Here is a 72,089-nt window from a genome sequence, read left to right as displayed (position 1 = left end):
CGGAAATGCATCATTGGGCAACGCCAGCACTACAAAAAAAGACACATCCGTGATATTTTGGGCCGAACAAATTTTTTTTCTATCATACTTATGACACTTCTATGACGATAATTGTGAGAATAACCGGTATCATCATAGATGTGGTGGGCTCCTACTTCTATGACAAAAAATCATAACAGAAAATGGGCTTTTCGTCCTGGGCGGGCCAGAGACGCAGCTGCATGACATTCTTTGGGCCGTCCATGACGGAAAAAATGTGGTAGAAGTGAGGGCGAGGAAAATATCGAGGTGTTCCCAGTTACGGTGGGTGGTCGGGGTCCGAGCGATGCATGTTTCTCTTGTACCTTACGCGCGTGGGTGCGAGGCATTGGGCTCTAACTGAACCCGAGCGAGGCGGTCACCTACTAAACCCGAGCGATTGCATTGTAGGCTACGCGTTACTGAACCCGAGCGACCGATCGATGGCTGTTAACTGAACCCGATCGAGCGATTCCTTTGCTACTACTGCTAACTGAAGCCGATCGATGCTGCCTCAGGAAGAACAGTGAGTGTTGTTGGGGGGGATGAACAGTTCCTGATGGGGGGTTGGATGAATAGGACCCCGTGGTAGTAGAGGCCATTGCTGCTGGATGAACAGGACCGCGATCGATCGAGCCGGTTGGGGCTGGATGAATAGGACCCCGTGGAGGACTGGATGAACAAGACCCCGTGGAGGGAAGGTTGAACAGTAGCCGGTGGAGGGCTGGTTGAATAGTAGCCGGTGGAGGGCTGGGTGAACAGTAGCCCATGGAGGGGTGGTTGAATAGGAGCCTGCGGAGAGGGCTGGTTGAACGGTAGCCGGTGGAGTAGCGCGTTGGAGGCTGGATGAACAGGAGCCCGTGGATGAACAGTCGTAGGTGGAGGCTCGAGGAGGTCGACATTGGATGAACAATAGCCCGTGGAGGCTGGAGGAGGTCGATGGTGGAAATGAACAATATCCCGTGGAGTCCCGTTTTGCGGTACGCCACACCCTCCCAATGAACAAGACCCCTGTTTCGACCGTAGTGCTCAAACACAAGTCTGTTTCCTCTGTTTTGCGGTACGCCACACCCCTCCTGATCAACAAGACCCCATTTCAACCGTAGCAAGTCCAACAGAAGTCCGTTTCCTCCGTTTTGCGGTACGCCAGACCCCTCCTGATGAACATGATCCCATTTCGACCGTGGCCGGTTGAACACAAGACTGTTTCCTCTGTTCTGCGGTACGCCAGGCCTCGTTTCCATCGGCTGTTCCGTCCAAGACAGTTGGCTCCCACTCATTATGTTGCCTCCCGATGAACACGACGCATTCCTTTGCCTCCCCATGAACACGATGACGACGTAGTTTCTCCGTTCCGACCCAGCCATGTGCATGAGTAGGCGTTCGAGACCCCGCCCGTATGTACGTATGTGGCCGTTTTTTTCTTGCACCCTGGCCGTTGTACGCACATATACATGCTACGTACGTGCCTATACATCGACCAGTATGTACATACATGTTCACGACCAGAATGACAATGCTACGTACGCTTCGACTAGGTGGATCCGTACTGTCAGGCACTTCCTTGTGTGCTAAGATGTAGCTGGTGGGTCCCAACAGTCAGGGGGCGAATCATTTTTTTGCCCGTAATATGGACGGTCTTCCTTGCGTGCGAAGATGTAGCCGGTGGGTCCCAACAGTCAGGGGGGAACATTTTTTCACGAAATACAGTGGCCCGTCTGGTGGGTCCCTGCTGTCAGGTGGAAGAATCATTATTTTTTGCGTAATAAGGAGGCACTTCCTTGCTGCGGCCATGGACCCAGCTATCAGCCTCTCCACGTATAGTGCTCTTTTGATGGAAGTCGTTCCTTGACCATGTTGACCACGCCGCACCGAGAGCACTAGGGCGGTGGACGACGGCGAGGCCTAGGAAGGGGATGACGCGGAGCCGGGGAAGACGCCGCAGTGGATGCCCACACGTAGAGGAGTACGAGGGTTCACTGGTTCGGCTTCGGTGTGAGGCTGCCGTCACCGTAGAATAACAGGGGGTGTAAGTGAGCGGAGGGATGACCTGGCCAGCGGTGGGAGTAGTAGGGGGCGGTGAGGCCTCCACGGCATCACAGCTGGCCACGAGAGGCAGGAGCACGCGGCACGACTGGCGCTGGTTTGGGCGGTTGGAGCACGAAGACCAGAGGTTGAAGAAGCACTACGGCCGTTGGATGGACATCGTACGGTCACTGGAGCTAGAATCGTTCATATATTGACTAAGATGCAAAGCCCTCCGTCCCCGTCAACTTAGTATGCCCACAAGTCAGCCTCCCACTATGGTGGGTCCTAGCTGGCAGGGGGGTATTCATTTTTTTGTGCGCAATAAGGAGGCACTTCCTTGCGTGCGAAGATATAGCTGGTGGGTCCGACCTGTCAGCGGAGGGAACACTTTTTCGCGAAATAAAAAGGCCCTTCCAGTGGGTCCCAGATGTCAGGTGGAGGAATCATTATTTTGCGCGTATTAAGGAGGCATTTCCTTGTGTGCGGCCGTGGACTCAGCTGTCAGCCTATCCACATACAGTCCACTTCTGATGGATGTCGTTCATTGACCATGTTGACCATGCCACGCCGAGAGCACCAAGGCGGTGCACGACAGCGAGGCCTATGAAGGGGACGACACGGAGCCGGGGAAGACACGGCAGTGGCTGCCCATGTGGTGGAGAGTACGAGGGTTGACTGGTTCGGCTGCCGTCGCCGGAAAATAACAGGAGGTGTGGGTGAGTAGAGGGATAGACAGGCCAGGGATGCGAGTATGGTGGGGTTGTGAGTCCTGCCCGGTAGCACAGCCGGCCACGGGAGGGGAGCAGGCGGTTCTGCTGGCGCTGGTTTGGGTCGCTAGAGCAGGAAGATCAGAGACTTAAGAAGCACGATTGCCGTTAGATTGACATCTAACGGTCTGACGCTGGTAGATTCGATTGTTGACTAAGTTTGTTTTTTGAGAAACCTTGTGTACGCATGAACTTTGTAGGCCCACAGGTTAGCCTCCAAATCTGTGGCACACAACATAGAGCCCATTTGCTATTTTTTAATAATTTGCAGCCCATTTGCTAATTCTTAAGTAATTTATTACAACCCATTTTCTGCCCAAGACCACGGTCAAAAAGTTCAACCTTATTTTGCATATTTCCGTGGAGTCCGAACTGTTGTAATCTCGAAATGATAAGCATTTTTTTAAGAACTTATTGATTTGCCAAAAAATCGTTTTGTTTTTGTAAGCAAATAAGATATGGGACAATTGAGTTGGTTTAAGGGAAAACCAGTGGTAAAAAAAATAAGCGCTGGGAGGGAAAACAACAACAAAAATAAGGATGTAAATATGAAAAGGGAATTTTATGTATTTTCAATATAATGATACGTGTATATGAACTAGTAAAACTACATGTAGAGATTAGAAAACGGATGTAGGACATGCGTTTCAAGAGGAAAATAGAATTGAGTTGTGTGTTTGATTCAGTAAAAAAAACTGCCTGCGGATGTTGTTAGACAAAATATAACTAACGCTGGCGGGCCATAGGCCAGTAGATACCTGCTGGATCTTTGTTCCCCGTTGTCATCATGGGCTGGGCCTGTTAAAAACAAAACCAAGCCTGGGCCTGCGGATGTCTACACCTGAAAAAACAATATACCTGCTCAATAAACGAGAGAATTCTACAAGTACAGACTGATAAGTGGGATGCAACAGTGATATTGTTTTTTCGTCGTGATAATAAGTGCATGCACTTGTTTCGAAAATTTTGGAGACCTGGGAATTTGAACTGCAGGTGCTTATGCTACCCATCAAATAAAAATCAGGTGCCTGAAAATTCGTTTCGAAACAAATGATTCAGCTTTATATCCACGTCGACCCTCGGCATGATGGTTGGAAGCAAATGCCAAGTTCATACCAAAAGATCGTTAACAACAATACCAACTTGCGGACGACAAGGTAGTACAAGTACCAATACCAAACTAACTTATAATCTTTTTACTCCTGGCCTAGTGTTCGTTTGGTAGAAAATCTTGAAGAGGACCAACTCCCGCTCCTTCTCTTGCTCTAGGTCCCCGAGGTGGTACTGGTACATCACCCAGTTGGTCCTCTGCTGGTCGAAGTTATTATTGGTGTGCAGCACCAGAACCTTTTTGCTGTCCGTCTGCTGGCCATTGACCATCACCGGCAAGGTATTGCCGGTGTGGTGCCACATCGCGTGCATGCCGCACTCCGACTATATCTTGCAACGCGTCCATGTGCCCCTTTTGAACGCCCTAGAATTGCACTGGAAAAAAATGCTTGCTTAGGCTACTCAGTGTGATACTTGTAGTATTGTTGAAAACAGGTTTTAGTGTACGTAGTTGGCATTTTCATAAAATCTTTGGCATGTTGCAGTCACTTGTTTCACTTTTTATTAACTGTCAAATTGTAGTTGCTTCACTAGGTCCGCGTCTAACAAGAAAAATAGAGCTACAAACAAAGGAATATGTCTGTGCAAGTAGAAGGCCGATCGGTTTCTTACCTGGAAGTTTCTCAGGATGGGTGTAGCATATGCCGTGCTCGCTGTCGATGGTTGGTATGAACAAACCGATGAGAGGGTGAGATCTCGCACTGTCAGCACTCACTTTGGCCTCAAGGTGCTCGATCAGCTCCTGATCCGTGGGATCAAACTTGACGCCAGCCGGCAGCACCGACCAATCCTTCTGGTACTTGCATCGGTTAATTCCGGTTATATGGTACTCAATGTATGATCAATCGACTGCTTTAAGTGAATGATGAAAGATTTCGACAGATAAGTGGTACTCCAAATCTGAAGTCCAGAATACTCGAACACGCCACCGGGATTCTTGTGTCACCTCATGTGCAGTGTGTTGTCACATCAATTCAATGTGTGGACATGATGAATAATTTAACCGACGTATACTAGTACTGCTACTGTACTACTTACTAGTCGTATTTAGTGACACTTTAACGATAGGTTTAACTAACAAGTACGCACTTGAAGCCTAATTGATATATATATATATATATGTGTGTGTGTGTGTGTGTGTGTGTGTGTGTGTGTGTGTGTGTGTGTGTGTGTGTGTGTGTGTCTTCTGCACAACATCTCCATCATCATTATTAGTACATTCAACGCAGGTGAGTTAGGATGCACTTGATCCCAGAAAGGTATATATCCTTCAAACCAGAGGAGTGCTTCAAAGTAACAACAATACATAATATTCAACAAAAGAGGGTCGTGCTACAACAGGAGAATACATGGCTAAGTCTAGATATGAGTATGAATCAAGTTGTGCATATTTGCTATTGGCATGAACCACATCGCCGCATGTCGGGTTTTCGAAACCCATCCATCGCATGGAAGCTTGATTCCTTTCACGCACTGAAGATTATTTGGCAACAAGTTGTGTCGACGAATCTCTGGATATGGTGATTCATGAAACCCATGGTATGATGTGTAAACACAGTCCTCCCTGGCAAATGTAAGTTGCATAGCACGATAATCATCACCAGTGATATGATCGATGATTGGTTGGATGATCAGATAATTGAGCCCGAGGAACATGGAGTGGTTACCGAGGCTGTAAACCTGCCTCTAGTTGAATACGCTTGGACTAACGGAGCTAGGATCTTTCTCGAACATGAAGCAGCCATAGCCATCAATGTCACGAACGCCCCAGGCATTGTACTGCATGTGGTTTGATGTGATGGTTTGGTCAATTTGGTACGTGCGAATGAGCATCAAATGACCGCCGTCAGCTGAACGAGCGATAAACCACCACCCATCGGCTGGTATGATTCCAGGTCCTGGAATCATGAAGGCCAGCGCATTTGCGTCTGCTGCAACAATTCAAATTGGAGACCAAAAGGACAAAAATAAACAATCATGTTCAGAGTATGTGTGGAATTAAGATTATTATAACAGTGACACATATCATAGACAGAGAATTGCAATGTCGTGGTCATAATCATACCCCAAGTTAAAAAAATAAGCCAATGGCTTTCATATTCTAGCAATATGTCATGGTTCAAACATCATGTAACAATGAGAGGAAAACAGCTATGACAGAGCCTACTCATATTCTACCATAGCACTTACTACTGTTCTCATATCAACTCTAAGCAATAACATGCGTTGTTATAAAAATCTTGGAAATGAGAGTAACATATAGCAATCATGAGGTTATGCTCATAATATCTATTCTAACAATCATTAGATGCCAATTGTTCTCATATCAACTCTAACAATAACATGTGTGGTCATAAAAATCTAGGAAATGAGAGGAACATATAGCAATGATGTGGTTATAGACATACTATCTATTCTAAATTTGTAACAATGAACAGGCAGTCGTATTCATAAGGTAAAGATGAGATGAGATAGAACAATTACACGACGATAGATTCCACCAGTATAGGCAGCCAATCTGTGCGTCGACCGCGTAAACGATGCCATCGTGCACTATAGCATCAGACAGAAATGTTGCCTCAACAGGATTGACAATGAGCCATAACCATGTATGGCGACCGGATTCCAGATAGACTAATCCCATGTTGAACAAGGCAATGAGCTTGTAATCCATGTAGTCTTCTGATGGTGTGGGCACTTCGCAGATTACAACTTTCAGCAAACAGAGGTCGAGCCAAAAGCTTGACGCGTCTCATGCGTAGTAGGCAGGAGTGTCCGGCGTGCCGCGAGGCTCGATGGCGGCGGTATCCAACGATGGAAGGGTGATCTCTCGCTGGGTGTAGATATCCACGAGACATCACGGACTACCGGATTGGTGGATGAGGACGATCTAGTTGGCCTTCATGCGTGCCCAGTCGTGGCCGCACATCAAGGACAGGTGGACGGGTAGTGGTAGCATGTCGAGGGGCACCATGGCAACCTCCGTAGGATCATCAAGTCAGTGTTTGGGCCACCTGCGAGGATCGGGCATCAGCAAGCAGGGTGTCTTGAAAAGAGTCGGCCGGTTGCAGATGAGTAGACGGTACAAAGGCACCGAGCATGCGGCCAGACGGACGGTGCTGAGTAGGTCCATACGATTACCGATCTGCTCCAAGAGAACATCAGGGAGGGAATTCCAATCGGCTCTGCATGTCAGACGGTTCTTCCATTGGGGTTTTCGGTGCCTGTGAGCCAGCGGGGAAGTGGATTCGGGCGAGCGAAGATGCTTCTCCTTGTGTGGCCGAGCAGTGAGCGGGGGATATGGTACGCGCGAGCTACCAAGGAAGATGGCGCGGGCGGGCGAGCAGTGAGTGGGGGAAATGGTGTGTGGCTGATGATGGGGAAGACAGGAGGAAGAAGAAGAGAGGAGGAAGAAGAGTGAAAGACAGGGAAGAAAGTGCATTAAATCTCAATTCTACTAGTACCACTACCAGGATATACCGTCCTTCGGAGTGTAAATAGTTACATGGATGACATGTGGGTCTACCTCATAGGGTCCATATGTTAGTTAATGGAGGAGAGAGGTGCGCAGGTGTATTTGCGGAAGCATGCTCTACCGGCAAACATGATGGGAGTACTGGGTAAGGCTGATTTAGTAACACGAACATGCTGGTTCAGCTTATTAATTAAGTGCCCCATCTGCTGCAGCGTGTATTGTCACTTCACTGCGAAGACTAGTTGAATAGTTCTCTCTGACCGAGATGGGGAATAATGGATCGTCAAGACTTCCTATCTACAATATCCATGTGCCTCTACGCTTACTTCACTCATTTTGCTCTGTACGTAGTCACTTGTTGAAATCTTTAGAAAGACAAATACTCCATGTTTGGGAATAGAGGGAGGCTTTTACTCCGTATTTGGGTACAGAGGGAGTATCACCATATGGAGGGAACAGAGGAAGCTTGAAATATGAACATGTCAATGGGAGGGAGTAAGCCTCATGCATGCAACATGCAACACTCACACGTACACATGGATGCACGCAACACTCACGCACCCATGCGGCACACAGCACACGATGCAAAACACACGCTCATGCTCAAGTGCTCAACCTACTCCCTACGACCGTGATAGACTATACATTTATAGATTTACACATTGACCAGGGCATAATTAACGCCCAAAAGTAGCAGACTTATGTGTGCATGCAACCATTGAGATAAGAAGATTAAATGAAGGTTGTTGCATGTTGTAATTAAGGATAGACATGTAGCCTATACCTAGAGCACAAGTTGGTGCATTAGTCAATCAATATCGATTTAGATTAAAGGCTAAATGCATTGGAAGTGTAGATGTACTACACTCTTTGTTTTTTAGCCGATGTACACTCTTTGCTGGAAGACTAAGGGAGTACACATGCATGCACTCACATACACAGCCAGGGTGGTTCGCGCGCAAGGGTTGGACTCCTGTCGCGCCTATGTAAAGTTTTGTTTAACTGATTTCTTTTTCTGCCAACTGACAGGTGGGACCCAGAAACTAGGTCACAATTTAACTAGTCAACAAAGTGTCACGTCGACTATGTGGCCGGTCAGTGGGATGCAATACGGTGCTCTACGATGAGCTAGTAATCGTATAATCACCGCAAAACTATATATAGTGACCGTAAAGAGCGTATTGTTACATACCTTGACCGCTAGTGTATTTTTTCGTTTCAAATTAAGCCATATAAACCATAAAGGATGCAGTATGGACTAGTACTAGTACTTCTTTGATGTGTCCCGTCAACTCGCTGAATGAGGAGAAGCTTGCTTACTACGCCTCTCCCTCGCCCACACGTGTGGTGGCTCACAAGATGAGGAGAGGGTTTTGACTACAATGCCCTCTTCCTCTCCCTCTCCCTCGCCCTCGCGATGGACGTGCAGCAATTCATGCAGTGTCAGATTGCCAGAAGCATATTGTATTGTAGTATCATCATTGTTGGACCTTCCGAAGAGGTGAAGAGCCTAGTGCAAGGTTCACACAAATACGACCTGTTGAACCTCCCAAAGAGGCAAAGAGCCAAGCGCAAGGTTTTATAGGAGTTGTCATCCTAGTAGGAGTATACTACAACTATAGCGAACGATGCTACTGTATGATGCCGCCACGCCACCTATATCCAAAGTTGTGCCACCTTTTTTTTCTCAAAGAGCGTGTTGGAGCCCGTGCAACAACCATACAAGTTGCACGTACACATAACATATTTACTACTAATAAATTCTAAAGGGCAAATGTCAGTATGCCACACAAGTTCATCTCCAATTCATGTGATAAATTTGTGCACGACTAGTCTACATATATTCACAGCGCTACCGTTCACAATTTACCGTACTCCACTTACACGTTATAGATGGGCTACATGTCCTCCTCCAGGTTCCAGTCCCAGGTGTTCTTCATGGATGGCACGATCCATAGCGGTGGGCAACGAGAATCATTGTCACAACTTTCTAGTCCCGTTCCACACGATGGAAACTCATCCAAGCTGAAGCGGCATAAATCAGGGATAGCGTGTCCCAGCATGTCGTTCATCCGGCGGTGCGCACTGAAGACACAACCATGCTTCATGAACGGCAGGCCTTCCGTGTCGTGCACGGAAGGTGGCATCCGCTTCACAATGGGGTAGCTGTCCCCAATGAAAAGCGAGTACTCTCCAAGAGTGTTCCTCGGCACCCACGTAGCATCACGGGGGTCGAACTCGGCGCCGTTCATCTGGTACACGCGGCATCTCAGATCTGGACACATGGTGACGTACATAGTCAAGGTCCATGCATAATAATGTTGTGCTCAAATATGGCGGTCAGTAATACTGTGCAGCAAATAGTACTACTCCGGTATAGAGGAAGTAAAATAACCGGCTTATTATATATAGCCACTCTTGGCTACATGGATGAGATAGTAAGACATGGAAAAACAAAAATGGTGGCAGCTAGTGGGTTCAAGTCTTCAAGGGCCTAGCTAGCTATACGCGTCCTCCAAGGTAAAAAGTACTCCTACTAGTACTAGTAAGTAGTACAACAATGAAAGAGAAGGCGAGAGGGTTAAAAAATGGAATACCTGGGTAGATGGTGACGGTCCGATCGTGGTAGATTGTGTGACCATGTTGCACATCAGTGGTACCATGGGTAACGACTGCTAAGATAGTTGATCCCAATATGCCAAAGTCAGCTACAAGGTTCCAGGTTAGACCGAATCGCGGATGCAAATGCACATCCAGGATCGGCGATCTTATTTTGATCGGGGGATGACTGGTCCCTGCAAAATAATGGAGTACCGTTAGGGATGCAAATGATGGTTTGTGCATTCCATTTGTAATCTCCCGTATCGTAGGATGGCAACCAGATGAAACAAGTCCCCTGGCTTGTCACCGCGAAGATGCGGCCTAGATGGCGCACGGCGTCTTCGAACGTGTAGGGGTACAAATCTGCCGCCGCCAACATGCGCCAGCCTCTGCCGTTACTGCCTCTTGCATTGATGGCAATCCTTATGTCGAACACCACGATGAGATAATAATCGTTGTAGCCGCATCGCTTTGTCAGCGGGTCCGCAATTTCTATCTTCTTCAATATCATGTAGGCATCATCATACGTATTCAAGCCCAGCTAGTCCGGAAGGCCGATCCCAATGGTGGAGAAGGGGTCTACGGGAACGGCCGCACTGCTGTGGATGTTGTGCAAAATGATGGTGGTATCCGGCCGGAGGTATGCAAGCCAATCTTCGTTGGCACCGACCCAGACCTATATATAAGACGGTGGGCAGCGGAGAAATTACGGGATGGAAATGGAATAACTAAGTACTACATGATCAAACTCCATTACTGACCTGCTCATCGGACAAAATCCGACTACCTCTCAACATCGTCAACTCTAGCGGAGTCAACGTGCAACCATGTCCAGGGAGCGGTGGACAGTTCGAAGGATTGTCCCATAGAAGAACCTTCTCCTCGAAGACACATGGAAGACCAACAAGCATGGCCTTTTCCCAAGCCTGTTTAAGCACCGTCTTGAAAAAGTTGGTGCAGGAAGCACCGAGTCTTGCGGCAGTGAGGACGTCGGAGTGGCGTGCGATTTCTCCCAGAGGATCGTCATCCAAGGTCTCCCAGCCCCGAGGAGAAGGAGAACCGCCTGGCGAATCCATGGGAGCAGCGACGAAATGCCTTCTCTTCAGGGGGAGGGGAACTGGCGAGGAGGAGATAAGAGCGTAGTAACTGCATGGCCTCGTCCCTTCCAACTGTAGATCGTTCCTTAGCGAAGGGGTGAGGCTATTATTTACTACTAGTACTAGCATTATGGGACGATATGGGATTGCATTATACTATAAATAATAGCACTAGTAAGAAATTTTTGGCACTAGGTAGTAGTTTTTGGCATGGATTTAGAAATTTTGGGAATGTTTTGCTATTTTTTGTACACGCCAACTAGTCACAAAAAATGTCTTACATTATGGGACGGAGTAGTACGTACTCGTACTGTAGTAGTACTAGTACTACTTTCTCTACTAGTAGTGCGATGTACTATACTTCTAGTATAGTGCACCAGTTTTGAACTCTTGAATCTCAGGGCCAAGGAGCTATAGTTGGAAGTGGAGGGTACTATTGTTCTCTAGAACCATCACTGTACTATCAATGCAGGGAAAGTACACCTGCGTAGTGGCCTAGTGGGTACTCTCGGTGCTCTAGCCGCTCCTCTCACGTAGCTGGCCTACTCAGCCGCTCCTCTCATGCACACACTAGCAGCCTGTTTATCAGCAACGGTTACTGCGGGGGCAGAACATTTGAGTTAATTGATACAGCGAGACTATGCTTTTCGCTTCCATTTGTGGAGGTGTAATGGATCTCGTCGAACTTTGTTAGTAGTTCCTTCTTTATCAATGAGATGAGGCAAAGCTTTGGCCTCCGTTTCAAAAAAAACACGTCAAGAAGAATTTCTTTTATAGAGCCAATAATGGAGTGAAGTCCATGCATGCAATGCCACAAGCTACAGAGTAGTAGTAGAGCGCTTTACATACAGAGCCATATTGCACAGTTCCCAATGCCCCACCAGGCTTTTCTGGCTCCTCGGGCTTAATTGGGAGGCGCTAGTTTAAATATGCTACTAGCTGATGAGGAATCTGCAAGCGAGGTGCGGCTAGGGCGAGCACGCGAGCCACGAGATGCTGGGAAGGAAAACTCATTCACGTGGCTAGGCTATCCAGTGCACCCAGATTGTGGTGCCGCACATCCGTTTGACTTCAAAACTCAAACTACCCATTTAAAATATTGGCTCGCAGCAAAGTTACTATTTACAAAAAGGCCGCCATGCGTTCGGCTGGGATCGAACCCACAAAACGAGGTATACACTCCCGCGAGCACTAGTAGTACTCATTGGAGTACAACGCAACCTAGAATCGCCTTTTGTCGCTAGTAGTAGATTATTCCTTACAAGAAACCCCTAATAATGCAAGAAACCAATAATAGTGCCAAGAAACTACTACCACTTGCATACGTGGTAGACTTAAAATAAAACTACCTTATCAACCATTGTACATGCCCTTACCATCCAGACCTACCAAGAAACGACTACTCTACAAAGTGCCATTATAGGCACGTTCCAACCCATGTCTCCCATTAAGTCAACTCCTTCTATTCGACCGGGAGCGTTATGACTTGTGGGACCTACATGTCAGTCTGCACAAAAATCCCCGAGTGACCTCCTACCTCTGGCTCGTCCACCTAGTCATCCTCGGCCATGGGACACAGCTACCGCCGCCGGCAGAAGGCGAGGTCAAAACTGCCGTCGGTGTGGAGCCCATCTTGCGGCAGCCCGGATGCCAGCTCCGTCTGGCGCTCACGGCCGCTAGCTAGCCAAGATAGCTCCATCCAACTGCTTGTCTGCAAGGTTTGCTAGCTAGATTGGCACGGCAGCGCGATGGCTTGCTCGTGCGTGTGGCGCTAAGGCCAGCCATCTGGCTCGAGCGAAGGCCAGCGCGGCGGCTTGCTCGCTTGTGAGTCATGCTCAGGCCAACCTGCCAACCCGTGCGGAGGCCAGTGTGGCCTCCGGCCCGTCCGGCGGAGCGGCGGCCAACTCGCTCATCACCGGCGCCACCGACGAACACGCATCAGTACTGTTTGAAGTAATGTTCAGGAAAAATAATGATTTGAGGGGGGATAATAGGATAGAAGGTCAGATGTGGGTCCCTCGTGTCAACGGTCAAACAAAATGTGTTGGTTTAAGCTGCCTCGTCAGCACGGATGTGTGGGCCAACCCTGTCATAAATGGGTTTAAACGAGCCTAATCGCTACTAGGTAGTAGTTTTTGGCGTGGATTAAGAAATTTTGGGTATGTTTTTGCTATTTTTTGTACAATAGATTCTTCCTAGGGCTGGTTGAAAGTGGTAGTTTTTTTGTTAAATACTCTACACATTGTAAGTAGGAGTGAAAGTTAAGCTTTGGGAGCCAATAAGCAAGGCTAGTTACATAGTGCATATGTGTACATGATTGATAATAAATATCAATCATGAGTGACTAATATCTTGATGGAAAACTCGAAACTATGGAAATACTAGGATTTTTTTTTGCATGGTTGGAAATACTAGCAATGTTCATGTGTGTTGCAACGGATCATAATTAGAATAATACTTATTCACAAACTTGATATAAATCACTCTAATTTTGATATACATATATAACTAGAGATATATTATGTTTCAGTTAGAATATATTCCTTGGGCTATTTTGGTGAGGTCAGGGAGGGATGTGGTTGGTTTTAAGATACTAATTATTGGTTTTTCTACAAATTGGTAGACAAGTAGGATGTTGGTGAGAAAAGGCAACAACTTACCTCACAGCCGTTAGATGTAGATCTAATGGTCAGAAACGACGGATGGCAGACACACCATCATCACCAACTTAGTCTTCTGTAGGAGTACTAGCAAGATCCGTGCATTGCACGGAACATCAAGATGCATTCTTTTATAAAACACTTGTTGTGATTGACCCACGCGGGAGTAATGTCATGTGTAAAATCTAATGATATCTCAAGAAATACGAGATAAGGTGAAGAGGAGTGAGGCGTGGTGGTGATTGGTGGTCGGACTAAGCGGAGGCATGGGGATTGACGACACCGATAGCGGCCACCAGGCCAGTTTGTTCCAGAGGCTTCCTTTCTTAATTGCTCAACAATGAGGTTGTTGGAGATAAGGATGAACGAGGGAAGGCCTTGTCTGCAAATGTGGAGAGGGGTGCGGGTATCTTTTAGTTTAATTTCCATCCGTCAGATATAGATCGGACGGTCTATATTGCAAGATGGCACGCGTACCATCATCACCAACTCAGTTTTTTATAAGAGAAGAAATATTAGTATGGAGATACAAACGTATTATCGATACTTGTTTCTGTAAACTAGCATCTACATTCTATTCAACGCCTCAACATGTGGGGCCTTAGCACAATGACTTCTCGACTGTGTAAAACATAGGTTTTTCCGTCGTCGATAAGGAGGGGGTGATGGCGGCGTGCTTTTTGTCTTGCTCTAGTCCTAGTAGTCATACTAGGTAGTCTAAGCACGTGTAGATTTATTCTTTTTCACGTCTCGTATTCACCGTACTGCCATGACTGTTGATGAATAGACGGTAAATTATTCAGGGGAAACCCTTGTTGAGCGTGTTTGCGAGAGAGAGAGAGAGAGAGAGAGAGAGAGAGTGCGTGTGTGATATGTCTAGAGACTGAGGCAATGATAACAGATTCTTTGTGTCTATGTGTGTGGAGGATAGAGAGAGACATGTACATGGGGCTTTGTGTTGTGTAACGTGGAGACACATATACATAATTAGAGAGTGAGTATGTGAGATACACATGCGAACATGGGGAGAGATGAGGATCCAGATAAATGGGTGTTTGTGCGTGTCTGTGTGTGTTTGTGCGCGCATTTGTGTGTGAGAGGGAGTGTGTGTATGTGGAGTAGAGAGACTACTAATGATGTAAACCTAGTATAAGGGAATGGGGAATGGTGTGACATGTGTAGTAGCGGGATCGCATGGGTGCGGGGAGGGGGAGCAGACTATTTGGAAGAGACATCGAGTGTGTGTGGGAGAGGGGTGTTAGAGCGAGCGAGAGAGAGAGAGAGAGAGAGAGAGAGAGAGAGCTAGCGAGAGAGAGAGAGAGAGAGGAAGAGAGGGGCGAGAGAGGGGTCGTTTGTGTCCATAAATGGCGTATAGATAGGGAGACAATGTTGATGTTGTTCGAAATTGGCCTATGTACGGAGACTCAAGGGAAGCGAGTCATCGTGTGTGTGATAGGGACTTCATGAGAGATCTAGAATAGATGGTGTAGAGAACAATGTGTGAGATTGAGAATGATGATGTCGGCATCCTAGACTTGGGGGTATCCAATTCTGCCTGCCTGCGGCCCACCACGTGGCTCCATTGACGGTCTGGTACGGCCCAGCTTCAACAACAACACAACAAGACCCACGCGAGGGGCCAAGCCTCGCAACGCGGACGATGCCAAGACACCCGAAGGAGTTGGCCTCCTCAGGAGGGCTCCTGAGGGGCGGAGAGATCTATGCAGCTACCTCATGAGGCTCAGCTGATGTGAGCCATTGAAAGTGCAATCTTTCTCTTAAAGAATATTTTTGATATTGATGACAAATCTACATATAGGGGACTAACCTTGTTTTCTAAGTATATACACAGGCCATTAGTCCTCTGGTTTTTTCTAATGAGCATCATGATCACATCATATGAGATTTTACTCAAGCAAATTATCAATGAGGAAAGGAGCAAACAAAGATGAAGTATTGTGCTCTTTTATATTTCTTGAGTAATAGGAATCCCGCACTATTAAGAGGGGATCCGAGGTGTAGGTTCAAGACTTGCACACATTTTGTCTCACAAACAATTTTTCACAAAAGACCAAAATCCCTAGCAAAACCCCTTGGCCAAAACCTACCACTTCTCCGAGCCGGATCATCCGGATGGCTCCCCACATCATCCGGGCTACACCCGGATCAGCCGGACCTTGCTCCGGATCATCTGGATAATAGGCGTTTTTCATCACAGAACGGTGTGGCTGAAGCTGGATCGTCCGGACGTTCTTCCGGATCATCCGGGCTGTGCCCCGAATCGTCCGGATCCTGTTCCGGATCATCCGGGAAATCTTACCCTGTTTTTCACAGAACCCAGATAGTTGTAGCCGGATCGTCCGGCCAGGCATCCGGATCATCTGGGATATGTCCGGATCATCCGGGGTGGCCTCCAGTCTGTCCGGGCTGCTCGCAGCTCTGCTGCTACCATCTGCATCCGGGCCATCAGCCAGATTGATCCGGACAATGTCCAGATCATCCGGGTGGTGTACCAGATCATTTGGGCTGGTCAACTTCTGTCCAAATGGCTCAATTCTAGACATGGTATAAATAGTCCCTTACCTCTTCGAGATAAGGTTGAACACTTCACACAAACACACCTCAAGAACACCAGTGCTCCTCCTCTCTTGCTCATACACTAAATCTTAGATCTCAGCTTGATACTTGAGAGTTTCGAAGAGTTGTTCCAATCAAAAGAAATATCTTCTCCCTCTCCTTCTTGTGACCAAATAAAATCGTTGTTTGAGCAAGTCTTGAATCCTTCCCCTTGGATCTTGTTACTCTTGGAGGTTGGAGACTCCTAGGTGGTAGGAGTCATTCAGTTAGGAATCAACCATTATGATTACCCCCGGAAAGTTTGTGAGGGTTTGGAGACCACCCCAATGTCTGCCACTAGTGGTTGAGAAAGGCCTTCGTGGTATTGTCTCAAAGAGAGAATAGGGTGAGCCTTTGTGGCGTTGGTGTGCCTTCGTGGTAACATCCACCTCTCTAAACGGTGACGTAGCTTCCCTCCAAGGAAGTGAACATCGGCATACATCCTCGTCTCTCAGAGTTGCGGTTATTCCTAACCCTAACTCCCTACTTGTGGTTACTTGTCTCTTGCACCTACATTTATCATATTGTGCTTGCTTCTCATATACTTGTGCCACTTGTTTATCTTGCTTAGCACTTAGTACTACACTTGCAATTGTTAGGCTCACTTTCATATTCCGCATTATTGCCTAAAATTGCTAAGTAATAATTAAAATTTGTAATTGTACCTATTCACCTCCCCTCTAGGTCCATCTCGATCCTTTCAATTTGTATCAGATCCTCATGCTCTATTCTTGTGGCTTAACCACCCTAGAGCGAGATGAACCCGGATGGGACTCCCCTAGTTGCAGATCCGAAGGATAAAGGCGAGGCTTCTTCTAAAGTGAAGTCCTTTACGTCTGAGGATCTGGAACGGGCCCTTGCAAAGCATAAAGAGGAGCATGATGCTTCTCTTGAGGCCTTGGTCCAAATGAGATTAGCCACGTTGTCCACAGTGCTTGCACCACTCTCGGGTGGTGCGGCTTCGAGGCCAACTATGCCTGCTCCGTCACTTGGTCAACAACCTCCTAGCAATGAACACTCCAATGTTCGTTGGCTTTATGCAAGACCCCAGGTTGAGAAACCAAAATATAATCCTCAAGGCAAACCTCCTTTACTTAGTGCCACTTCCGATTTTGCCTTGTGGAGAGTTGCTATGCAGGATCATCTTCGACATGGAAATGATGAGATTCTGGAGATCATGGAGTATGGTTATCATGTGGTTGATCCAAAGAACCCTACACCAAGAGAAATCTATGACAAGAATCTCAATGACACTGCAATCATGTGTATAAGGGGAGGTATGGATGACAAGCAAAGGAGACCGTTCATACAAATCACAAGTGCCAAGGAACTATGGGAAAGTATTATAAGATCCAATACTGGCACATCTACCCTCCGGAGTGCTCAATATGAAATTGCCAAGGGGAAATTGCAAAACTTTTGTATGGAGAAACGTGAAACCCCCAATCAACTCCATGAGCATCTCATGACCCTCACTGCCGACATTGAGTCGTGTGAGTGTGACAAGACACAAGATGGATTCAACATGACTAAGCGATTCCTTGTGGATAAGTTGCTTCATGCTCTTGCCCCATATCACCATCAAATGGTGTGGGACATAAGACAACACCATGCCTTCAAGGAAATGACTACATATGACATCATATCCACCTTCCAACTATTTGAAGAGTCAAAGGCTAATGCCACAAAACATCTTGCCATGCATGGTACCCCATCATCAAAGATCAATCTTGCATTGAAGGCCAAGCATGTATGTGAAGATGAGCAAAGTGAAGAGGAAGAAGAAGATGATGATGATGAAGATGGTGATGAGATTTAATCCGATGAGGGCCCTTCATATGAAGACATGGCTCTCTTTGTCAAGAAGTTTAGAACGGGAAAATTCAAGGGAAGATTTCAAAAGAAGAAAGTAAGAAAATGCTACAACTGTGAAGAAACCAACCACTTCTCCAACGAGTGCCCTTATGAGAAGAGAGAGGATAAACCAAGGTTTCCCAAGACCTTTCCCAAGAAGAAGTTGCCAAATCCTTTGAACTCCAAGCTCAAGAAGAGAGATGGGAAAGCAATGGTTGCTCAAGAAGAATCCGATCCGGATGATGTTAGTGGTGTTGCCGGAGTTGCTCAAGACTCTCAAAACACTTTGAGGTTAGTGAACAAGAGTGGTGATGTGGTCACCTACAACTACATGAAAGACTACAAGGGCAACGCTCACAAGTGCCTAATGGCAAAGGCCGTGGTAGAAGATGGAGAGGACCAAAGCTCTCCTGACAAGGTCAAGGTAACCCCACGATCAAATCCTCCTCTTTTCACTCCTTCTACTCCTAGTGATGAGTATCTTGATGCGGAGGATAGTTATGAGGATGATGATCTAGATGATCCTATGCTTGCTAAACTTAATAAGTTCATGTGCTCCCTCAAAGGAAAGAAGCTCACTATGTTTCGTATGCTTATGGAGATGGTGAGTAAGCACACCATCACCATTAAGGAACTCGAAACCCTCGTCACCGAGGAAAAGGAAAAATGTGAAATCCTTGAGCGGAAAGTCCAATATGAGGAAGCACGAAATGATGAACTATGCTTAAAAATTGGTGCAAACATTGATGTTCATACTAAAGATCTTGCCTCCTTGAAAAAGGCTATTGACTCTTGCGAAGAGTTGATGAATGATAAAAGTAAGCTTGTGAAGTCTCATGCTTCTCTCTCTAAGGATTGTGAGCTTCTATCCGTGTCCCTCAAGACTAAGGAAGAAGAGCTCACCCTTCTTACAAAGAGTTTTGAGACGCTCAAACTTACTTATCTTGAAACTCTAGCCAAGGCTTACTCTTCTCCTATTATCAATGTTGATGCTTGTACTACTAACTCTAGTAGTGATCTAGCATCTATTCTTGAGGAGAATCGCTTTCTCAAGGCTCAAATCGAGAAAGGTCTCATGACATGTGCTCAAGGGCAAAAGAACCTTAATGAGGTGTTGAGCCAACACAATGAAGTGTTTGCCAAAGAGGGACTCGGGTTTGACCCAAGCACAAGCAAGAAGAAGACGTCCTCTCAAAAGTGCACAACCCCTCTAAAGAAACATTTGTACGAGAAGGGCACAAGGAGAAAGGTAAGGTTGTTAGTGGGAAGGCCACAAGGGGCATGCCCACTCTCAACAAGCCAAAAGAGTTCATGCCTCCATCCTATGTACTTCGTAAGACTAAGGATGGAGAAGTTTATGCAAAGTTGTTGGTCCTTGAAATGCATTTCGGTTTTATGCTATTTGGGTCCCTAAGACCCTTGTGACTAACTTGAGAGGTCCCATTGCAAAATGGGTGCCTCTAACCAAGTAATAATTGTGTGTAGGTTCCTTCTCCGGTGGAGTAAAATGGGTGATTGATAGTGGATGTACCAATCATATGACCGGAGATAGCAAATTGCTCTACGATTTCATGGAAGCTATTCAACCATTTATGAGCATTATGTTTGGTGGAGGATCAAAAGGACAGGTACTCGGTTGGGCAAGGTGGCTATCACAAATGACATGTCTCTTGCAAATGTCATGCTTGTCCAATCCCTTAAATATCATTTGCTTTCTGTTCGCCAATTGGCTTCTGTTGGTTATGATACACTATTTGGACTAACGGATGTGAAAGTCTTTAAGAGAGATACTCTCGAAGTGGCCTTTGTTGGAGAGTTGGATGGCAACCTTTACACGGTTGATTTCTCGAAAGAGAGCACATTCCATGCAACTTGTCTAATGGCCAAGGCCGACAAGGGGTGGCTATGGCATCGCCGGCTAGCCCATGTCGGCATGAGAAATCTTCAAGATCTCTTAAAGGGGAATCACATCCTTGGACTAACCAATGTCTCTTTTGAGAAAGATCGTGTGTGTAGTGCATGCATAGCCGGGAAGCAACATCAATCAAAGCACCCACCCAAGAACATTGTGTCTACTTCAAGGCCCTTGGAGCTCCTTCATGTGGATCTTTTTGGGCCTCCTTCATGGGATAGTCTTGGTGGGAAAAAGTATGGACTTGTCATTGTTGATGATTACTCAAGATATACATGGGTGTTTTTCCTCAAGTCCAAGGACGAGACGAAGATCACCTTCATTGATTTTGCCAAGCAAGCACAACGCAAGTTTGACAAAGAAATCTTGGCAATAAGAAGTGACAATGGCTCTGAGTTCAAGAACTATACCTTGGAAGAATTCCTTAGTGATGAAGGGATTGAGCATCAATATTCAGCTCCATACACTCCTCAGCAAAATGGTGTAGCCGAAAGGAAGAACCGTACACTTGTGGAGATGGCAAGGTCCATGTTGGATGAATACAAGTCACCACATAGTTTTTGGGCCGAAGCTGTCAACACTGCATGCCATGCATCAAATCGGCTCTTCCTCCGCACTATATTGGAAAAGACTCCATATGAGCTCCTAACTGGGAACAAGCCAAATGTCAAGTACTTTCGTGTATTTGGGTGCAAATGTTTCATCCTCAACAAAAGAGAACGGTTAGGAAAATTTCAATCCAAAACAATTGAGGGCATATTTGTTGGCTATGGATCAAACTCTCATGCCTATAGAGTCTACAACAAATCCAATGGATGTGTTGTAGAAACTTGTGACGTGGTGTTTGATGAATTTAATGGCTCCCATGGGGAGCAAGTTGATCTAAGTGATGTAGGTGAAGAAGATTCCTCTCAAGATATTTTGACCATGGGTGTTGGTGCACTTCTTCCAATGGAACAAGAACCTCATGATGATGAAGAAGAAGATGGAAGTTCACACATCATCAAACTACTTCAACACCCATACCACCACAAACTCCTATTGTTCAACCGATGCCCTTAGTCCAAGTACAAGAAGATGATCAAGTTCCCTTCATGAGAATCTTCAAGAACAAGATCATCATCAAGGGCAAGAACAAGAAAGTCCAATCATTGATGATGAACCTCAACAAATGCAATATGTACAAGAAGATCTTCCACCACACATTAATGATCCATATGTTGAGGACGTGGATGATGGACATGAAGTTGAACCTCGCGAAACCTTAACCTCCATCATGCCTCGAGTGTCCGGTTGTGTTGATGTTGATAAAATCCTCACCGGCATATCGGAAGGTAGAGTCACTCGTAAACAATTGACAAACTTTTGTGCTCACTTCTCGTTTGTGTCTAGTGTTGAACCTCTCAAGGTACAAGATGCATTGATGGACAACGATTGGCTCGTTGCTATGCAATAAGAGTTGAACAGTTTTGAACGCAACCAAGTGTGGTCATTAGTCAAGAGGCCAACTACGGAACACAATGTCATTGGAACAAAATGGATTTTCAAGAACAAGCAAGATGAGAATGGTGTAATCATCCGCAACAAGGCAAGGTTAGTGGCACAAGGGTACTCACAAGTTGAAGGTTTGGACTTTGGTGAGACCTTTGCCCCCGTTGCCCGTCTTGAATCCATTCGCATCTTACTTGCTTATGCTGCTTTCAATGGATTTACATTACATCAAATGGATGTGAAGAGTGCTTTCCTTAACGGTCCTCTACAAGAAGAAGTATATGTGTCACAACCACCTGGGTTCGTTGATCCCGATCACAAAGACTATGTGTATAAACTTCATAAGGCTCTGTATGGCCTCAAACAAGCACCTCGTGCTTGGTATGATCATCTTAAGAAGTTTTTACTCGATGATGGCTTTGTGAGAGGGGTGATCGATCCCACTCTTTTTACTAAGAGGGACAAGGGTGATTTGATCTTATGCCAAATCTATGTAGATGATATAATTTTTGGTTCTCCTAACATTCATTTGTGCAAGAAGTTTGCGGCTCCATGACCAAGAATTTTGAAATGTCACTCAATGCGGATTTGAAGTTCTTTCTCGGATTTCAAATTCAACAATTTCAAGAAGGAATTTTCTTGTCTCAAGCAAAATACCTCAAGGATATCCTAGAGAAGTTCGGCATGACTGATGCTAGTCCATGTAAGACACCCATGCCAACCAAAATTGTACTCATTGAAGACACCAACGGTATCCCTTTTGACCCATCTAAATACCGCTCTATGATTGGTTCATTGCTTTATCTTTCTGCATCTAGACCAGACATCATGTTTAGTGTATGCATGTGTGCTAGATTTCAAGCTTCCCCTAGGGAAAGTCGTCATAAAGCGGTTAAGCATATTCTTAGATACATTGTTCACACCCCAAAGTTGGGTCTATGGTACCCCAAGGATGCTAAGTTTGATCTCATTGGGTACACGAATGCGGATTGGGCTGGAGACAAAGTGGATCGTAAGTCCACCTCCGGTGCATGTCAATTTCTTGGTCGCTCCTTGGTAAGTTGGTCCTCGAAGAAACAAAATTGTATTGCCCTCTCTACCGCAGAGGCTGAATACATTGTAGCCGGCAGTTGTGCAACTCAATTACTATGGATGAGACAAACCTTGAAGGATTATGGTATCACTTATAGACATGTGCCTCTCCTATGTGATAATGAAAGTGCCATCAATATTGCTGAGAACCCCAAGGATCATCTCCGCACCAAGCACATTGATATTAGGTATCACTTCTTGAGAGATCATGTGGAAAAGGGTGATATTCATATAGATCATGTTGGTACAGATGTGCAACTTGCAGATATTTTCACCAAACCATTGGATGAAGCAATGTTTTGTCGACTTAGGCATGAACTTGGTATCTTGGAGCTTGACAACATTATGTGAAATCTAGTACCCATGCATGCATTTTCATAATGTTTTGTCTTGATGTAGGCATATTCTTAGGGGGGGCACTCAATTCATGAGTACTCTCACCCTACACAATGCATAAATAGAACCAACACTCTCAAAGTCACTATGACACTTATTTTGTGTCCATAGTACTTTAGCATGATGGAGTAGTAATCATGGGTCCAAAAGTTCAAAATTTTGGTCTCCCGAGTTATGTATACTCAAACATGGTGACTTAGCCTACAACTTTTTTGGGGGTTGTTTATGTGGGTTTGAGATATGTTTGTGACTAAAGCTACTTTTATATATATCTCTCTATAAATATATACATATAAATGTCATCACCTCATCACTCTTCAAAAACATCAGAACTAGCTCTCAGCTCTCTGGCTGGCCGGATCATCCGGATGTCCATCCGGACATCCGGGTTCTGTCTGCCTGGATATCCGGGCCAATACCCGGACATCTTGACCTGTCCAGATCATCCGGGGCTCCTTCCGGACATCCGGGTGGGTCTTTGCCCTGCCCAGTAAAATATCGGGCCGTGTGGGCACAGGGGGTTATTCCCCTGTTTTCTCCCCCTTGACCCCATCCTCTCGCCCCCGCCGCCGGCGGCTGCTCGTCGGGCCGTCCCGCCAGTCCGACCGGCCAACCGTGCCGATCTTGCCCCTACGTGTTGACGCCGCCTCGATCTACTCCCTCCTCGCGCTGTTTTCCCCGGGGCCGATTGGATCCTGTCCAATCTTGACCTCTGTCCCCAACTCCGCCATGGTGGTCGGCCATGGTGGTACCGACCGGAGCTTCAAGTCAACATCCTCGGGTCCCTCTCGTGGTATCTCATCTTCTTCTCTCCTCGTTTTCCCCTATTACTCATCTAGGGTCAGTTACTCATCTAGTTGGCCCCCTTTTTCGTTCCAATGCGTGTTCACAGAATCACGTCGCCAAGCATCAACAGACTCCGAGGAAGCTGCTCGTCCCCTCAAGAAAGCACCGGGTCGTGCTCGTCCATCCTATGCCGGGCAGGACAACCCTGATTATGAGGACGAAATCCATGAGGAAGAGCTCGTGCCGGTTCGCCCCACGACCAAAGCCAAGAAGAAGAAAGCGGTTTCTGCCTCAAGCTCACAGTCTACTGCACCTACTGGTCTCATCTTGTCCATGGCCAACCACACCAACCGTGGCCGTCGTACTATCAGCTATCAGTCCATGGACCCCTCTGAGTATGCTGCTTTAAGGAGTGATGTCAACCAATTTGCCGCCCCGGGGAATGGAACCGATCCTCGGTTTTGCACCTTGGTTCAACAGGACATCTATCAATCCGTCATTGCTCATCTAGGGTTCTCTCCTCAGCATTATGTGAACTTGGATTACACTGAGAAAACTCCAACCAAGTTCGATGGTGTGTTAGAGAAAATTGAGGGCATGGGGCTGCATCATTCTATGACTCTCCATTGTGATTGGAATGAGGCTGCCATTCGGCAATTCTATGCCACGTGTTTCTTCCATCCGGATCGTTCTATCACTTGGATGACTCACCATTCTCAGTTCATTGTCACTTTTGAGGAGTTTGCTGCTGCCTTGGGCATGCCTGGATCTGAGGCCTCTCTTTTTAGGATCCATGAGGTGAATCCCAAGTTTGAGGCTATGCCCATCAGTGCTTATAGTTGTCTCACCATGCCCACCACTCAGCTATCCACAGTGCAGCAAAGCAAGGAGCTTAATGATATCAGTATCTTCCGTCTCAAATACCGGTGGCTTTTTCAGTGTATCCTAAACTCCATTGCTCCCAAGAAAGGGGATTGTGGGATGGTTCGGGCCTACAACATTGATTTGATGCACTACTCACGGAAGAATCCCACTTGTCCCATTGACATGGAAGATTTCCTTTGGCATGAGATCCGCATGGCTAGTTGTCTGAAGGTTCGTACTCTTCCACATGCTCCTTTTGTTCAGACCGTCATTGACTCTGTCTTCACTTGCCCCATCAACAAGACCAACATTCACTCCATGTGGACTCCGCGTGATGACACTTCTAGAGGCAAGGCTCCTGCTCCTTCGTGTGGTGAGAGCTCTTCTTGCCACACCAAACCTTTCGTCAAGCCGTTTGACTGCCTTGCTTGCTTTATTGGGAAGTCCCATAAAGCTATCTTTGACACCTGCCGCTACACCGCTACTCACATTGCCACCGAGGAGGTTCGCTGCATCTCTGAGGCAAATGCTCTTAGGGATCGCCTCCGTGCGCGTCCTGGCAGTCCTGTCGAGCCTGATGAGCCTATTCCTGATTGTCTTCCTCTTCCGGAGGTCGACTTTCCTTCTGCCGCTGATTTTCCCGAGTTCTTCCTTGCACCTACTGATCTGAGTGATGGTGATGATGATGATGAGGATGCTGCGTGATCCTCCTACTTTCTGGACCGTCTTCCCCTTTTTGGGTACTTGCTGTCAAGGGGGAGATGTAATTCCTAGGAGGAGTATGAGTGTGTGTGTCTGGTATGCTTAGAGCTCTAGTTAAGTGGACTCGTTATTATTATTATTGTAATGGTACTTTGGTCATGTGTTATGATTATTGTAATGGTACTTTGGTCATGTGTTATGATACCTTGTACTAGTTTATGAGTTATGAGTCTATGTTACCATGGCAGTGCTTAAGTATGTTGTCTTCATTCGTTGCTTATCATTGCTTATGTTGATTTTAATGATGTATGTCTACACTATTGTTACAACACTATATTCTGAATGAGGACATCCACTCCATGTGTGCATGTTTTTGTATTTTTGTCACTTTATTCCATGCATACATTAAGGGGGAGCTCTCCCTAAAACACATCCCTATGAATACATTAAGCGGGAGCTCTTCCTAAAACACATATCGGACTACTCTCCTAGAATTATTCGCATCACATTTCACTTGTTGAGTGCTATATGTAGTTTTTCATCAACTACCAAAAAGGGGGAGATTGAAAGTGCAATGTTGCTCTTAAAGAATATTTTTGATATTGATGACAAATCTACATATAGGGGACTAACCTTGTTTGCTAAGTATATCCACAGGCCGTCAGTCCACTGGTTTTTTCTAATGAGCATCATGATCACATCATATGAGATTTTACTCAAGCAAATTATCAATGAGGAAATGAGCAAACAAAGATGAAGTATTGTGCTCTTTTATATTTCTTGAGTACCCGCACCATTAAGAGGGGATCCTAGGTGTAGGCTCAAGACTTGCTCACATTTTGTCTCACAAATTTTTTTTCACAAAAGACCAAAATCCCTACCAAAACCCCTTAGCCAAAACCTACCACTTCTCCTAGCCGGATCATCCGGATGGCTCCCAAGATCATCCGGGCTACACCTGGATCAGCCGGACCTTGCTCCGGATCATCCGGATAATAGGCGATTTTCATCACATAACGGTGTGGCTGAAGCCGGATCGTCCGGACGTTCTTCCGGATCATCCAGGCTATGCCCCGGATCGTCCGGATCCTGTTCCGGATCATTCGGGAAATCTTGCACCTTTTTCATAGAACCCAGATAGTTGTAGCCGGATCGTCCGGCCAGGCATCCAGATCATCCGGGATATGTCCGGATCATCCGGGGTGGCCTCCGGTCTGTCCGGGCTGCTTGCAGCTCTGCTGCTACCATCTACATCCGGGCCTTCGGCCAGATTGATCCGGACAATGTCCAGATCATCCGTGCGGTGTCCCAGATCATTTGGGCTGGTCAACTTCTGTCCAAACGGCTCAATTCTGGACATGGTATAAATAGTCCCTTACCTCTTCGAGATAAGGTTGAACACTTCACACAACCACGCCTCAAGAACACCAGTGCTCCTCCTCTCTTGCTCATACACTAAATTTTAGATCTCGGCTTGATTCTTGAGAGTTTCGAAGAGTTGTTCCAATCAAAAGAAAGATCTTTTCCCTCTCCTTCTCGTGACCAAAGAAAATCATGGTTTGACCAAGTCTTGAGTCCTTCCCCTTGGATCTCGTTACTCTTGGAGGTTGGAGACTCCTAGGCAGTAGGAGTCATTTGGTGAGGAATCAACCATTGTGATTACCCCCGGAAAGTTTGTGAGGGTTTGGAGACCACCCCAAGGTCTACCACTAGTGGTTGAGAAACGCCTTCATGGTGTTTTATCAAAGAGAGAATAGGGTGAGCCTTCGTGGCAATGGTGTGCCTTCGTGGTAACATCCACCTCTCTATACGATGACGTAGCTTCCCTCCAAGGAAGTGAACATCGGCATACATCCTCATCTCTCGGAGTTGCGGTTATTCCTAACCCTAAGTCCCTACTTGTGGTTACTTGTCTCTTGCACCTACATTTATCATATTGTGCTTGCTTCTCATATATTTGTGCCACTTGTTTATCTTGCTTAGCACTTAGTACTACACTTGCAATTGTTAGGATCACTTTCATATTCCGGATTATTGCCTAATAATTAAAATTTGTAATTGTACCTATTCCCCCCCCCCACTCTAGGTCCATCTCGATCCTTTCAGCCATGATGATGAAGGCCAGGAGGGCGCAGAGGCGCATGTTTCCTCTTTGGTGCAAGGGAGGCAAGCCAGAGGCGCGGAGTCCCGAGAAATCAGCCAAAGGTTCCCATTCTAGTGCAACGAGACCAAGACCGCCAGGATGGCAGGACGGAGGTCATCACCGAGCCCACCGCAGCGTCATGACCAGAGGCTTTTCGTAGGCGAAGACTACTTTTGTCGGGATAGACTGTACTACTTTTCCCGCAAAACCCGCCGTTGTGGAATCCCTTCCCGCTCATATTTGGGAGGAGGACCAAGGCACTATATATAGGGGCTTAGCCACCACCATAGAAAGGGAAGGAAAACCAGAGCAAGTAGAGCACCACCACCTCAAGGACACCTCACCTCCTGAGGCTTGTTCATCCTTGTACTAGTTCATCCATAGCCTCTCGAGGCAATTCACCACACCACACTAGAGTAGGGTATTGCACCACAACGGTGGCCCGAACTAGTATAAACCTCTGTGTCCTTGTGTCTCTGTGAGCTTTGCGTGCTAAGCTAGGGAGGATCGTGAGTAGGCAGGCTGGGCTGGTTGAGATCTCCGCATGCACCCCAGTGTTCGAACCTCTCACGGGTTACCGGACCCAGAAATCTGACATTTGGCGCGCCAGGTAGGGGTGCGTCGGAATCCTCTTCCTCGACCTCCAGATCATGCCACTGACCCGTATGGCGGGCGCTCCTCCGTCAGCCTCATCGACGCAAGAAGCACCGGGGCTGCGGCAAGTGCAGTGGCCGCACAAGTTCCGACTAGAGGTGCCACCGTGCTACGACGGTGCGGCGGATCCAGCCCCTTCCTTCAGGCATACGAGGAAGCGGTTTGGGCGGCTGGTGGAGACGACAAGGTGAAAGCCAAGTGGTTCCCCATGGCCAAGTGGTACCCGTGACAACTACCGCTCCGAGCTTGTCGACTTCGACATCGCGAAGATCAACCTTCCATACAACGCTATTCTAGGGTACCCCAGTTTATGGCCGCGACCAATCCCGCGTACAACCTCATGAAGATGTCAGGCAACAACGGTGTCCTCACGGTGGCAGGGGACACCAAGGGCGCGCTGCATGCCCTCAAGCTCGCCTTCAAGGCAACCTCGACCACGGTACCCAGCAAGAAGGAGGATCAGGGGGCCCCAGAGGCAGCACCGGCCAAGAAGAAGCAGTTGTTCTCCCAGGAGCAAGCCGAGATGAAGCAAGTGCCGGTCTGCGAGGATGGGATGACCAGCGCCACCTTCACCATAGGGGTTGGCCTCCCATAGGATCAAGAGGAGGCATTGATCAACTTCCTGCGAGCCAACAAGGATGTGTTTGCCTGGGAACCCAAAGACCTGGCCGGGGTCCCAAGGGGGATAATCCGGCACCATCTAAGAGTATGCCCAAATCTGCAGCTGGTGAAGTAGAAGGCACGACAGCAGTCCACCAAGAAGCAGGCCTTCATCATCCAAGAGACCCGTAAGCTGCAAGCTGCAGGGGTCATCAGAGAGGTGCGGTACCCAGAGTGGCTGGCGAACCCCGTCATCGTCCCTAAGAAGGGAGGGAAGGAGCGCATGTGTGTTGACTTCACCAACCTCAATAAGGCCTGCCCTCAAGACCCTTTTCCGCTCCCTCACATCGACCAGATCGTCGACTCCATCGCCGAGTGCGGCCTATTGTGCTTCCTGGATGCATTCTCCGGTTACCACCAGATCAAGATGGCCGTCGAGGATGTGGAGAAGACGGTATTCCTCAACCCATGCGGGGTGTACTGCTACACCTGCATGCCCTTCGGACTGCACAACGCTGGAGCAACATTTCAGCGTTTGATGCACATCACCCTGGGCTCGCGGCTCGGGAGGAACGCGGAGGCATACGTCGATGACATAGTGGTGAAGTCTCGGGAGGCCAGGACTCTGATAGAAGATCTGGAAGAGATGTTTGTCAGCATGCGCACGGTGGATCTCCGGCTCAACCCTGAGAAGTGTGTGTTCGGGGTCCCCTCAGGCAAGATGCTATGCTTCCTGGTATCGCCCAGAGGGATCGTAGCTAACCCAGAAAAGGTCAAGGAAATAGAGGACATGAACCCCCCGCAGACCCTGAGGGAGATGCAGAAGCTGGCTGGCTGCACAACCTCGCTTGGACGCTTCATTCCAAGCTGGGGGAGTGTGCCCTCCCATTTTTCAAGCTGATGAAAAGGCAGGGGCCGTTCGAGTGGACCCCCGAGGTAGACGTAGTCTTCCAGGACCTCAAGAGATATCTGACCAGTCCGCCCGTGATGGTGGCACCACGCCCTCTTGAGCCCATGGTGCTCTATCTGGCATCAACCCCACACTCAGCAAGCGCCAGCCTGGTGGCGCTAAGGAAGGAATGCCCGGTCAAGAAGCCGCAGCAGGATGCACAACCAGCAAGCAAAGTGCAACACACCTCAGGGCAGGTATTTGAAGTCTCTGCCGGCGCAGCGGCTGAAACTCCTCCTAAGGTTACGAATGACCCCATGGTTATCAAGGCTCCAGAGCATGGGCCTCATGAGGCTAAAAAGGGACCTGTACCCCCATGAAGAACAAGATTCTGCAGATGCCTCCTCCCTCGTTGAGCACCCCGTCTACTTTGTCAGCACAGTACTGAGGGAGGCTCGGGCACCATACCCCATGCCACAGAAGCTCTTGCTCGCACTTCTGGTCGCCTCCAGGAAGCTGTGCCACTACTTTCAAGGCCACCCCATCAAGGTTGTCTCAGCATACCTGCTAGAGAGGCTGCTCCGGAGCCTGAACGCAGCCAGGCGAGTCGCTGAATGGAACATTGAGCTTCAAACGTTTGATCTCGAGTTCAGTACCACCAGGGTCATGAAGGGCGCGGCCCTCGCTGACTTCGTGGCCATGTGGACCGATGCTCCAGATCACGAAGAAGGCGAGGACTGCTCTCTCCTACCAGGAGATGAAGAACCAGGCGGATGGATCATGTACTTCGACGGGGCGTTTGCTTGGCAAGGCACAGGGGCAGGAGCCATCCTCATCTCAACCACCAAGGACAAGCTTTGCTATGCGGTATAGCTTTGCTTTCAGCGGGGCGAGAAGGTCTTCGACAACATCATAGAATTCGAAGGCTTGCTCGCCGGGCTCAGGGCCGCGGCTGCGCTAGGGGTAAAGCACCTCACCATCAAAGGCGATTCTCATCTCCTCGTCAACTTCTCCAACAAGGAATACATGCCTAAGGACAAACACAAGGAGGCATACCTAGAAGAGGTGCGCAAGATGGAGAAGCGGTTCATAGGTGTGGAGCTGCAGCATGTGCCGTGAGGGACGAACAAGGAAGCAGACGACATCGCCAAAAGAGCCTCTCACAGGCTCCCTCAGGAGCCAGGGGTGTTTGAGGAGCGGCTCTTCAAGTCATCTGCGGTCCAGCACGCCACGACTCCAGCACCACCTCAGGAGGACCTACCACAGGCACCAGAGACGGGAGCCCCAGCATGTGGTCATCCTCAGGAGCCCGCTTGCTGCTTGTGCTTGAGCCTGAGGAGGGGTGCTGGACAGAGGAATTCAAGGCGTACTTGCTTCAGGGGACCCTACCAGAGAAGGAGGAGGACGCCGAGCGCGTGGCTCGCCAGGCCACCGCGTACTGCATCAATGATGGTGAGTTATACCGCAAGAGGCCCAATGACGTTTCTTTACAATGCATCTCCAGGGAACAGGGGCTCGAGCTGCTGGCAGAGATACATGGTGGGGACTAAGGGCACCACTCTTTGTCCCGCACCCTGGTGGGCAAGTTGTTTCGCAGTGGCTTCTACTGGCCCACCGCGCTCAATGACGCTACCAAGCTGGTGCGCTCCTGTGAAGCATGCCAGTTCCACGCCAAGCAAATCTATCAGCCCGCGTAGGGCCTCCAGACGATCCCGCTCACGTGGCCATTTGTGGTCTGGGGGTTGGACATCTTGGGGCCATTCCCTCGGGCGCTGGGGGGCTACCGATACCTCTACGTCGCCATCGACAAGTTCACCAAATGGGTGGAGGTAGAAGTCGTGCGCACCATCCCGGCAGGATCAGCCATCAAGTTCATTAAGGGAATCTTGAGCCGATTTGGGGCCCCCAACCGCATCATCACCGACAACGGCTCGCAGTTCACTAGCAATCTCTCCAAAACATATTGTGCTCACCTTGGAACACAAATCTACTACGCCTCAGTAGCACACTGTAGGATCGGAAGTATGTCTAGAGGGGGGGGGTGATTAGACTACTTGACCAATTAAAACTTATCCTTTTCCCAATTTTAGTCTTTGGCAGATTTTAGCTATCTTGGCACAAGTCAAGCAATCTTCACACAATTCAAGAAAGCATGCAAAGAGTATATGAGCAGCGGAAAGTAAAGCATGCAACTTGCAAGAATGTAAAGGGGAAGGGTTTGGAGAATTCAGACGCAATTGGAGACACGGATGTTTTTGTCGTCGTTCTGATAGGTCGTGCTATCGTACATCCACGTTGATGGAGACTTCAACCCACGAAGGGTAACGGTTGCGCGAGTCCACGGAGGGCTCCACCCAAGAAGGGTTCATGAAGAAGCAACCTTGTCTATCCCACCATGGTCGTCGCCCACGAAGGACTTGCCTCACTAGTGGTAGATCTTCACGAAGTAGGCGATCTCCTTGCGCTTAAAAATTCCTTGGTTCAACTCCACAATCTTGTCGGAGGCTCCCAAGTGACACCTAGCCAATCTAGGAGACACCACTCTCCAAGAAGTAACAAATGGTGTGTTGATGATGAACTCCTTGCTCTTGTGCTTCAAATGATAGTCTCCCCAACACTCAACTCTCTCTCACAGGATTTGGATTTGGTGGAAAGAAGATTTGAGTGGAAAGCAACTTGGGGAAGGCTAGAGATCAAGATTCATATGGTAGGAATGGAATATCTTGGCCTCAACACATGAGTAGGTGGTTCTCTCTCAGAAATCGTAAGTTGGAAGTGTAGGTTTGTTCTGATGGCTCTCTCCACGAATGAAGAGGAGGTGGAGGGGTATATATAGCCTCCACACAAAATCTAACCATTGCACACAATTTACCAATCTCGGTGGGACCGAATCAACAAACTCGGTCAGACCGATTTAGTAAACCTAGTGACTGTTACGATTTTCGGTGGGACCGACATGCAACTCGGTAGGACCGATATGGTTAGGGTTAGGGCATAACATAATCTCCGTGAGACCGATTACACAAAATCGGTGAGACCGATTTTGGTAATAAGCTCACCAAAGAGTTGGTCAGGTAAACTCGGTGGGACCGGTTCGCTCATTTCGGTGGGACCGAAATGTTACGAAAAGGAAACAGAGAGTTTACATTGCAGTCTCAGTGGGACCGATCGCTCATCTTGGTGGTACCAAACATTAGAATAGAAACAGAGAGATTACAATCCCATCTCGGTGAGACCGAGATCCCTATTGGTGAGAGCGATTTGCTTAGGGTTTGTGGTAGTGGCTATGACATCTGAACTCGGTGGTGCCGGGTAGAAAGAATTGGTAGGGCCGAGTTTGACTTTTGGTTTGGGTCATATGTGGATATGAGAAAGTAGTTGAGGGTTTTTGGAGCATATCACTAAGCACTGTGGAGCAAGAAACTCATTAAACAACACCTCATCCCTCCTTGATAGTATTGGCTTTTCCTATAGACTCAATGTGATCTTGGATCACTAAGATATAAAATGTAGAGTATTGAGCTTTTGAGCTTGAGCCAATCCTTTTATCCTTAGTATTTTGAGGGATCCACTTTCCTTATCCATGCCATGCCATTCATTGAGCTTTTCCTGAAATGTTCATCTTGGAATGATGTTAGCTCAATGAGCTATATGTTGTTAGGAATTACCAAAACCACCTAGGGATAGTTGCACTTTCAATCTCCCCCTTTTTGGTAATTGATGACAACATATAGATCAAAGCTTCGACAAATAATAATAAGAGTGAAAAACATTGTCGCTTTGAGAAGTATGTGATAGGCAAGAGCTCCCCCTAAATTTCTGCATAGTTTAAGATTTGCTTTGAACTGCAAATGCACAAAGAGTTAGGCTCATGGGTTACTCTTCCATGTCACATACATATTGGTGGAGCGCTCAAAATAATAAAGATTGAATACATGCACTCATCACCAAGCAAAGTGAATGATCAAATAGAGATAGATGGGATAATGTCATCCAAGAAGCATAAATGTAGCATATGATCAAACACATGATCATCCATGTATCACACAGACATAAAGTATCTCAAACAAGCAAATAAAGTTTAACCACCAAAGAAAGAGAGAACAAAAGCAAACTCTCTCTCTCTCTCGAAGCCTATGATCTATACATTTTTCTCCCCCTTTGGCAACAAGTTACCAAAAAGTTCCTAGAAAATGCATAGTACTATGTCGTCTCTCAGGCTTGGTCTTGATGTGGTGGTGTAGATATGACTCCAAGGACAAAAGCTTCAGTTGATGTGGATGGAGCTGGAGGTGTAGGTGCTGGAGCTGGTTGCACTGGAGCTGTAGGAGTTGTAGCTGGTGCAGATGAAGTGGCTCTGGTGTCTCTCACTGGCACTACAGTTGATCTCTGAGCTCTAGGCACTCTGGCAAATGCATCAGTGGTTGTCTTGCCCTTCTTCTCCTGCATATCATCCTGAAGCTACTCAACAACAGACTGGATCTCAGTTACCTTCACATCCAAGTCATAGAACTTTTGCTCCATGGTCCTCTCCAGGCTCTCCTGGTTTTGAGTCAAGGTGGCCAGCCCTTTCTCAATCCTTAGAGTGGATGCAATCAAGTAGCCTAGTTGATCTTCTTTGCTCTTCAAAAAGTATTGAGATGCCTCTTCCATTGTTGGCATCTTGGTAGCCTTCTCTGTCCTTGCCTTCTCCTTCTTTGCGTGAGCATCCACAGAAGATGGTTCATCTTCATCCATAACCACTTGGTTGTCCTCAAAATCTAGAAAGATAGGCATGTGATCCTTGTCCAATAGGTATGTGTTTGTGCCCATCTTGGAGTTAATCAGCTCCTAGATTTGTGGGGCATACCCACAGCTTCTCTTCTGGTCAGCTCTTGTCCTCTTGATAGTCTCAACTATGAGGCTCATGACCTTGAACTTCTGTGGGACATCAAATAAGTGTAGAAAGTTTATTGCATGGCCTCTGATCATATTATGGTCACCTGACTTGGGCAAGAGAGTATGCCTGAGGATCCAGTTGATGGTTGGTAGTCCTGATAGAAGGAAATGTACAGATCCAAACTTGTATGTCTCAACTGCAGCATCTGGGATCTCCTTGTACATATGTGCCATAGTGTTGTGATCCATCTTCTTCTTGGCATAGACATCCAAGTCATCTTCTTTCTCCTTTGGTGCATTTATCAAATTTGCCCATTCTTCAATTATATACTGGTACCTTGTACCTTCAGACATCCATACTATCCTACCTTCTGGATAGAAGTGTGCTATGGAGTAGAAATGCATTATGAGCTCATCATTCCACTTTGTGAACTTCTGTCCAACAAAGTCTGCAACTCCACAAGCACTAAAACTGTCATACACACCAGGATAGTGTTCCTCATTCTCCTTGATGTATTTCTAGTCCACCCATCTCATGTCACAAACTATAGGCTTCTTGTCCAGCAGCACAGTCTCATAGAAATCCTGTTGTTCCTTAGTATGGAACATGTAGTCAACAGCAGTCATTCTACTGATAGCATAAGGATCAGACAACCTCCACTGTCTGAGTCCTGCATACTTCCTCAGCTTCATGTTCTCAGCCACAGGATGAGCATCATTGTGGTCTGGGATCTTTGGCTTCAACTTCCTCAAGATATGCTCTGCATCTCCTTCTTCTTCAGCAACAGCTTCAGGCACTGGGGCCTTGTTCTTTTCAGCAGCAGATATGTTCCTGGTATTCCTCTTAGGTGCAGTCTTGGGCTTGGAGGCAGCTTTGGGTGCTTCTTAGGGCTTTGATGATGCAGCCCCTGACCTAATAGCATCACCCATAAGCTTTTGAGCCTTGGGTGCTGGTGGAGTAGCCTCTTCTTCCTCTTCCTGTTCCATCATGGAAGGCTGTCCAACAACTCTGGCCATGGTCTTCTTGACCCTTTCCTTCCTCTTCTTCCCTTCTGCAGCAGCCTCTTTGGGATCAGATTTCTCAGGTACTTGAGTAGAGGCTCTGGCTCTAGACATGGGAGTTCTTTTTGCAGGCACTTTGGTCTTTATACCAGGCTTAGTGGTTGTAGCTGTGCCATATTCCTTTTTGAGCACTTTCTTCTTGGAAGTGGCCTCATCCTCAACTGCCACATAGTCTTCATCCTCAGATTCTAAGGTTTTCTTCTTTCTGGCCCTGGTGGCAGCTTTGGGCAAGTTGCTTGGGGTGCTCCTGCTGCCATCATCTGAGGTGCTAGAGGGACTAGTGCCCTCACTCATGTGAATCTGCTCCTCTGACAGGTTATGGATGTCACTTTGATCAGACATATTGAAAATACTGACTGCAGACCCTGTGAATAGATATAGATGAGATAGAGTGGATGAGCATCACAAAATACAGAGGGTTTTGCAAAAGAATGTTTCAAAAACTTAGTTTTAGTTTTCCACAGAAAGCATTTCGGATCAACCGATTTGCAAACTCGGTGATACCGAAGTAGCTTTTGGAACCTAAACTAGTGAACTCAGTCAGACCGAGTCACAGTTCGGTGGCACCGAGACTGCTAGGGTTTCACAAAGTGTTGAACTCGGTCACACGGATTTGCAATTCTTGGTCAGACCGTGAATCACTTGTGCAATATCCTTAGCCGAATCAGTGGAACCGAGTCCTACAACTCGTTGGGTCCGAGATGGTTTCGGCGGAAACCTAACCCTAAATTTCCAATTCACTTCTAATCTATGGATTGTTTTGACTGGATAGAATCGTTTCAATCGTGGCAAGAATCATGATGAACACAATGTGCTAGGAATCGGACGGGGATAGCACTGTGACCGAGTCCATACCCTAGCTTGGCAATGAACTCGCTACGGCGGCAACGACCGTGTTGAATTCCGTTGACGGCGGTGGAGACCAGCGACTGGAGGCGGCTGGTGACAAGGAGGACGATCCGGAGACCCTGGAGGCAGAGCGAGCTATGCACGGGCGAAGGGGTTTGGAGAAAGTTTCCAAATATTTGCCCATGAGTATATATATAGCCCGACCCTATCGGTGTGACCAAGTGGAACAACTCAGTGGCACCTAGATGCATAACTGTTGATAGTTATAGCAACTCGGTGTGACCGAAATGTTCAAATCGGTAGCACCGAGATTAAAACCTAGATCGACTTAGTGATCTCGGTATGACCGAAATGGAAGAATCGTTCAGACCGAAACGCACAAAGAAGTTTTGGAAGTTTAAGTCTATGACGAATCGGGGACTCCGAGTGCTCCTCACACAGAGTGGTTTGAATCCGACTTGATCAAATTTTGTGATGTAGCATGAATAGAGTTTGAGACAAGAAAAGCATAGATAGCTAGAGAATGTTCTTAGGCATTCTTGTTCATCCACTTGGCAAAAGAAAAAGAATACAATCAATCAAAGCAACAAGTGGTTGTCCTCGAATGAGTTAAATATGCAACCAACATGCTCACACAATAAAATGGCAAATGAAATATGTGGCAAAGCATGCACAACCAATTCTAGCATCTATTAAACAATTGGCGATGACTAGGTCATCTATATATGAGTATATTGACTTAGGAGTCAAATGAGAACATTTGATCATAGCTCATACTCATCGTTTAAGCTCAAGTGGGGTTACCACTTTTACATAATGCATTGATGTGTTCACACCATTAGAGTTGCTTTGACTCAATTCTTAGAGTTAAGCTCCCCCTAGATGTGAGACTCCCCCTTAGAGGGATGAAATAACCTTGGGTTTTGTCGATGATGACTTCATGTAGGTGTTGAAGATGTGGATGATCAATGTTGATGAAGATAATTTGGAGCAATCCTTTGGAGTGACTTGCACTTTCAATACCTACACGGGTTAGTCCCACAAGGAACAAACAAGGATATCCATAGACATAGAGTGATGCACACACAAGATGATGTCCATGAACGCATTAGGTTACCTTGTCCCTTGTCTTACCAACAAGAGGGTTTGTGACTCCTTGATCTAGTGCAAGATGTGGAAGTTGATTGCACTTGTTGTTGCCAAAATGATATGAGTGAAGTATGTTGGTGGAGTCACCCTCAAGAACTCTCTAGTTCTTCTTTGGGATCCACATCATCTTGATGGGAATCCTTGGAGTTGTAGTCGTACTTGATGAAGTAGAACTTGACGTTGTCTTGGGAACCCACTTGACCAAGGCCTTAGGAGCTTCTTCAAATGCATCAATCTCCTCTTGAAACTTGTCCTTGCCTTTTTGCTTGTGGTCTTGTGGTGGAAGATCATCTTGAGCTTGTGTTCCCTTGAAGGAAGTAGGATCATACTTCTCTTTTTGAGGAACAAACTTCGTCTTGGGATATTGATCTTCTTCCCACTCAAATCCATTGGCATTGAACTTTCGTTCAAAACCAACACCTTGGTTCTTCCGGTGCCTTCCTTGCTTGCGTACAATTTCCTCAAAATGCTTACTCCCGGCAAGGCTCTTGTAAACACCTTTCTCTATAATTCCCTTCAATAAGCTATTTTCTTGCTCAAGTGTAACTTGGCTAAGAGAATCATTAGTGGAATCAAGAGAACTACTAGAAGCAACAATATTGGATTTAGCATGATTATTGTTACTACTAGAGGAAGAATCTTTCTTGTTCTTGTTAATGGACTTGACTTGAGGCACGTAAGTTGATAAGAGTAAACACTTGGCAATGTAAGAAGAACTTTTCTTACGGAGATCATCATTGATTGCCTTTAAGAACTCATCCTTTGCTCAAGGTTGAGCTTTTCAAAGCGTAACTTCTCATGAGCCCTTAAAAGTTCTCGACGATCTTCTAAGATAGTTTCATGAGCTAACTTAAGAGTGTTTAGTTCTTTAGTTAGAAGCTCAATCTTCTCCTTATCATTGTCATTCATTTTATCTTGATTAGCATGATTAATTGAAGTTTCATCAAAGTATTCATCACTAGAGTTGTCAACAAGTAAATCATCATCACCTAACAAGTCATCTTCATCACTATTGAAATCAAAATACTCGGGGTGTGTTACCTTAGGGCCTTTAGCCATGAAGCATTCCAAGTCCTTCATTTGGTGAATCAAATATGTCGTAGGAGTTGGTTGACACAAGTGCTAGACCGGCAACACCTTCATCTTGAGTATGTTCGTAGTCGGAGTGATAGCTTCTCTCAGAGTGATTGTCAGAGTCGGAGCCGGATACCCATTCACCAACATGAGCTTGATGTCTTTGTTTTTTGTAGCTCCTTGATGACTTGTCCTTCCTTTCCGAATCCTTGCTTCTCCGGGATGTTCTTCGTAAATAACGATCATCTCTACTCCTCCTCTCTCTTGGTGGTGATTCTTCTCTTCTACGTCTCCTCTTGGGTGATTCTTCTCTTCTTTCGTGGGGTGCCGTACACTCATTGGAATAGTGTCCGGGTCTCCCACAATTGTAGCAATTTCACTCTTGACTAGAATATCTTTTGTCATTGTAGGACCTTGACTTGGAGCTTCTTTCTTTGCTTCTACTCTTGTAGAATTTGTTGAAGTTCTTCACCATTAAACTCAATTCTTCATTGAAGGTTTGTTTCTCACTTGATGATGTAGGGGCTTCACATGAGGCTTTGTAAGCACCACTTGACTTGTTGTGAAGTTCCTCCTTATCCTTGAGTGACATCTCATGAGCAACAATTCTTCCAATGACCTCCATTGGCTTGAGATTCTTGTAATTGGGCATCATTTGGATCAATGTGCACATGGTATCATATTTTCCATCCAATGCTCTTAGGATCTTCTTGATGATGAATTTGTCGGTCATCTCTTCACTTCCTAAGCCCGCAATCTCATTTGTGATAAGAGCAAGCCTAGAGTACATTTCAGCGACACCTTCACCATCCTTCATTTTGAACTTGTCAAGTTGACTTTGGAGCACATCCAACTTGGATTCCTTGACGGAGTCGGTACCTTCATGCATATCAATCAAAGTATCCCAAATTTCCTTTGCATTCTCAAGACGGCTAATTTTGTTGAATTCTTCAGGGCACAATCCGTTGAAGAGGATATCACAAGCTTGAGCGTTGTATTGCAGCATCTTCAACTCATCCGCGCTAGCTTCACGGTTCGGTTCTCTCCCATCAAAGAATTCACCTTCCAAGCCAATACACACAATATCCCAAACGGCGGGGTTATGTCCGAGAATATGCATTTTCATCTTATGCTTCCAACTAGCAAAATTCGTACCATCAAAGTAAGGACCTCTACAGTGATAATTTCCCTCGCTAGACGCCATACTCTCCTAGGTTGTGAAACCAAGGCTATGACCACCAAAAGCTATGGAAATCAAAGCAAATGGAGACCAAGGCTCTGATACCACTTGTAGGATGGGAAGTATGTCTAGAGGGGGGGTGATTAGACTACTTGACCAATTAAAAACTTATCCTTTTCCCAATTTTAGTCTTTGGCAGATTTTAGCTATCTTAGCACAAGTCAAGCAATCTTCACACAATTCAAGCAAGCCTGCAAAGAGCATGCAACTTGCAAGAATGTAAAGGGGAAGGGTTTGGAGAATTCAAACGCAATTGGAGACACGGATGTTTTTGTCGTGGTTCCGATAGGTGGTGCTATCGTACATCCACGTTGATGGAGACTTGAACCCACGAAGGGTAATGGTTGCGCGAGTCCACGGAGGGCTCCACCCAAGAAGGGTCCACGAAGAAGCAACCTTGTCTATCCCATCATGGCCGTCGCCCACGAAGGACTTGCCTCACTAGCGGTAGATCTTCATGAACTAGGCGATCTCCTTGCCCTTACAAACTCCTTGGTTCAACTCCACAATCTTGTCGGAGGCTCCCAAGTGACACCTAGCCAATCTAGGAGACACCACTCTCCAAGAAGTAACAAATGGTGTGTTTATGATGAACTCCTTGCTCTTTTGCTTCAAATGATAGTCTCCCCAACACTCAACTCTCTCTCACAGGATTTGGATTTGGTGGAAAGAAGATTTGACTGGAAAGCAACTTGGGGAAGGCTAGATATCAAGATTCATATGGTAGCAATGGAATATCTTGGCCTCAACACATGAGTAGGTGGTTCTCTCTCAGAAATCGTAAGTTGGAAGTGTAGGTTTGCTCTGATGGCTCTCTCCACGAATGAAGCGGAGGTGGAGGGGTATATATAGCCTCCACACAAAATCTAACCGTTACACACAATTTACCAATCTCGGTGGGACCGAATCAACAAACTCGGTCAGACCAATTTAGTAAACCTAGTGACCATTAGGATTTTCGGTGGGACCGACTTGCAACTCGGTAGGACCGATATGGTTAGGGTTAGGGCATAACGTAATCTTGGTGAGACCGATTACACAAAATCGGTGAGACCGATTTTGGTAATAAGCTAACCAGAGAGTTGGTCAGGTAAACTCGGTGGGACCGGTTTGCTCATTTCGGTGGGACAGAAATGTTACGAAAAGGAAACAGAGAGTTTACATTGCAGTCTTGGTGGGACCGATTGCTCATCTTGGTGGTACCGAAACGTTACGAAGGGAAACAGAGAAATTACAATCCCATCTCGGTGAGACCGAGATCCCTATCGGTGAGAGTGATTTGCCTAGGGTTTGTGGCAGTGGCTATGACATCTGAACTCGGTGGCGCCGGGTAGAAAGAATCGGTAGGGCCGAGTTTGACTTTTGGTTTGGGTCATATGTGGATATGGGAAAGTAGTTGAGGGTTTTTGGAGCATATCACTAAGAACTGTGGAGCAAGAAACTCATTAAACAACACCTCATCCCTCCTTGATAGTATTGGCTTTTCCTATAGACTCAATGTGATCTTGGATCACTAAAATATAAAATGTAGAGTCTTGAGCTTTTGAGCTTGAGCCAATCCTTTTATACTTAGTATTTTGAGGGATCCACTTTCCTTATCCATGCTATGCCATTCATTGAGCTTTTCCTGAAATGTTCATCTTGGAATGATGTTAGCTCAATGAGCTATATGTTGTTAGGAATTACAAAAACCACCTAGGGATAGTTGCACTTTCACACACCCATGAAGCAATGGACATGGCGAGAGAGCCAATGCGGAGGTCCTAAGGGGCCTCAAGGCCTGCACCTTCAAGAAGAAGCTCGAGGCCTGCGGCAGGGGCTGGCTCGACGAGCTGCAGTCTGTGATGTGGTCCATCCGCACCACCGCGACCAAGCCAACAGGAGAAACGCCCTTGTTCCTCCTCTACGGAGCAGAAGCGGTTCTCCCTCACGAGGTCAAGCATCACTCCATGTGGGTCCTGGCGTTCGATGAAACGTAGCAGGATGCCACGCGGAGGATGGATCTCATGCTGGGGGAGGAACGCCGCCGTCAAGCCTCGCTCTAAGAAGCGAGGTACCAGCACGCGCTGCGGCGGTACCACTGCCGCAGCATCCGCTCCAGGACGTTAGAGGTGTGCGATCTCGTCCTGAGGCGGGTGCTCTCTAGGGAGGGGCTGCATAAGCTCTCTCCCATGTGGGAGGGCCCGTTTATGGTTGCCAATGTCTCTAGGCCTGGCGACGCGCGCCTGGAGACACAGGACGGGGTCCCCATCCAGAACGCCTGGAACATCCAACATCTCCGGAAGTTCTACCCCTGAAGAAAGGCTCCGGCCTGTGAAGCAAGGCTCCGGCCAGTGAAGGTCACCGCTCGTGACACTCTCACGTAATAATGAGTAGGGTCGTACACGCCCAAGAGTCTCTTGAGAGTCGCCCTGGGGCCTCATGGGGGCTCCCTCCCACGTCCTAGTGGCAGCACTTAGCTCCACGCTGGTGAGAAGACTAGATCAGGTGTCGGACACGGCTGTTCATTTGCTTTCTGAAGTTGCTTGCAGTTTTTCTTAGTAAGTTTTCCAATGGATTTGGTATTCGTGAGCATTGGTTCCTCAAGTGTGTTTTCTCCTGAGCTGCTTTTGTCTAAGGACGTGAGGGAGGCGGCAGCCGCCTGCCACTTCTCCTCGCGCTCCTCACGCGTGGGCCTAGGTAGGTGTGTGCGCCTAGGGCTTGTCTTTGCGCGCACGCACCGCACCAAAATCACCCCACATGTCCACGACCCCCGGGCAGTGCGACGAGGTGCAACAGGTCCAGATCAGCCTATGGCACGGGGCTCACGTAAAGGGGGAGTAGGTCACTTGACAAAATTTTCTCTTCCTTCAAGGGATAGCTCTGCCCTCCTGCCCCTCCTGAGGGCTCAGGGCGTGCCTCCGGAGGGCACAGGGCGCGCGCCCTCGGGGCCCTGCCGAATACCTAAGGTCAGTTCCTCACGAGGCAATGGACGACCACACGTATCAAGCTAGGCCTTCCTACCCTGACCCATTCAAATTACAAATACTGCAACACAGCATCAAGGACAGCAACCATGACATAAAAATGCATAACAACAACAGTTTATTACACGCCCTCACAGGGTACATTCTTCTTTTTTTCAATTCGCAGGAGAAAGGAAAAGCTAAAACAAGGAAGGCCCAAAGGCGTGTAGGCTTGGCACCAGCGATGCGTCCTCAAGCAGATCAAGGTAGCCCGGCGCTCCACCAGTTCTCCACTAGGAGATCTAGGGCCACCGGCCTTGAGCCCAAGTTCGCCGGCCCCTAGCTTCAGGCTGGGCTCCTCTCCTGCTTCACTATAGCGTCGCGACGGGACGAGCCACCGGCGTCCTCGACACGAGCACGACGACGCGGGGGCCGGTCGTAGCCACCACTGCTCAAGCTCTCGTTTGAGGAAGAGCTGCCATCGCGGGAGGCGGAGCGTGCGTCATCAAGGCCAGGTCCGCTGTCGCCACCGTCATCGTCGCTGTTGTCCTCCGGGCAGCACCCCACGCGGCGGCCGTCCCCCCTAAATACCCTCCCGTAGAGGGTTGCCAGGCCATCGTACTTGAAGTGGAGGGTGCATCTTTCGCCCAGGCCGCGCGCGCGGGCGAAAGTCTGCCAACCATGGGTCAGCACCACGCTGCCGGAGACGGAAACCTCGGTGCTGACCCACGAGGCTCTGTTGCAGCACCCATCAGCCTGCAGCCAGAGGCCAGCAAGCCCCGAAGAAGGAAGCTCACCGGGGAAGAAGCGAGGAAGCCAGAGCGAGGTGCCTGCCGGGCTCTTCGACCACACCACGAACTCAGGAGCACCTCCAGTGAAGAAAAGCATGGCCGAGGCGGGCGCACGATCATGGCACGCCTCCCTTCATCATGGGGCTGTTCCTGGACCGGTAGCCCCCGCCGTGGGAAGAGGTCCATCGCGGCCGCCCGGCGCAACACTGCCTTTAGGGGGTGCACCCCTGCGCCCCCTGGATGCCGCCGGAGGGACCGTAGGATGCTTGCGGGGACGGCCATGGCCCCTCTTGGGAGGAGGGTAGGCTGCCCCTCCACTATAAAAAAAGATACATCCGTGACATTTTGGGCCGAACGAATTTTTTTTCTGTCATACATATGACACTTCTATGACGATAATTGTGACAAAACCCATTATCATCATAGATGTGGTGGGCTCCTACTTCTATGACAAAAAATCATGACAGAAAATGGGCTTTTTGTCCTGCGCGGGCCGGAGACGCAGCTGCATGACATTCTTTGGATCGTCCATGACGGAAAAAACTGTGGTAGAAGCAAGGGCGAGGAAAATTTCGGGGAGTTCCCGGTTACGGTGGGTGGTCGGGGGCCGAGCGATGCGCGTTTCTCCCGTACACGTACGCGCGTGTGTGTGAGGCGTTGGCTCTAACTGAACCCGAGCGAGGCGTTGGGCTCTAACTGAACCCGAGCAATTGCACTACAGGCTGAACCCGAGCGATCGATCGATGGCTGTTAAATGAACCCGATCGAGCGATTCCTTCGCTAATGCTGCTAACTGAAGTCGATCGATGCTGCCTCTCTGGATGAACAGTGAGTGTTGCGGGGGGGGGGGGGGGGTTGGATGAACAGTGAGCGGTGGGAGTGGATGAACAGGACCTGTGGCGTTGCCACTGGATGAACAGGACCCCGATCGAGCGAGTCGGTTGGGGCTGGATGAACAGGACCCCATGGAGGGCTGGATGAATAGGACCCCGTGGAGGTCTAGATGAATAGGATGACCCCGTGGAGGGCTGGATGAACAATAGATGGTGGAGGGGTGGATGAACAGTAGCCCGTTGAGGGGTGGTTGAACAGGAGCACGTGGAGAGGGGTGGTTGAACAGTAGCCGGTGGAGTATAGCCCGCGGTGGAGGCTGGATGAACAGGAGCCCGTGGATGAACAGTCGCAGGTGGAGGCTGGAGGAGGTCGACGGTGGATGAACAGTAGCCCGTGGAGGCTGGAGGAGGTCGACGGTGGAGATGAACAGTATCCCATGGAGTCCCGTTTTGTGGTACACCACACCCCTCCCGATGAACAGGACCCCCGTTTTGACCGTAGCGCTCCAACACAAGTCCGTTTCATCCATTTTGCGGTACGCCACACCCCTCCAGATCAACAGGACCCTCGTTTCGACCGTAGGAGGTTCGTTTCCTCTGTTTTGCGGTACGCCACACCCCTCCCGATCAACAAGACCCCCGTTTCGACCGTAGGAGGTCCGTTTCCTCCGTTTTGCGGTACGCTAGACCCCTCCCGATGAACAGGATCCCGTTTCAAATGTGGCCGGTCGAACACAAGGCCGTTTCCTCCGTTCTGCGGTACGCCAAGCCTCGTTTCCATCGCCTGTTCCGTCCAAGCCCTCCCGATGAACACAACGACGCATTCCGTTTCGACCCAGCTGATTGGCTACCCATGAACACGATGACGACATTGTTTCTCCATTCCGACCCAGCCATGTACACGAGCCCTGGCCATACGTATGCGCGAGTAGGCGTTCAAGACCCCGCCCGTATGTACACATACGTGGCCGTATTTTCTTTCTTGCACCCTGGCCGTTGTACGTACGTGTACATGCTACGTGCACACCTCTACTACGACACGTGCGCGCCTTTACTACGACACGTGCGCACCTCTACATCCACCAGTATATACTCGCGACCAGAATGACAATGCTACGTACGCTTCGTCCAGGTGGGTCCCGACTATCAGGCACTTCCTCGTGTGCAGAGATGTAGCTGGTCGGTCCCAACAGTCAAGGGGGCGAATCGTTTTTTTTCAGACGCACTTCCTTGCGTGCGAAGATGTAGCTGGTGGGTCCCAGCAGTCAGGGGGAAATGTTTTTTTCGCGAAATACAGTGGCCCGTCCGGTGGGTCCCAGCTGTCAGGTGGAGGAATCATTATTTTCCACATAATAAGGAGCACTTCCTTGTTGCGGCCGTGGACCCAGCTGTCAGCCTCTCCACGTACAGGCCATGTCCGATGGAAGTCGTTCCTTGACCATGTTGACCACGCCGCGCCGAGAGCACCACGACGGTGGAAGACGGCGAGGCCTAGGAAGGGGACGACGGGGAGCCGGGGAAGACGCAGCAGAGGAAGCCCACACAGACAGGAGTACGAGGGTTCACTGGTTCAGCTGCGGTGTGAGGCTGCTATCGCCGCAGGGCCTGGCCAGCGGTGGGAATAGTAGGGGGCGGTGAGGCCTCTGCGACAGCACAGCCGGGCACGGGAGGCAGGAGCATGCGACACGACCGGCGCTGATTTGGGCGGCTGGAGCAAGAAGACCAGAGGTTGAAGAAGCACTACTGCTGTTGGATGGACATCGTATGGTCACTGGAGCTAGAATCGTTCATATTGACTAAAGTTGACAAAGGCCCCCGTCCCAGTCAACTTAGTAGGTCCACAAGTCAGCCTCCCACCATGGTGGGTCCCAGCTAGCAGGGGGGTTTTCATTTTTTTTGTGCGGAATAAGGAGGCACTTCCGGTGGGTCCGAGCTGACAGCGGGGGAAATGTTTTTTCACGAAATACGGTGGCCCGTCCGGTGGGTTCTAGCAGTCAGGGGGGAAACGTTTTTTTCACGAAATAAGGTGTCCCGTCCGGTGGGTCCCTGCTGTCAGGTGGAGGAATAATTTATTTGCATGTAACAAGGAGGCACTTTCACGGACGCGTGGACCCAGCTGTCACCCTCTCCACGTACAGTACTCTTCCGATGGAAGTCGATCATTGACCATGTTGACCACGCCGTGCCGAGAGCACCAGGGCAGTGGACGATGTCAAGGCCTAGGAAGGGGACGATGCGGAGCCGGCAAAGACACAGCAGCGGAAGCCCGCGCGGAGAGGAGTACGAGAGTTCACTGGTTCGGCTGTGGTGTGAGGCTGCCGTCGCTGCAGGGCCTGGCCAGCGCTGAGGCCTCCACGGCATCACAGCCGGCCACGGGAGGCAGGAGCACGTGACACGACCGGCGCTGCTTTGGGCGGCTGGAGCAAGAAGACCAGAGGTTGAAGAAGCACTACGGCTGTTGGATGGACATCGTATGATCACTGCAGCTAGAATCGTTTATATTGACTAAGTTGACAAAGCCCTTGGTACGCGTCAACTTATTAGGCCCATAGCTCGGATTTGGCAGAGAAAATATAGCCCATTTGTGATTTGTAAGAATGTACAGCCCATTTTTTAATTCTAATGGAATTTACTACATCCCATTTACAGTTTGTTAAAAGTACAGCCCAACTTTATGCTAGGACAACGATTAATAATTTCAAACAACCGCTCAAAACAGAATTCAAAAAAATTCCCATATTTTGATGGGATCCGAAATATGTTTATCCGAAATTTCTAGTCAGGTTAAATATAATTTCAAAATAAAGTTGTATTACATTAAAATCCAACGAAATATTGCGCGCACAACAAGTAATGAAATTAAAATTTTCAAATTCCAAAAATAATATATTTTTTAAACTAATTACATGTTTGGTGCATAGTTACTGCCCAGTTATTATAATTACATCCCATTTATTATTTCTTAAAGTCCATTTTCTTGTTAAGCCTAATGCATACCTCCTAGGAAAGTTTGCAGCCCAGCGAGGCGGAGAATAACAAGTTGAACCGTATATTGTGTACAAATGTCGGCCCGGTTGCATTGTTAATGTTGAAAAAAATGCCTATGTAGTACAATACAACCTAACATGGTTACTCAGCCACATTCAGCGATGCTGGAAAGGCCCAAACAAGGCTTCTGTACAACTTTTTGAAGTCACTGAGCTCAATTAATAACTTAAGAAAAAAGTTAGATTACAGTGGAACCTAATTAAAAGCTGTCACGAGCAAATAAATAATTCAACGGGTCCCACTTGTGTGTGTGTGTGTGTGTGTGTGTGTGAGAGAGAGAGAGAGAGACCCATCGGTCGATGCTCGTAAATACATCTTTTAGTCATATGCATTGTTGATGCTCAGTAAAAACTTATATAGTTGACACAATCATATAGAACATCATAGCACACTGAACTTGCATACAAAAATTTCACGCAGGCGGCACAATCAGGATGGAAGCAGTGGATCGCTACAGGAAGGGCTATGTTGAAACCAACGAAGTCGTACATAACGATTCATCGTCTTCATCAATGACGGGGAAATATCTTGAATGTTGTGCAAAGAAAACAGACAGATAACATAATAAGTTTTGCTAGCACATTAAGTTGACGTACAACCCTTTCTAAAAAAAGTTCAGGTACAAAATTAGAACGGGTCACAATCAAATGTACTGGCATATCAGTGCTTCACACCCATAGCTCGGATTTAACTAGTATCTGACAAGATTCAGTTGTTACCTCAAATTAGAGCACATCCAGGCAGCCAACCCTGCCTCTTCTCCCAAAGAAGCAGTGGCCTCCGCCGCGTGATGGAGTAGGCCCTGTGCCATCCATCGTTCCGAGCAACACGGGGAAAGTCTGACGTTGACTCCTGTAATGGACGTCGTCGGCGGACCCTGGCACCAGCGGCGGCGGCAGGAGTTCGATTAATGGATTGACCACTTCTTCGACATGCACGAACACTCGATATAGGTACATCCCTAACGTGGTCCACAGTGGCCTTGGTGGCAACGAATAGTACAATCCCGGTTCCTCCACCGTTATCTCAACACCAATCACCTTCGGTATGGTGGACGGCTTCTTCATCCATGCCATAACCGTCAGAGCCCAGCTGTCTGGAGGAACAAACATACTTACAAGCTCACCTCCAAGGTCGTTGATAAGCTCGTTCATGGACTCGTTGTTCCAAGCATGTCGAGGCATGCCGTGGAAGGTAATATTTGTTAAAAACTCAAGCTCAGAGGGCACCGAGCCCCATCCTGGGTCCCACCGATCAAAGCTCACTAGCGCGCCATCGCAGAACAAACGCCGGGAAGATTCGAACACACAACTGCAGTCGAAAGTTGTCCGGAACCTGACGAAGAAATCAATCGGTGGCGGACAGACTTCCACGAGCAAGTCACTTATTTGGATGCCGTGCGTAATGCCAAGAGCTTTGACAAGGTCATCCGGCGAGACGGGAGGCTGGTCGCTGTTGATGGTTACCATTAGCACTTTGCCGGCAAACTGGTCGTCAAGCACCGCCATGCCACTGTTGAGCGACAGCATGCAGTGAACGAAGGGAGGACGGACCTCAGGATCTCCGGCTCGAAGATCCGCGTTGACCGGCGACATGATAGTGCGATTGAGTACAAGGAGTACATGAGGGGGATTTGGGGGAACTGGAGTAGGAATCGAGATTCCAGAGGTGGGGGAGGCCCGGGAGACTGGAGATGAAAAGGTAGTATGAATTTTGAGCACGCGCCAATATGCTCTCGGCGGGCAAGCGCACGAAAACACCGGTGGCGCCCACATGTCGGCCTAAGAGTCCTTATTCTTTCTTTTTTGGAGAGCCCGACCTTTTTTCTCAGGATCTTTTGAGAGCCCGGCCTGAGAGTCATAATTGACCTGTTTGGCATTGCGTTACTACTCGGCCCATATTCAACGACACCTCACTGGCCCAAACAAGTGTACATCATCGAAAAGACACTGAGCTCAAATTATATAACTTGAAAAAGGAGATATACTCTGAACACTGGAGAATGGTGATGCCCTCATTTAGCCCACCAGTAGTTCGAGACAATAAACAGTTCGAAACAATGATATATACAACATTCAAACACTGACTAGTGACTACTACTGACATAAACAGCAAGACATGATAGTTCATAACACGTCTTGCTACACCACCAAAATGCACCCATCTGTAGCGCTCAGACTCTCATGATCTAGACGAGAATGACATTCTAAACATAAGCAACTATTACATAGTAAGAGTGACATAGACGAGGACGACCAAATGACAAGGAATACGCATAGCAAAAGAAAGAACTACCCATCCAGAACCAGCAGCAAAGACAACAAAGTCATTTGAAGAGATGATCCAACACCATCCTAATTTGCAGCCCCGCTTCAGCGACTAGTGATCCGGAAACACCAGTACTCCACCTTTTCGATGCAACAACCCAATTACCTATCAACCTGAAGGCTTGAACCACATCACTGCCTGTCGTAATTGAGACATCCAAGGATCAAAGTTAATCCATATGCCTTTGTCATTCTCACCTTCTTTCGGCTGCAGGCTGTATCGTTGACAATCAGGGGAGTTTGCTCCTGAACTCCTAGGGCTCGCTGTGTAGACACAGTTTTCCATAGCAAACAGAGCCTCTCTACCATCAAGGTCCTTGCCAATGGTGATCTCCTGGTTAATCGGATAATTGAGTCCGAGAAACAGAGAGTGTGAACCAAGGCTGTTTACCCGCCTCCAACTAAAAACTCCTAAAGGCCCCAACAAGCTGGTATCCTGCTCATAGACGTAACAACCACTATCCGGATACTCACGTATTACACAGTGCTTGTATATAGTGGGGGTTTTGCAATATAACTTTTTCGGCTCATGTGTCCAAATGATCATCAGTCTTTTGCCATCGTCTGGTCGAGCGAGGAACCAGTTGTGCTTCCCTGTTTTTGGCAAAGGTGGTGTGATTACAAAGGGCAGTAACTGTAGGGACACTGCATCATATCAAAAAGGACATGCATTGTTAATGTAAGATCAGCATTGTTCATAGTATGAGTAGGATAATGCAAGAAACAACATTGATATGTCCCTGTTGGAACTGGGAGGAAAATACAGGGAAATGTATACTGGGTTCGAACATATAGAAGTGCCATGCATGGTTATACTCATGTTATCTCGCAATCGATTCTTCACAGGAAACTACCATGTCATGCATGTTATGTAATCATGTTATGTCCTCACAAACAAAATCTTCAAGGTAACTAACAGACCATGCATTGTTATATACTCGTATTCTCTGTGGGCAAAAAATTTGTGAGGATATTATTCTAGCCATTGATTGCTAAAGGGCGAATATAGGTATATACACATGGTAAGCATTGCAGGATTTCACTACTTCCAAATATAGAGTTCTCCATATGCACATTTACTCCCCTAATGTATGGTTAGATGAAACCAACAATGTGGTGCATGTTTCTACATCATGAAAATGAGGAAACTAACATGGCCATTAATACACACTCATATTTAGTAGTAGTATATAGATTACTGTAAAATAAGGATAATATCCATATATTGCTAATCGTTTGATTATTCAGGGTACAAATTGGTTGTAATGACATGGTCACAATCACATGAATTAACTCATTCAAAATATAGCTGATTTACGGCATCTCTAATACATTGCCATAGTTCTACTCAAATTCTGCTCAAACAGGGATATGCCAATCATCACAAAAAGTTCAAACATTGTCATGGCGTCATCATTAACATGAGATAGAAACAACTTACACGCGCCGTCCCAGCAATACGTGGTGCCATCTGCTTTGTCGATCACATAGATGATGCCATTGTGTTCAATAGCATCACAGAAGTGTGTATCAGCTTTGACGATGATCCACTGCGAGCTGGGTTCTCTCCAGCTAAAGAAGGCACCGGCGTAAAGATAGTCGAGTCTGCGGTCGAACAAGGCAATTAGCTTGAAGTCTGCGTAATTCGCATGTCATGTGGGCACTTGGTAGATTACAATCTTCTGCAAAACAAGGTCCGTCCAAATGACGTGGTAATCTAGATGACTTGGACCGCGATGGTAATACTCTATATAATCCAACGGAGGAAGGATAATCTCATGGGAGGTCTGGAAGTTCACGAGCACCAACTTTTTACCATCTTCTCTGAAGGCAGCCATCCAGTGGGAGTTCATGCCGACCCAGTACATACCTGCCAAGAAGTTTCGGGCGATGGTGATCGGATCGATGCCGAGGGAATTGATGTACGGCGACCCACTACATACCTGCAAAGAAGTTTCGGCTAATGGAGATTGGATTGAAGTCGAGGGGCATCATGTACACCTCCGTATCAAGGTGAGCCAATCTCGCAAGACCAGATAGCAGCAATCAGGGTGTCTTGAAAAGCTTAGGCCTCGCTTCGACGATGGCCGTGTGCATGTCCCTCGAGCATGCGGCCAGCCGCAGGGCGCTCAACATATCCATACACGAACAACAAAGGTCGAGGATGTCACTGGGGAGATTGCTCCAATCGCGGCTCATATGGATGTTGCGCGGTTCACATTCGGCCATGGTGGAGTTTGGAAGGTGGGGGTTTTGGGGGGCTTGATTTATGGGGGAGAAGGCTGTCGGTGCTGGAGCGGCTAGCGAGGGAATAGTGGTACTGGGGGAGGCGAGTGAGGCAACGGTACATGGGGGCACAGTTAGATGGAGACGGAGACGGAGAAGGAGATGGAGATGGAGTGGTGCTATGGGAGCGGAGAGGGAGACGAGGCGAGGTGCCAATGTGTTGTACAGCGGCGGTGACAGACTGCACAGTGCACAGGGTGAGGCTGACTTTGGTAACCCGAACACGCCGCCTGGACTAGTGTCAGGCGCAGGGTGTTGTCACTTCATGGTGAGGCCCGGATGAATAGTATTTTGACCATCAAGTGTACCACAGTTGTACTACTACTACTACTAGTAGGAACATGAGTACTCCAGTATTGTATAGCGGAAATAGGTCTCCCATGCTAGCATGCCTGTTCACTTCATTGTTCAAGTATCATCCATATTGCGAGCAGAACCAAATTCTTGTGCATGCCCAATCAACGCCCTGCCGCGATGCATGCAGTGGTCGTTCTGGTGCATCAAGGATGGCATGGAGATTGCTCCGCACTTGAAAAGAGGAAAAATGGAAAGGTAGAACGCGGCAGCAGAGGAAGAGAATGCTGGCTAATGAGGCTCGGAGGGGATCGAGTAGGAAGTTAATGCTCCACGCCTAAAGGTTTTGGGAAAACCGGATTTTCATAAGGTGACTTATACTCACCTAAACAGAGGGAGTATTCCTTAACCAGAGAATGTTGTGTCTCCCACTCACGCGCTCAAAAAAAAGCTATGACACATTTTTTATCTGTTTGCATAGGTCCCACCTATCAGGAAGGATGGGCATGTACACGAACAGGTACGAATCATCAATCTACCCGCATAGCCTTTTTGTTTAGTCTACCTAGCCGTCTAATCAACTGCCTGCATGCCACTTCTCCCATTTACTTCTCCATCAGGAACCGATTCTCCTCGGCTTCTTCACCTCCCCTTCGTCTTCATTTGCATCCAAACCCCACTGCGTTCACATTGTTTTAACCTCTTTAAATAATCATCTACTACTTCAGTTAGACTAGCCATCTAATCCTAATTCTCCAAACCATAGCCCTCCATTCCAGCGGTTCCAAATGGCGAAATAGATCGAGATGCAGGTTTTTAGCGTCCAACATGTCCTCGTCGAAGGCTCGATGGGCATAGTTGCCACCGTCACCATCCACCCAAGGGTTGTTCGGCAGTGGATCAACAATGTATCCAACTCCCTCGAAAAGGTAGAGACGAGGGTCATCGGTCTCGACGCAGAGTACACGGAGCGTGCCCCTGGGAAGTCCAGTGCGCCGCCGTCCTTCAGCTGTGCCTCGAAGATGATGTTTTGGTGTACCACATCATACACCCCCCCCCTCCATACCAGGTGAGCTTCACGATTTCTTGTCTCAGGAGGACGTATACTTCTGTGGGGCAGCCATCGAAGGGGACAAACAGAAGCTGGAGCCGTACAACCTTGATTTGAAAAGCATCGCTGACCTACAAACCAGAATCAAAATTCCTGTAGAAGATTGTGATAAACAGACACCATCCCTATTCGACGTAGCAAAATTTGTGCTTGGTACAAATCTTCAGAAGGGTGACGAGACGGTGGCATTAAGGTCATCTGGATGGGAGAATTATCCCTTGATGTATGAGCGGATAAAATATGTTGCCCTCGATGCCCGTATGAGTTTCGAGATAGCTGCAAGATCCAAAGAGCTTGTTGCGAAGCCGTCTCCCATGGAGAATGAGAACAAGAAGAAGAAGAAGAAGAAGAAGAAGAAGAAGAAGAAGAAAAGGCTGCACCAGCAGAAGGGCATTACGGATGGATGAACTATTTCCTATCTTGTAAAAACAACTATTCCCTCTTTGTGTATATTGATATAGATGGACTATTTCGATAATGTGCATGTCTTTGGAACAGAGTAGTAGCATGGGTCCGCTTGACTATAAGGAACTATTTATTCGCATATATAGCTTCCTCTGCTACTCCTTCCAGTGATCGGTGTGCAGTGCATGTGTCCGTAGACATGACATCTTGTCCATGGAAGTTCAACTACGGCGACCATCATGTTTCATCTCGCGATTCCCACGACGCCTCTCCAACCCACGGCACCACGCCCCCCGATGTGCGCCTCACCCCTCTCGGCCGCACCGCCCCTCTGCCTTTGTGTGCATGACATGTGGGCCACCTAAAATGCGGCGAGCATCAAGTTTCTACCACAGCCACACGCGATTCCTACGACGCCGCTTGAACCCATGACACCACACATCCCCCGACCTGTGGCTCACCCCTCTTGGCCCCACTGCCCCTCTGCCTTTGGGAGCATTATATGTGGACCAGTCACCTATCGGGTCCACATGTTATTGACTCAAAGGCGCTGAAGCTCAGTCCCGACAGCCCTGAGAGGGAAATGTAACTCCTGCGCCAGGGCTTGTGGTGCTCCCGCAGCACAAACTCGTGCCAAACTAGAGATTTGTTTCTTTACTATATATGCACACAACGATTTAATGGACACTGTAATCTCAACATGTGATGGGGAGCTCTAAATTTGAATTTGAAACTTATAAAACGAAAAGATTCAAAACAAATAAATTGGGAGAGAGGGAGTATATCATAGGATGTGTCCCATACAAAATAAGTCCCTGGTTTGTCACCGCGAAGATGCGGTTAGAAAGGAGCACATCATCTTCCTACTCGTACGGCAACAAATCGGCCACAGACAGCATGGTCCGCCTTTGACCGCCATGTGCAAGGTTCATGCTATCTTATTCAATCTCACCGTGGTTCCATCGTACCAATTCATGCGGTGGCCCGTTGCATGGCTGATCCCATTGCTGGACAAAGGTTCCACCGGAACGGTGTCACCGTTGTAAATGTTGTGCAAATTGATGTTGGTACCTTCCCGTACATATGCAAGCCAATCTCCACTCGCACCGAGCCTAACCTGTGAAATAGCGGGCAGGGGGAGAATTTGGAAATAGACACAGAAGTAGTCTTTAGAATGCATTTACTACATGATCAAACTCATCTTACCTGCTCATCATAGGAAATCAGAGTGCCCCTCAACATCGGCATCTCAAGGGGCGTCAACTTGCAACTACGGCCATGCCGCACTGGAGGGACCCCCAATGAAACATCCTCATGCGTTCCACAGAACATCAAGATGCATTTGTATGAGTAGTTTATCTTGTGAGAGAAAAGGATGAACAAGGGAAGGCCTCTAGAGATAGAGATGGACACTACTACTACCAATGTGCTGGCCCGTGCATTGCAATGGATCCAAAGTAGTAGAATAATACTTGTTCACGTGCTCGAAATATAAACACTCTAGTTTTGATATACATGTGTCAGCGGACATGACAGCTTGTCCATGGAAGTTGAATCACGGCGACCATCACATTTCTTGTTTCTACCACTGCCACACCCACACGCGATTCCCACGATGCCGCTCCAACCCATGGCACGACGTCCCCCGGCGTGGACATGGATCCTCTAACGTGGCTATCACTGCCTTGCCTAGCCTTTCCTTCGCTGACAGGTGGGACCCACGCTTATGGGTCCCACATGTCAGTGACAGAATGGTAGGATTGTTCGCGTCAGGGGATCCTCATCCCCCCGGCATGCCCCTCATCCCTCTCGGCCCCACCACTCCTCTGCCTTTGTGTGCATAACATGCGGGCCAGCTGAACTGCAGCGACCATCAACTTTCTACCACAGACACACCCGATTGGACGCGGTTTACCTGCTTCGCTATTGTGCTCCGATCCGTACTCCCGCACCATCGAATCCTCAGCTGGAGTACATATGTACTACAGGTAGTACTCGCCGGTGTAGCCATCTACGCCTCGTAATGCCCCGACACCCAGCTGTGGCACCCTCGCCACGGCCACGCCACCACCAGCTGGTTCATCTCGAACGAGTGAGTCGCGAACAAGACCACCACCATGAGAATGACATGTGGGCCAGCCGCATTTAAGGTCCGCATGTCATTGACTCATAGGCCGGGCACTAAGCCACTGAAGTTCGGTCCCGTGGGCCCCGAGAGGGAAATGTAACTCCTGCGGCAAGCCTTGTGGTGCTCCCGCAGTATGAGGTCGTGCCAAAACTGGAATTTGTTTCTTACTACTACCAACTAGTACTAGTAAGGTACATGTGCATTGCACGCATGATATTCTGGTGGTCTGTGCATTCTGCTTCTACATGTCTAGTTTTCTGGATTCTAACATGTGGCAAAATCTGGTGGAATGTAAGGTTAGGCAAGTTTGACTAACTTAGGTGAGTGTTTGGTTCAAGCCACACCTTAGGAAAGCCACACTAAGGCCCCACATGACATACACACAAAAAATGTGGCAAGATTCCCTTAGGCTTGCCAACTTGTGGCCCTCATTTTGAAGAACTAATAACTTTGCCTAAGCTTAGTTGTGGCAAAGTTAGTCATGAATTAAGGGATTGTTTGGTACCTAGCCACACCTTGCCACACTTTGCCACACCTAACCTTAGGCAAGTTTGACCAAGTTAGGTAGGTGTTTGGTTCTAGCCACACCTAAGGCAAGGATTTTTTTTATGAGCAGTGAGCCCCACATGTCATAGACATAAAAAGTGTGGCAAGATTCCCTTAGGCAAGCCAAAGTGTGGCTAACAATTTGAGCAACTCAACTAAGGCAAGTGTGGCAAAAATCATGTGGCAATATATGGCAAAGATAGTCACAATAGAAACAACCCCTAAGTTCAACCATGGAGTCTTCTAGATTATACATGTGGCAGAATCTGGTGGATGATATCCAACGGCCAGTAGTGCTCGGATTGGCCATCTTTGTACCATTGGATTGGCTTCATCCTACGACCAACTTTCAAAGTTTTTCACACACGATATAGGGGGTATAGACATAGATGTGCTGGTCCGTTACAATGGATCCAAAGTATATCTATTTAGTGGAGTGCACTCTAAACACATTATCTATTTATTTTTCTCTAACCTTTCATGGCCATGCAACCAAGCCACATAAGCTTCATGGGTGCCCCCCACATCATATTATTCATACTATGTTGATTGAAAAAAAGATAAATCACCCAAAACAAGATCTTCCCGTTTTTTGTTCCTACGATGTTGTGTCGTGCACGTACCTACTAGTTGTATAGTGATAGTACTAGTAATATAGTTAGGAGTACAAACTTGGTACTAGTAGGAGTAGTACTAGTACGGAATGCTCCTCCAGGTGGACATTCTTAGTGGCGTCAGCGGGCAGTCGCAGGGCACCAGTGCTTGAAAGAGGTTCCGGCCATGGAAGCCGATTAGAGTGGCAGGCAATGAGGAGCCCGGGCGCGCGGGCTGGAGGAGTACGGCGATGTCATCCACGAGCTTCTTGACGACAGTGAACTTGTTGCTGGTGGCAATGATCATCTGGTCCAACTGAGAGTCGTAGTTGGCGTCGATGGCGGCCATCCACCAGCTGGTCTCCAACACCGTCTGGAGACGATCCTCGGCACCATGCCGCAGGCCGGCGTCGTGGACCATCTAGCGCAGCCGCTAGCCGCTCACGCGCATCACCGCCACGGGTCTGGAGTGAGCTCTTTTGCGCTTAGTGTAGGTGCCTAGGCAAATGCTTAGGTGCGTACGATGTGGTAGATACATTGGAATGGAGGGGCGCCTTTATATGAGGGCAATGAGGGCAAACTTTGTTGCATTCACATCATGCAGCCTCTTTTCCTGGACCTCCTCCCATTACTTCCGCCATGCATTAATTGAAGGAGCATGCATTGGCCGTTCAACATATCGGGAACCGCTACTCCCTCCCTCATCTGCATTAAAGCCGTATCGGGAACTGCGTCGCCCGCTGTCAAATCGAATACCCCCTCCGTCTAGGTGACTATTAAGTCATCTTACAAAAACCAAATAGTAAACACATAGGCGTGGTGCATTAACTTTCACGTTGTTTCTTATTTTTGACATAAATAGAGGGATCAACCAATAAGAGATGTGGGGCTTGTATGATTTTAATGACTTGAGACTATCAAACATGACATGCAGTGGTCAGTTCGTTGCACAAGAACAAATACAACCCACGTTAACACACACGCATCTTATAGCATCACATCCAATGGCTATAAAAGATGAATGAGACCAAATTATATCTCATCTAGATGAGTTCTGGAAAAACTGTATTAATAATACTTAGTACTCCTACGCCATGTATCATATATTAGTATCATGTAGTACTTTATTTATTGCCATGTATGACACATAGTACTCAACGCTCTCTCTTTCTTCATTTAATTCTATGACACCTCATCAAAATTGCTAAGGCTAGTACCATTACAACCAGCCTTAGCAAATACTACCCCCTAAACATTAAGTTCTCTCGTTTTCCTCTCCACCTTGGTCACCTAGACGGAGGGAGTATACTGCGCGGGCTTTTCCTGCGCGGTAGGCGGGGCAGTTCCGCCTAGTCGGTTCGACAGAGACGCGAGAAGACGAGGGAGTAGGCTGCTGCAAACGTAGGGCTGTGTGATTTGACATCGAGTTACTACTGGATAGGTGGGGCCCCGTGATTTGACTTGTCATTATCATTTTAACTGCGGCGCTATGACCGGCGTGAGTCTCTTGATTCTTGTCCACCTCCATACAGGTGCCTGTCCCAATGCTCCATGTAGTAGAGGCTGGCTCTTGCATGAGAGCCCACTTCTCCACTTTTTACTTGCCTCTCTTTCCTCCACATATGCAAAAATGCCATGTAAAGCGCACTATTGTACTTAGGTTGGTCGTAATGGAGAGTATCATACACTAGTATCATGCATATGATACTTTTGTATGATACTACATCCGTAATGCATAGTATCATGTGTTTGTATCATAGGATAGTTTATTTATTGTCATGCATGACACATAGTAGCACATCATTTAATATGATACTACAGTATCATATTATGATACTCAACTCTCTCTTTTCTTCATTTAATTCGACGTCACCTCATCAAGATTGCATAGTTGGCATGCATGATACTACTCCCATTACAAGTAGCCTTACTTGCTCCTACAGGTGCTAAGCTTGCCACATAGGCATAAAGTCTGATGTGGCAAGTTAATCAAGAAGAGAGATACTAGTTTGGTGACCCAAGGAAGAAACGGTGCTAAGCGCGTGTACCTAGGTGAAAAGACAATTTTGTGTCTATAGCTAATTAAATGAAGCAAACTTAGCAACACCAATTCATTGGAAGAGGTCACTCCTTGGCAAATGCAATAAATACTAGTACTCCATGTGTCCCATAATATAAGAACGTTTTTGGCACTACACTAGTGTCAAAAACATTCTTATATTATGGGACGGAGGGAGTACGAAGAAAGAGATAGAGAGGAGTAACAAAATAAATACACTTATAGCCAACCTTATTGTAACGCCCCAAGACCGACGCCCCAGATGCCTTCCTTATTTTGCGAGTCAGCTGTGTTAATTATTTGTTTGTTGCATCTCATCTCATAGCATCATGCGCATTGCATTTGCATGTTTTCATAAAGCTTGCATCCGTTCGTAGTTGCTGCATCCCCCCCCCCCTTGACTTCATTATCCCTTTCGAGACCAACCGTTCATTGTTGTCCGACCATTTGACCCTCTTTGCACAGTGCATCGACCCCTCGCCCGCGTCCAAAACTTCCCGAACCCGACCTGCTTAGTCATCACCGATGGATCCGGATCATCCCCTAACGTCCCTAAAATATCTCCCATCCTTTATTTGCACTTACTAACCTATTTTCCTGGAGCCATTCGATCATTATCGGATGACCCAAAAACTCCCCTCTTTCTCTACATATATAGACCCTAGTCTATTTTCAGACCAAACCCTAAATCTTAGGATGTCCCATCCACCTAATCCCCATGCCGCCGCCACCTTCTCCACCTTCCTTGTTTTCCCCACCGAGCAAATCACCAGCCAGACCCATTCAGCCTGCAGCTCCCCTTCTCCACCCTCGGATGAAGATCCAAGGGATCTTCTTGCACCAGCCAAGGCCTTCTCGCCAGCGACCAGGATCCTCCCTGAGCCCCTCAGCCTGGTGCCACCCCGAGCCACCTCCGCCCCTCCGAGCTCCGGCGAGCCACCAGTAGGTCGTGTCCCTCGCCTCTGCCCTTCTCCTTCCTTCCTCCGCTGCACTTCTCTCTCCCTCTTATCGCGACCCCTCTCTCTTCAGGTCGAACACGAAGCCGTCATGGGCGCCCCGCTGCCACGAGGAAACAATGGATCCGGCCCTCCTCCAGTCGTCTTCAACCACAGGTGCCGCCAAGTTCCTCGCCGCCGTGCCCTGCATCCGCGTCGCTCGCCCTGCTTCCTCTGCTTCGTCCAGGACGACGAGCAGCGGCGGCTCGCTCGTTCGAGCGTTGGCCACGGCCTACCCAGGTCCTTCGCCTCCGGGGCCACCAGCAACCTCCCCAAGCCGACCCTTCCTGGCCGGATCCCGCCGCCGCACTGCCGTTCCTCGTCCCATACAGTCGACCTGCTGCAACCGCCTCCTGTGTTACTGCCACGAGCGCGTTGACCACGCCCTGCCTCGCTTCGATCTGCCTCCAAGGCCCAGCGCTACGCCAAGCCCACCTCCCCAATCCGGCCTGCTTCGGCCTCCTCCACCGACCGGCCCATGAGGCCTGGTGAACAGCCCCCGCCCCCTGTGCACTATTGGGCCAGCCTGCAGATTCGGCCCGCATGTGTTTTTTCCTGTTCTGGACGTTTTGCTAATTATCCAAGGAACTGCAGTTTTACAGAAAAACCCTCGAACATCATGCATATAATAACTCTTTTACAGTGCATCATATGTAAAAACTTCATATATGAAAAATGCTTAGATTTCTATCTAGTTTCATAATATGCCACTTTCATCCATGTTTAAAATGTTTAACATGATGTTTGTTTAATTTTGCATAAATGCCTTGTTAAAATGATTTATTTCATAATAAATAATCGTAGCTCGGTTTTAAATAAACTTTATATGTAAATGGGGTGGGAAAATGCCTAGTTTAACATGGTGGACTTTATTTTCCTGTTTAACAACAATAAAATATGTTTTAGGGTAGAACAGTACCAAATCTAAAATATGCACATGGGGATTTTCCGGAATTGTTGTTTGTTGTTTCCGGCCTCATTTAAATTGACTAGATAGGTAGTTTTATTATGCTTCACCCCTTGCCATATTTAACAACATTTAATATTGTTGAGTACCTAAACGGGAGTGAACGAAATAATCAAATGTGGTGTTTCGTCAATATGCAACTTGTTACATATTGAGCTCCACTTAACTTGTAGTTTTGTTTGTGCACTTTGCCATGCCATGCATCTTTAAACCGAACATGCATCATACTTGTTTGTGCATCATGCCATGTTTATGGTTGTGCATTTACCATGTTGTTTGTTTCTTTCCGGTGTTGCTTCTTAGTTCCGGTAGTGTTGCGATTGTGAGGATTCGTTCGTCTATGCTTGGTTTGTCTTCGTGGCTTCATCTTCTTCATGGACTCGTTCTTCTTCCTAGCGGGATTTCAGGCAAGATGACCGTCACCCTGGATCTCACTACTATCATTGCTATGCTAGTTGCTTCGTTCTATCGCTATGCTGCGCTTCCTATCACTTGATTCTTCAAGCCTCCCAAATTGCCATGTCAGCCTCTAACCTTTTCAACCTTCCTAGCAAACCGTTGCTTGGCTATGTTACCGCTTTTGCTCAGCCCCTCTTATAGCGTTGTTAGTTGCAGGTGAAGTTGAATATTGCTCCATGATGGATAGGATTATGTTGGGATATCACAATATCTCTTATTTAATTAATGCATCTATATACTAGGTAAAGGGTAGAAGAGCCTTATGCCTGGTCTTTTGTTCCACTCTTGCCGCCCTAGTTTCCGTCATATCGGTATTATGCTCCTGGATTTTGCGTTCCTTAGGCGGTTGGGTGATTTATGGGACCCCCTTGACAGTTCGCTTTGAATAAAACTCCTCCAGCAAGGCCCAACCTTGGTTTTACCATTTGCTTCACCACCACCTAGTTTTCCCTTGGGAGTCGCTCTCTCGAGGGTCATCTTTACTCAGCCCCCCCCCCCGGGCCAATGCTTCTCTAAGTGTTGGTCCGAACTAGAGCCACTTGCAACGCCACCTCGGGGAAACTTGAGGGCTGGTTTTAGTTGTACGTAGTGTTTATCCGGTGTTGCCCTGAGAACGAGATATGTGCAGCTCCTATCGGGATGTCGGTGCATCGGGCGGTCTTGCTGGACTTGTTTTACCATTGTCGAAATGTCTTGTAAACCAGGATTCCGAGACTGATCGAGTCTTTCTGTGAGAAGGAATGTCCTTCGTTGACCGTGAGAGCTTGTGATGGGCTAAGTTGGGACACCCCTGCAGGGTATAAACTTTCGAGAGCCGTGCCCGCGGTTATGTGGCAGATGAGAATTTGTTAATGTCCGGTTGTAGATAACTTGACACCAGATACGAATTAAAACGCATCAACTGTGTGTGTAGCCGTGATGGTCTCTTTTCGGTGGAGTCCGGGAAGTGAACACAGTTTTGGGTAATGTTTGATGTAAGTAGGAGTTCAGGATCACTTATTGATCATTGTTAGCTTCACGACCGTTCCGTTGCCTCTCTTCTCGCTCTCATTTGCGTATGTTAGCCACCATATCATGTTTAGTCGTTGCTGCAACCTCACCATTTTACCCCTTCCTTTCCCATTAAGCTTTGCTAGTCTTGATACCCATGGTAATGGTATTGCTGAGTCCTCGTGGCTCACAGATTACTACAACAACAGTTGCAGGTACAGGTTATGCGATGATCATGACGCGAGAGCGATGTTTGCCTGTTTTGGGAGTTCTTCTTCTGCTTCTTCTTTGATCAGGGTATAGGTTACAGGTCGGCAGCCTGGGCTAGCAGGGTGGATGTCGTTTGAGCTTCTGTTTGTGTTTTCATCCGTAGTCGGATGTTGATATTGTGTATGATGTATTGTTGTATTTGTGTGGCATTGTATGCCTCTTGTATGTATCCCCATCTATTATGTAATGTTGATGTAATGATATCCACCTTGCAAAAGCGTATCAATATGCAGTTCTATCATGGGTGGGACCTTTGAGTCTCTTTAGGATAGTGTCGCATATTGGGCGTGACAAGTTGGTGTCAGAGCCTCAACCGACCATAGGAGCCCCCTTGATTGTTGGCCATTGTTGAGTCTAGAAGAAAACTATTTTGAGTCTTGGGATTATATATATATATCGGAGAGTAGGATTCTTTTTACTCCTCAGTCCCTTCGTCGCTCTGGTGAGGTCTCCTGACATAGATGTTTTGACTTTCCTCTTCTCAAATTTCACTAAAAAAATTTAGGATCACGCGGGTATCTTGGGATCGTTCTGATATTCCTGTGACGAGAACATTGTTCTTGGTGCCTCCTGACATTTAGGGGTTGTGGAAGTGTCCCGGGGAGTTGAGCTCTGACGTGTTGTCGTCACAATTTTATCGTTGCAGTTCTGGAATACCTGAGTTTTGCCGACATCGAAAATCTCTTTTATGCAGTTGTTGGTGAGATAACCTCGACGCCACCCAGTACTGGGGAGTTCGGGAGTATTGCCATAGCTCGTATAACGGATGCTTTTCGAAGGTTGAGGTACACGATTTCCAAAGTTTTCTTGGTTATGTGTTGACGGATGGATGTAGCTTGGATGTAGGGATTGTTAGTTTTCGGTGAGATATATATTGCTTCCCTTGTATCCCCAATACCAAATTGCATAACCAGAAAGTTTCGGGAGTTTTATAGGTGGGAAATCAAGTAGCTCTAGTTTTTTTCTTTTCGACAGATGCATGATATGAGATTGGGGTTCGACGTCTAGTGGTCCGCCTATCCACGGTAGTTTTACAGTGGTCTCATTGTGTCTTAAAGAATCCTTGGCTATGCCAATTCGGGGACGCTTCGTATGTCATGTGCACTGCCTTGTACATGATGGTGTTGTACGATCGAGCCTGTGTGGGCCCCACCATGAAAACTTCGGACGAAATCTCTATCATATGTTTGTTTTCGGCTTATTCTGCAAGCCAAATCCTTTGTTTTGTTTTATTTATGGTATTCGAGTTGCTTCGAAGTCAAATGTTGAATCCATACCTTTCCTAAACGGTGTTCTCATATTGCTATGTGAATACTAATCCTTTTGATCATTGAGGTTGTCATGTTAATTCTTTTCCAACCGGTGCGCTTCTCTTCGAGATGATCCCATCATTCTCCCCATCCGCAAGATCAATTCTAAGTTTTCTCAACGGTGTTTGTTTCGTTCATCCCAAGTTATCTTTGTTTTTCCCCACCCTCCCTCCCTTTTCTTCAAGGACTCATTTATTTTAATCAAGTATCCATTTATTTATGTGAAGTCTCTTCATTCTTTTCTTTCAATGTTCTTATCCGGTGATTTCCCATGAAGATGCTCTACAGTTTCAAGTTCATCATCCTTCATTGTTGTTTCTTCTCCGGTGGATCCAATTCAAGCTTTAAGTGGTGATCATATTCCTTTCCTCGTGTCAATTGCTTTGTCATGTTTGGTGCACCTCTTAATTATTCACCTCCCTCTTTTTCTTCTCCGGAGTGCTTAAGATTATCTCAGAAGATTCAAGTTTCTATTCTTAATCCTTTTTAGCCATTTCGAGGTTGTTATCTCATCCAAGCCATTTACCCGGTGCAATCTCCCTTTCAAGTAATCATTTCAACGGTGTTTCTTTTGAGTGGGCCCTAACCCACAGGTATTTTCCCGGGATCTTATCTAACTCTTCTAATTTATCTGAAGCGGTTCCCAAAGTCTTTCGAAGTTTGACGTAAGAATGAATTCTCATTAGTCAGATGTTTTCCAAGATTGATTTCAAATTATTTTTCAGTGTTGGCTCATCCTCTTTGTTTTTTCATTCTAGAGTGTCTCAACAATTCATGGTGGTGTTTCTCGTCATCATTCTCGGATTTGAAGACCGAAGAAGAGTTCTTCTTAAATCCTTACCCGTTCTTCCAAAGATGCGTAGGTCTAGCTTGATGCCATCCTCTCATAATTGTTTTCGAATGCGAGAATTCTTTTCACCCATCCAACATATTTCATGAGTTGTTTCCATTTCTTTTCTCTGAAGGCCATCATGTCATAATTCTTCATTCTTAACGTGTAGCTATCGTTCTCCAAATCTTACCGGTGAATCATTCAAATATCCTCTAATCAGTTCATGTTCTCTTCGTTCTCATGTATCTAAATCTCTTCAAGTATCTTCATTCATTTTCAAATTCTTTCCGGTGAATTGTTCCCTTGCTACTCTCTTTTCCAATTTTTACGGTGGTTCGTTCAAGATTTCATTTCCTTTGTTATCATATCAATTCATTCGTTGTTTCCAAATCCCACCGGTGGTTCCATCAATACCTTCTCAAGTTTGCGCTACCTCTATCCTTAATCCCTCAAGAAGAATAAGTAGTATGCCAAATCCGTTGCTTGTCATCAATTAAATTGGTGAAGGATACGCATAACGTAATTCTTATTATTGTTTCATCCAAGTGATCTAGTTTCTTCTTTCCAGAGTTGTTCATCATGTCACATTTCTCGGTTCGAGATGCTTCATCTTTTCTTTTCCGGAGTTCCAAGTTTTTCGCATTATCTTGTCGCAAAGCTCCTTCTAAATCATCACAAGGATTCACCTTGTGTTTTCAACTTCTCTTTCTTTTTATCATCTTTTTATTACCGGAGTTCTTCATGGAGGCTCTACATGGTGGTTCGTCAAGGATTCCTTTCATTCTTCATTTGTTCTTCAAGACTTCTCTCAAAGTTATGACCCGCCAAGCTATACTCTAAAATAAACATGGTGCCCAACACATGTTTTGTTTTGAGGAGTTCAAGCATTCTTCATCTTGCATCCGAAGTGCAAGTATTCCTACCTTATCTTTGGAGGCGGTGTTATGCCATTCTTGATAATTTTCCTTCGTGTTTCATGATTCACAAGTTTTCAAGACAGACATATTTAAATCCATCATTTTCTGTTCGTTCAAGAGATCTTTTCAACCAATCAATCTTCTGTTGGAGTTATCTTGTGTCATATTTCACCTACAGCCTTCCCTAAGGAATGTTGTTATTGTGGTGCTTATCAATGATCCAAGTTATCTCTCTATCATCTTGGTGGAAGAAAATTTTCATCTCGGTGATGTTATCAATTATATTATTTGTTTTCGTAGTGGCAGAATTTTGCCTCAACTTTGAGAAGTTTTCCATAAGCCCACTACAAGCTTATTCATTTCGTTGTTGGTTTTCCAACAATTCCGTTCTAACCTTCTTGGAAGGGTGCTTTTCAAGATCATTTGTGGCAGAAGTTGGCATTTTCTTCTCCATTCTTTTATTCCAATGATATATCTTCTATTATTTCTTCCGGGGGCATTGTGATGTTGCTCTCTTCACCCATCACCTTGTTTTGTCAAGATCATGTTATTTTCTTGCTTATCCATTTAACCGGAGTGTCGTGTCATCTCTTCAAGTTCTTTTCATCTTATCAAGTCTTGCATCTCTTTTCAACGAGAGTGCTGTCCGATTTTGATCTTCCTTGTTCCATGTTTATCTCGTTTCAACCAGAGTGGTTCCAATTCCTTCTTGTCCATTGTACTCGTCATTCATAACATTTCAACCTCTCAAGGTTTGTGGTTTCACTCATTCGTCAAAGAAGCAACTTAGTTTGACCTCTTCTCTTCCTCTTCCGTTTCTCTACGGTGCCATCCTAGATCTCGGGACGAGATCCTCTTGTAGTGGTGGAGTGTTGTAATGCCCCAAGACCGACGCTCCAGATTGCATCCGTTCGTAGTTGCCGCGTTCACCCCCCTGCCTTCATTATCCCTTTCGAGACCAACCATTCTTTGTTGTCCGACTGTTTGACCCTCTTTGCACAGTGCATCGACCCCTCGCCCGCGTCCGAAACTTCCCAAACCCGACCTGCTCAGTCATCACCGATGGATCCGAATCATCCCCTAACGTCCATAAAATATCTCACGTCCTTTATTTGCACTTCCTAACCTATTTTCCTCGAGCCGTTCGATCATTATCGGGTGACCCAAAAACTCCCCTCTTTCTCTCTATATATAGACCCTAGTCTATTTTCAGACCAAACCCTAAATCTTAGGATGTCCCATCCACCAAATCCCCATGCCGTCGCCACCTTCTCCACCTTCCTCATTTTCCCCACCGAGCAAATCACCAACCAGATCCATTCAGCCCGCAGCTCCCCTTCTCCACCCTCGGATGAAGATCCAAGGGATCTTCTTGTCCCAGCCAGGGCCTTCTCGCCAGCGACCAGGATCCTTCCCGAGCCCCTCGGCCTGGTGCCACCCCGAGCCACCTCCGCCCGTCCGAGCTCCGGCGAGCCACCAGCAGGTCGTGCCCCTCGCCTCTGCCCATGTCCTTCCTTCCTCCTCTGCTCTTCTCTCTCCCTCACATTGCGACCCCTCTCTCTTCAGGTCGAACAGGAAGTCGTCATGGGCGCCCCGCTACCACGAGGAAATGATGGCTTCGGCCCTCCTCCAGTCGTCTTCAACCCCAGGTGCCGCCAAGTTCCTCGCCGCTGTGCCCTGCATCCGCGTCGCTCACCTTGCTTCCTCTGCTTCGTCCCGGACGACGAGAAGCAGCGGCTCGCTCATTCGAGCATTGGCCACGGCCTGCCCAGTTCCTTCGCCTCCGGGGCCACCAGCGACCTCCCCAAGTGGACCCTTCCTGGCCGGATCCCGCCGCCGCGCTGCCGTTCCTCGTCCCATGCCATCGACCTGCTGCAACCGCCTCCTGTGTTCCTGCCACAAACGTGTTGACCATGCCCTGCCTCGCTTCGATCTGCCTCTGAGGCCCAGCGCTGCGCCAAGCCCACCTCCCCAATCTGGTCTGCTTCGGCCTCCTCCACCGACCGGCCCATGAGGCCTGGTGAGCAGCCCCCGCCCCCTGTGCACTGTTGGGCCAGCCTACAGATTCGGCCCGCGTGCGTTTTTTCCTGTTCTGGATGTTTTGCTAATTATCCAGGGAACTGCAGTTTTACAGAAAAACCCTCGAACATCATGCATATAATAACTATTTTACAGTGCAACATATGTAAAAACTTCGAATATGAAAAATGCTTAGATTTCTATCTAGTTTCATAATATGCCACTTTCATCCATGTTTAAAATGTTTAACATGATGTTTGTTCAATTTTGCATAAATGCCTTGTTAAAATGATTTATTTCATAACTAAATAACCGTAGCTCGGTTTTAAATAAACTTTATATGTAAATGGTGTGGAAAATGCCTAGTTTAACATGGTGGACTTTATTTTCCTGTTTAACAACAATAAAATATGTTTTAGGGCCGAACAGTACCAAATCTAAAATATGCACATGGGAATTTTCGGAATTGTTGTTTGTTGTTTCCGGCCTCATTTAAATTGACTAGATAGGTAGTTTTATTATGCTTCACCCCTTGCCATGTTTAACAACATTTAATATTGTTGAGTACCTAAACGGGAGTGAACGAAATAATCAAATGTGGTGTTTCGTCAATATGCAACTTGTTACATATTGAGCTCCACTTAACTTGTAGTTTTGTTTGTGCACTTTGCCATGCCATGCATCTTTAAACCGGACATGCATCATACTTGTTTGTGCATCATGCCATGTTTATGATTGTGCATTTACCATGTTGTTTGTTTCTTCCCGGTGTTGCTTCTTAGTTCCGGTAATGTTGCGATTGTGAGGATTCGTTCGTCTACGCTTGGTTTGTCTTCGTGGCTTCATCTTCTTCATGGACTGGTTCTTCTTCCTAGCGGGATTTCAGGCAAGATGACTGTCACCCTGGATCTCACTACTATCATTGCTATGCTAGTTGCTTCTATCTATCGCTATGCTGCGCTTCCTATAACTTGATTCTTCAAGCCTCCCAAATTGCCATGTCAGCCTCTTACCTTTTCACCTTCCTAGCAAACCGTTGCTTGGCTATGTTACCGCTTTTGCTCAGCCCCTCTTATAGCGTTGTTAGTTGCAGGTGAAGTTGAAGATTGCTCCGTGATGGACAGGATTATGTTGGGATATCACAATATCTCATATTTAATTAATGCATCTATATACTTGGTAAAGGGTGGAAGACTCGGCCTTTTGCCTGGTATTTTGTTCCACTCTTGCCGCCCTAGTTTCCATCATATCGGTATTATGTTCCCGGATTTTGCGCTCCTTACGCGGTTGGGTGATTTATGGGACCCCCTTGACAGTTCGCTTTGAATAAAACTCCTCCAACAAGGCCCAACCTTGGTTTTACCATTTGCCTCACCACCACCTACTTTTCCCTTGGGAGTCGCTCTCTCGAGGGTCATCTTTATTCAACCCCCCCCCCCCCCCCGGGCCAATGCTTCTCTAAGTGTTGGTCCGAACTAGAGCCACTTGAAGCGCCACCTCGAGGAAACTTGAGGGCTGTTTTTAGTTGTACGTAGTGTTCATCCCATGTTGCCCTGAGAACGAGATATGTGCAGCTCCTATCGGGATGTCGGTGCATCGGGCGGTCTTGCTGGACTTGTTTTACCATTGTCGAAATGTCTTGTAAACCGGGATTCCGAGACTGATCGGGTCTTCCTGGGAGAAGGAATATCCTTCGTTGACCGTGAGAGCTTATGATGGGCTAAGTTGGGACACCCCTGCAGGGTATAAACTTTCGAGAGCCGTGCCCGCGGTTATGTGGCAGATGGGAATTTGTTAATGTCCGGTTGTAGATAACTTGACACCAGATACGAATTAAAATGCATCAACTGTGTGTGTAGCCGTGATGGTATCTTTTCGGTGGAGTCCGGGAAGTGAACACGGTTTTGGGTTATGTTTGACATAAGTAGGAGTTCAGGATCACTTCTTGAGCATTGTTAGCTTCACGACCGTTCCGTTGCCTCTCTTCTCGCTCTCATTTGCGTCTGTTAGCCACCATATCATGCTTAGTCGCTGCTGCAACCTCACCATTTTACCCCTTCCTTTCACATTAAGCTTTGCTAGTCTTGATACCCATGGTAATGGGATTGATGAGTCCTCGTGGCTCATAGATTACTACAACAGTTGCAGGTATAGGTTATGTGATGATCATGACGCGAGAGCGATGTTTTCTTGTTTTGGGAGTTCTTCTTCTGCTTCTTCTTTGATCAGGGGATAGGTTCCAGGTCGGCAGCCTGGGCTAGCAGGGTGGATGTCGTTTGAGCTTCTGTTTGTGTTTTCATCCGTAGTTGGATGTTGATATTGTGTATGATGTATTGTTGTATTCGTGTGGCATTGTATGCCTCTTGTATGTATCCCCATCTATTATGTAATGTTGATGTAATGATATCCACCTTGCAAAAGCATATCAATATGCGGTTGTATCCTGGGTGGGACCTTCGAGTCTCTTTAGGATAGTGTCGCATATTGGGCGTGACACTTATAGCTAACCTTGTTGTAGTATGAGTGACTAAGTGATGACTATGTATGACATGCCAACATCAGATAGCCTAACACACCGTGTTAAATCTCCAAGGGCACGACCGCGCGAGCGACGCGACGGTTGTGGTAGGCGCGACCATGATACGGGCTGCTGGCAGCCCTTGGATCTGAGATCAAACGGTCGCATGCTAACTTGCTAAAAATTTGCGGAATAACCCTCCAGGATAGGATATTCACCCATAGGTCTAGAATCACGCCATGCAACCGTTCAATCTTAGATCCAAGGGCTCTTGGAAGCCCGTATCATGGGAAAATGGAAAGCTACTACCCTGCCATTTGCACGCTGGCAATTTGCTCCTACTCGTCCCCGCACGTCCTTCAATACTACGGCGGTTCGCTCCTAGTCGTCCCGTCCATTCACATTACGGTAGTTCCACTAATCCTAACCCTCCTCCCAAATCCATGGCGTCCCAAATCTCCACGATCAGCGGTGAGTACAAGGTTAGAACCATCACCGGCGATGAGTTCGACGTCATCTACACCCGTTCTTCTGCGACGGTGAAAGGATGCCTTTCTCGCTTCAAACGCATGTTCGAAGACTCAGATGATGAGCGGGTCGATGGGCTAGATGTTGAGTACACCACAGTCCTGGGACGAGAGAAGGATCTAAAGGACGAAAAGAGGAAGAAGCCCGCCGTGATCCAGGTTTGCGTGCATGACTTATGCTTGGTCTACCACATATGCCATGCCGATGTTGAATGCCTGGATTTTAAGGACTTCCTCGAGAGCAACCTAGTCAAATTCGTTACCGTATACTTTGGTAACGACAAAGAAGTCTTGGGTCGGATAGGCCTTGTTGTAGGCAACACCTTCAACGTCCAGAAGAATCGGCTAATGTCCTCTCGTCAGCCTTCAATGCTGACCCTGGCAGGAGCTATGGTTCATCCTTCGTACGGTAAACTGGAGAAACCTCCATACATGTTTCATCGTTATGCATGGCAGCGGAATGTACTAGATATAGACCACATCCACTATGCTGCAATGGATGGCTACCTTTGTTTCAATATCTACAAGGGTTGGATGAAGAGCAAGAGGCAAGTGTGCGGTTCAAGCAAAGAAGTATCGGCCAAGAGGAAGAGGGACAAGGACGAAGTCGAGGACGAGGACGAGGACTCCAAGTAAGGTGGCAGTGTTGTTGCTCATGGTGGTTCTAATGCAGTGTCTCCAGAATAGTTGCAAAGTTTAATTTCAGGTGTGCTTAATTTAATTTGAGAGGTGTGTTGTGCTGAGCCCCCAGCAGAACTATGTTATGTTTATTCTCATTACTTTAACTCTTCAGTACATACATACTAGTATTTATTACATTTCATCTTCTAGTTGGTATAGTACTACCACTCGTTTCTTCACATTATATACGTACAATATATATGGCCAACATCATATAGCCAGTAGTTTAGT

This window comes from Triticum aestivum, chromosome 1B, assembly GCF_018294505.1.
Source record: "Triticum aestivum cultivar Chinese Spring chromosome 1B, IWGSC CS RefSeq v2.1, whole genome shotgun sequence".
NCBI lineage: Eukaryota > Viridiplantae > Streptophyta > Magnoliopsida > Poales > Poaceae > Triticum > Triticum aestivum.
Note: the sequence above shows the minus strand (reverse complement) of the source record.